The sequence below is a fragment of the Neoarius graeffei genome, chromosome 16 (genome assembly GCF_027579695.1).
Source record: "Neoarius graeffei isolate fNeoGra1 chromosome 16, fNeoGra1.pri, whole genome shotgun sequence".
NCBI lineage: Eukaryota > Metazoa > Chordata > Actinopteri > Siluriformes > Ariidae > Neoarius > Neoarius graeffei.
Window position 1 is genome coordinate 13,967,980 of NC_083584.1, and position 72,089 is coordinate 14,040,068.

At 42.0% G+C, this 72,089-nt stretch overlaps 2 protein-coding genes and 1 non-coding gene across 7 annotated transcripts; all 3 read right to left on the reverse strand.

Moving 5' to 3' along the window:
• Nucleotides 1–5,334: 5,334 nt before the first annotated feature.
• LOC132900442 (uncharacterized) lies at nucleotides 5,335–27,266 on the reverse strand. Of its 4 annotated transcripts, none has more exons than XR_009656781.1 (6): nucleotides 24,793–27,266; nucleotides 24,613–24,687; nucleotides 22,389–22,408; nucleotides 12,756–13,006; nucleotides 11,603–11,694; nucleotides 5,335–8,365 (listed from the first exon to the last, which is right to left on the reverse strand). XR_009656781.1 is itself a non-coding variant. In XM_060942534.1 (5 exons), exons 1-4 carry the CDS (start codon nucleotides 25,181–25,183, stop codon nucleotides 12,901–12,903), a joined length of 630 nt encoding a protein of 209 aa, XP_060798517.1. In that variant the 5' UTR covers nucleotides 25,184–27,266; the 3' UTR covers nucleotides 5,335–8,365; nucleotides 12,756–12,900. The 4 variants fall into 4 exon arrangements, 2 of the variants coding, with proteins under 2 accessions (XP_060798517.1, XP_060798518.1); XR_009656782.1 differs by having other exon boundaries at nucleotides 11,603–12,235; XM_060942534.1 differs by lacking the exon at nucleotides 11,603–11,694 and having other exon boundaries at nucleotides 12,756–13,044.
• A 3,073-nt stretch (nucleotides 27,267–30,339) lies between these two features.
• Nucleotides 30,340–38,618, reverse strand: LOC132899944 (histone-lysine N-methyltransferase set-1-like). Of its 2 annotated transcripts, XM_060941988.1 has the most exons (10): nucleotides 38,551–38,618; nucleotides 38,136–38,204; nucleotides 37,056–37,170; nucleotides 36,715–36,876; nucleotides 36,398–36,590; nucleotides 36,126–36,227; nucleotides 35,145–35,243; nucleotides 34,730–34,916; nucleotides 32,283–32,390; nucleotides 30,340–31,300 (listed from the first exon to the last, which is right to left on the reverse strand). In XM_060941988.1, exons 3-8 carry the CDS (start codon nucleotides 37,163–37,165, stop codon nucleotides 34,827–34,829), a joined length of 756 nt encoding a protein of 251 aa, XP_060797971.1. In that variant the 5' UTR covers nucleotides 37,166–37,170; nucleotides 38,136–38,204; nucleotides 38,551–38,618; the 3' UTR covers nucleotides 30,340–31,300; nucleotides 32,283–32,390; nucleotides 34,730–34,826. The 2 variants fall into 2 exon arrangements, with proteins under 2 accessions (XP_060797971.1, XP_060797972.1); XM_060941989.1 differs by lacking the exons at nucleotides 30,340–31,300; nucleotides 32,283–32,390 and adding an exon at nucleotides 33,456–33,776.
• A 14,655-nt stretch (nucleotides 38,619–53,273) lies between these two features.
• Nucleotides 53,274–53,346, reverse strand: trnat-ugu (transfer RNA threonine (anticodon UGU)). Its single transcript has one exon. It is a non-coding gene; the product is annotated as a tRNA-Thr (tRNA).
• Between the last annotated feature and the right edge of the window lie 18,743 nt (nucleotides 53,347–72,089).

The following is a 72,089-nucleotide window of genomic DNA, read 5'->3' on the forward strand; positions in this document are numbered from 1 at the left end:
TTTTGGCCACACTTATAAAACTGCTCATAGGTCGGGTGTGCTTCATCTCTCAGGACATCAGGTCTGTGTGGGAGATAAAGTTGGAGCAGTCTTCTATAGTACCAAAATTTCGAAGTTGATTCATGGCCTGTTTAGGGAACATCTTACCTTTATACCAAATAAACTGCCGTCACCAGCATCACCTAAGCTATGCTGAGCAGTGCGCGAAGTGAGCAGTGCAGTCAGTGTTTCGCTCTGTTCATTTGCTAATTGATCAAAACCTTCAAGGTTAAAAACTGTACAGCTTCACAATGTCAAAAGACTGAAGACGCATTGTCTTTGCAAGAGCGATCGCATTTGTCAGTTTGATTTGCTAGTTCCTCACACCAGTTCATATTCAAAAGTTTAACCTCCCCTAATGTCAAAGACGTCAGGCATATTTCATTGCCAGCGCTGTTGCATTTGTTGGAGTTTGATTTGCTAATTGCTTACACCAGTTAAGATTCAAAAGTTTAACTTTTACCAATGTCAAAGCCTGAAGGAGAATTATTTCTTTGAGAGAGCATTTCTTGTCAGTGGTTAAGTGATGGATTGCACCTGTTGCAACACAAAACACCAAAAACCAGTTTTAAGATTAACGGCAGTTTATTAAAGGAGTAAGAGCAAAACATTTACAAATCGACGCCAGATTCGACAAGAGCATGGAAAAAAAAATCCGACTGAAAATCTAAGAGCATCTAACTCATTTTCAGAACACACCAAGACGAGCACAGCAAACGGCAATAGCCAAACAATAGAACAGCGATCGGCAAGCCCCAGTGTCTGTTGCCTGCTTCACCCATCAGTCCTCGCAATGGTCAAACAGTTCTTCCAGAGCCAAGTCCCCCTGGCCGCCTTCCGCCCCATACGCAACGGGCAGCACAGCGGGCTCTGCCGAGCGCGCAGAAACAAAAGCCAGGACTAAGCCCTCCCCCTTGGTGGTGACCTCCACCTCGCCCTGACCAATGACGTGCTCCTCCAGGACCGAGCCGTCGTGAGCTGAGGCAGAGAGGAAGTTGTCCCGGATGTAGTTAAAGATGGCCGCGTTTGTGAGGGTACCGGAGAGCTCCTTGCCATCACCCTGCACGATATGAGCGCCAGTGTAAGTGAAGGTGTAGGACTTGGTCAGCTGCAGAATTCCGCATCTCTGGCAACGGTGTGTGGTGCTCCTCTGGGCCACGTTGTCTTGGTTGGCGTGGCACCTGCAGCACCAGGGCTTCACCGTGATCTGCACGCTGGTCACCTGTCCTCGGACTGTCTGCTCAACGCCGGCAGACACTGGTGCCATCGACGGTTGGCCGACCTCCAGTATCCCCGTTATGGCAGTGGAGGGAGTAGTGGTGAGCACTGTGGCGTCTGCTTGCTTCCTGGTGGCCAGGCCCTTGAAGCGGTATGACCTGCCCTCTTGTACGGAGACGATCTGGGCCCCCCACACGCTCAGCGAAGTCTGGCCCATCTGGTCGCACACTGCAAACTCGGTCACCTCCATCGGGTCACTGTTCAAGGGCACCACCCGGCTACCTGTGGCCTGCATGATCTTCATGTCAACAACGCCGACCTGCGAAAACACAAACGGGGCACGAGCAAGCTGCGTGAACCATTACTTTTTTTTTTTTAAATTTATTTTAAATACGCTTTGCGCGGTCTGACGCCTCATACTTACACTCTGACGAGGACCCAGGGACAAAATCTCGGCCACGGTCTTTTTCTTGGAAGAGCGAAGCTCCCGGTGCCCAAAGGGTAGCTTCTCCGCTGCCCCCACTCGGCTCCTGCCTGTAAGCATGACATCGTACCCGCCAGCATTGGACTGACCTGCAGCCAAAGACAAAAGAAAAACATCAGTGCACCGGCCTTAGCCATCAAGCGTGGCTTTATTCAACGAAGGCGCTGGATGGAGAGACAACTTACTGATGGCCTTGTGGCAGTCCACCAACTTCACCGCCTGATGATTCTCGCTGGCCTGCACGCATGCCACCCGCTTTTCCGGCGAGAAGCACACGACTCTTCGGTACTCTGCCTGGCTGGTCTGGACGCTGGCTTCGAAATAGCGATTGTTCTTTTGGGACACCTTCACCGGGGACACGCTGTGCAGGTAACCCACGACTGACTCGCTTTTGCCCTCACCGGTGCTGCGGGCACGCTTGCAAGGACTGGCCATGTTTGCTGTTTTCTCAGGCGCAGGTTGACCAAACTTCTCTGCCACGATTCAGTACAGATTGACCCCTTTATATAGCCCGTCGTACTGGGCGTTGTCCTCCATCAGCTGTTGCTCTAAGTAACCATTTGCAACATCAGACCACATAGGTCTGCTCCTTCCTATATTTCTCGCTGGGGGGGGCAGACTCCCTCATTCAATCACGCACCATATAGGCGTAACATTTAGATGAGCCTCTTATTTTTTTGCACAGGCATTATCCTATTAGGCATATGGCTCTGATGAATGCATATAATTCAATCCCTACATAAGTTATGAAAAGCTATCAAACAGATACCGCAGTGCATGCTGACGTACCTTGCAGGCAGGGACACCTCATGTATTCCCTGGGCTATCTAAAACACTAGACATAGCCCACATGAACGCACGCACATGCTTGTATACGCCTATTTATGATCTAAAATGTCTAAATCATAGCCTGCAAAAACAGCAGTTTCAACAAGCTCAATAATGCTAACGTGGTGCTGCTTTTTTTTTTCCCTCATCACTTGGTCAGAAATAAATGTGTATTTATCGTTGGCCTGCTATGACAGCTTGCCCGCTCCATCAGGAGTCTGTACCTGCGAGCAAAAGGGGCTGTGATAAATCAGTAATGACATGTAGAAGGCTGCTCTTATGAAGTGGCCTATACGTTGTAGATATTCAGGCAACAAAACATGTTTATTTTGATCTTTTCTCAGCTTCCTCCAAGTGCGTGGTGTAGTAATAGCCTGACGCTCAAAACAGTCCTCCACAACGTCCGCTCTACCACTCAGTTCGTCATTGGCTCTCACGTTCAGCTGGGTAGCCAATCCGGCAACAAGAACGTCGCCGCATAGTTCTTACTTTGTCCGCAGTGACAGACGCTTACAGATGACAGTAGCAGGCCCTTTATGTGCTTTAATCCGAAACAGCGAGGATAAATGTTACTTTAATATTGTCTAAATATTTTACAATAATTACGTCTCACAATGCACTCTTGGTAGAGCGCCAGGGCGCCAACTGACCCAGAATCCGTTGCACGTCAACTATATCTCATAAGTAAAATATACAAAAACGAAATGGTTAATTTAAATCTACTCCTCTTTAGCATGGCGTAAAAGTCGCATCAATATACTTAAGGCACCATGACCTTCACGCGATTACGCCAGTCGTCTTTATACATTACCATCAAACTTGTGGAGGTGGTGGCAATTTAACAGTATAATCTTGTGTATCCACCCAGACCTTGAAAAACCTTTTTTTCATGCTGGGAAACGCTTCCAATACTGTTCAAACAATTCAGAGAACCACCTAGAAAAGATCCAAAGACACAAAGTGATGGAGTCCCTTATTTAAATAACTGTTTTTATTTATGCTATGCACTTGCAGAACATTAAGGACCTGTGCCAAAGCACTGGTACAGCTGATAGCAGTTGAAAACATTCCAAATGTTCAACCTTTTTCTGATATCAAAAACCCAAGGACCACAAAATGAGTAGACAACCAGGAGGGCTGATACACAATTTCTTCCCTTAAAGGAACAGTCCACCTTATTTCAGGAAATTGCTTATCTGTAGTTAAGCCCTGGTAAAATATGAGAATACATAGGATTTTTTTTCTGTGTTTGCAATGACAATATAGCCATATTTAACGTATTAATGGTAGTCTATGGTACCAAATGATTCTGGTATGGTTTCTTTGGTGATTTACCAGGCTCTGTTATTTACAGTACATTATCGCCATCTACTGGTTACTTTTAGTAACAGCAGGTTTGGTGTTATGGCTTCTGCAAAGCTCCTTTTGCAGGGCTCTGCCAGTGCTCGTCCTGTGGCATGCCACCTGACACAATGGCTGATATCATAGTATGGTTGACTTGGAGTTGCATTGCCTGACCATGCTTACCAACATGGGTATTCTTGCTTATTGTACATTTCCATAACATGTAGATGCTACAATTCAATTGGCGTCCTTGCACAGAAATACCCCACTGATAAATGATCTCTACCTCCAGGTCAAACTGAGGATGCCTCTACACACCTTAAATGATGGCTAATGCTGTTCAGAGCAAACCCTGAAAGTTTCATGCTTTTACCTTGTTGAGTATAGATTTTACCCTATAGGACCTGAATGATTACAATAAACTGTTCAATCCTGGAGTTGATTTATTAACCTGACTGATTAGTGCATTGTCAAACTGAGAGCGCCTCCACATCTTAAATTGTAGGTAATACTGTTAGGAACCACCCCTGAAAGTTTCATGCTTTTATCATGTTTAAAGATTTTATCTCTATAGTACCTTAATATTTCCATTGAAGTCCAGCAGTTGGTCTATTAATCTGACTGATTCTCACAAACGCCTTATAGTAACTATATTTAGCAGCTTGTTCAAGATCTGTTTTCAGGTATAACCTGTCTTTACTGAAAGCTTTGAAAATACTACACATTAAAATTGTCATCAATTTTAAGCCATTGACCTTAAAAGTTTGTTTTAATCCTTTGTTCTCAACTGTAAACATATGTTCCTTGGAGATGATAATGCATGGCTGTGAAGTCAAATATATCGTGTGCAATAGCTTTTCCCTCATTGTTTTCATGTTGAATATTGAATTGTAATAGCAAACAATGTCACTGATGACCTTTGACCTGTCAAAACCACCAGAGGTCATATCCAAATTACCTCCACATCTTAAAATAACCATCATGGTATTTGATTTACTTCAGATAATGTTATAGGAGAGAAATGAACAGCCTCAAAGTCAACAAAAACAAAATACCAATAGGGAAAACACCACTTATGGTAGAGATGTCATGCTTTCATCACAAAGTTCACAATGTGTTAATCCGCAGTGCGACAGTTTGTTTTGCTAATTGCTCATACTTCATATTGAAAAGTTAACTTTTCAGAATGTCACAAACTGAAGGCAAATAATTTCTTTGCAAGAAACAACATATCATGGGATTAGGCCTATAGGCTACCCTTCACACTTTTGATTGTTTGGTTATAACGTTCGATCCACAGAATTCGTTCTTAGATGCTCATTTCCCCCTTATTCAACCAAAACTTATTACTGGTAGTTACCCAGACATCTTTTCACATTATATGAAAATACATGCAAGCCATAACAGTTATGCAAAGGGAATGGTAGTCCACCTGGTTAACTTTATTTAAAAAAAAAAAAGGTACAACAAAAAGGTTAATTTAAAAACTTCTGCTTTCTTTAGCATGGCGTTAAAGTCACAGCAATATACTTAGTGTATGGTATCATAAGCTTTATACACAGTGTATTCAAAACAGTGTACTCTTGTGTATCCACCCAGACCTTGAAAAACTTAAGTCACGGGTTGCACCTGTTACAACACAACACCAAAAACCAGTCTGCAGATAAACTGCTGTTTGATTAGCAACAATAACATAAACATGACAAATAATAGCCATTCTACAAGAGCATTGTTTTTTTGAATCAAATTAGCAAAAAGTAAACAACATTGAAACTGAACACTGAAATGTAAAGCCTTTTTCAGAACACAGTCAACCAGGAAACAGCATAACCAAACAATAAAAGAACATGAACAAACCACGAAGTCTGTTGCCCGCTTCACCCATCAATGTTTATGACCAACTTTAGTTTTAATTATGATCTACAACTATACCATTCTGCCTTCCCTTCTTACACATATATATATATATATATATATATATATATATATATATATATATATATATATATAGAGAGAGAGAGAGAGAGAGACAGGGATGTGAAAGCACGTTGGTAAAGTGGCTGACTGAATCAGCAGGGCCCCACGTCTGAGGGGGCCCACCACAGGGAGTCAGATACCCGTTTTTACATATCAAGATCGTATAAATGGGGTGCATTGGAGAAGGTTGTATATAAGGCCCACAATTTGGTACTGCGTGCATGCCGCTAACCATCTGGTTGGAGGTACATTTCTGCTTGTAAACACTTCCTGTGCGTGCCTATGACCGTCTGCCTGGTCAGTTCTTTCTGTTGCCATGGCAACTTAGGCTGGGTCATTGCTTGGCCCCGCATTGCTGCTTGCAGCTATATTTCATTAGGCTATTCTATTTTGGGAGTCACACAAGACCTCTGCAAGTCTATAGCAGCCCATAGAACCGTCTGGTAAAAAGTTGTGAAATTTTGCACACTGATTCTAGACAGTCTCAACATTCCTCTCAGCAAATTTCAGGCCTCTAGCGCCACCAACAGGTCAAAGTCGCAGGTACATTTCTGGTTGTAACTTTTGAACCGTTGGTCTGATTTTCAAAAACTTGGTATCCCTGGAGTCCTTGGGCCAAGACACATCCAACGCACCCTATGACGTCATTTTCCGCCCGGATAGTTTTCCTGCCATTTTGAATTTTGTGAAAATCAATTAAAATGCTTCTCCCTCAATTTTTGACCAATTTCTCCCAAACTTGGTACATGACAACGTTGGACTAAGCTGCACAAGAAACTTACCCGGTTTTTAGAATTTCCTAAGCGTTTGGCCGTGGCAGCCAATCAAAATTGGCTGCGCAGACGTGAAACAGGATGTGTGCTCATATCTCGGCCGCCCTTTGGCGTATCTTAACGAAACTTGGTGGCGTTATGCCCCACCCCTCCAAAAAGGCCCACAAAAATTTGGAACAAATTGGCCGCTAGGGGGCGCTATAACTAGGAAAAAAGTCTTTTGGCTCATATCTCATGATGCGTTTTGGGTAGAAACAAAATTCCACTATCTCTGGAATCCTTGGGTCAAGATGAATCCATCGTACCCTATGACGTCATATTCTGCCTTGAGGATTTTCCGCCATTGATTTTAACAAAATTCAAGAAATTCTATGGCAACCCATAGAACCGTCTGACGAGAGGTTTTGAAATTTGGCACACTGATTCTAGGCTTCCTCAAGGTTCTTGTCAGCAAATTTCAACTCGCCACCTCAAACTCCAACGCCACCAACAGGTCAAAGTCGCAGGTACATTTCTGCTTGTTACTTTTGAACCGTATGTCTGATCGTCAAAATCTTTGTATCGCTGGAATCCTTCGGTCAAAACGAATCCAACGCGCCCTATGGAGTCATATTCCACCTGGTAGATTTTCCGCCATTCTGATTTTTGTGAAAACAAATTAAAATGCTTCTCCTCCCTCAATTTTTGACCAATTTCTCCCAAACTTGGTAGATGGCAACTTTGGACTAAGCTGCACAAGAAACTTTCCTGGTGTTTAGAATTTTCATAAGCGTTTGGCCGTGGCAGCCAATCAAAATTGGCTGCGCAGACATGAAACGGAAGTGTGCTCATATCTCGGCCACCCTTTGGGGTATCTTAACGAAACTTGGTTGCATTATGCCCCACCCCTCCAAAAAGGCCTACAAAAAAATTGGAATAAATTGGCCGCTAGGGGGCGCTATAAATAGGAAAATGTCTTTTGGCTCATATCTCATGATGCCTTTTGGGTAGAAACAAAATTCCACTATCTCTGTAATCCTTGGGTCAAGACGAATCCATCGCACCCTATGATATATTCTGCCTTGAGGATTTTCCACCATTTTGAGTTTTGTTAAAATCAATGAAATTCTATGGCAACCCATCGAACTGTCTGACAAGAGGTTGTGAAATTTGGCGCACTGATTCTAGGCTTCAGGGTTCTTGTCAGCAAATTTCAGCTCACCACCTCAAACTCTCTAACGCCACCAACAGGTCAAAGTTGGAAGTACATTTCTGCTTGTTACTTTTGAACCGTACGTCTGATCGTCAAAATCTTAGTATCGCTGGAATCCTTCGGTCAAAACGAGTCCAACGCGCCCTATGGCGTCATATTCCACCTGGTAGATTTTCCACCATTTTGAATTTTGTAAAAATAAATTAAATTCCTACTCCTCCCTCAATTTTGGACCATTTTTTTTCCCAAACTCACTGCATAACATCTTTGGAGTAAGCCACACAAGTTATCCAAGGGATTTTTGATTTTCATAATACTATGCTCATATTCTGCTTGGCCCCCACATTGCTGCTTGCAGCTATATTATATATAAAATGTGATGGTGTGTGAGTGAACAAATCTGCTCCGGGAGTCTTGAGGATGAGTTGAGTGCGAGGAGTCTTGAGGGCGATGATCAGTCTCAGCTGTGAATAAGTACTTTATAAACCTCTGATCACAATCAAAGAAAACCTGCAATAAAAAAAGAAATGTCCTCCTGTTACTTGGAGTCGGTGTGAGCAACAAGCCAACAGCATACATGTTAAACATGTTTACTTTTCATGGTGTGTGTGTGTGAGAGAGAGAGAGAGCACAGAGCAGTGCCTGCTGACTTATCAGTAAACAAATACTTAGACCAGGGGTTCCCAAACTTTTCTATGCCAATGCCCCCCAAACAGCATTAGCTTCTGGCCGGGGACCCTTTGCAGATCCACAGACAATGCTACAAAATATGTAAAGAAACATCAACTTTTAGAATGTTTTCTCTTTTATTCAATAATTGTCACATTTGTTTAGTGTAAGAATATTATTAACTGACATGTTTTCAACACAAATTTTCGCACTGAACAATAAACTTTTCAACAAACTGTTGATGAGAACAGCACAAAAGAAATCAAACCACTCTCGTGTGTGCGCGCGTGCGTCTGGGAGTGACAGACGGTTTACACAAGTGGGAGGGATGGGCTTGGTGGCTCCTACATAGTTTGTCAACCCTGGGCTTAATCTCGGTCAGTGCCATACATGTCATTGTCCACATGTAGACGTGCTCTGTTTGGTTTTGAGTACCTTTAAAGTTGAAAAGCCAGACTCGCACAAGTAGGTTGTTGCAAAAGGGAGAAGGCATTTCAATGCCCTGTCAGCCAAGCTGGGATGGTCCTTTCTTACATGTAGCCAGTAGTTAGACAGGGGAAGAGCCTCAAAGTCCATTTTTAAATCCCCTGAGTTTGTCATCTCAATCAGCTCCTCCTGTGACTTTAAGTCCAGACTAGAACTGACACTGGGGGCAAAGGGGTTCCTAACCCAGTTTAAATGTGTTTTTGAGGTCAGGGAAATAGTCTTTGAAATATCCTTGGAGGTGCTCCAGGTGGGACTGGATCAATGGAGAGACGGAGCCCAAATAATCACATGACAGCAGCTCCTGGTGAAGTAGTGGGAACATTTTCTGTAACTCCCTCCTGGAGCTTGTTTGACCACAGCATGATCTTTTTGGAAAAAGCACACACTGTCTTGCTCCTGGAGTATGTATGTGTCACGTCCTTGCATGCTTTGATTCAGTACATTTAGATGCTGGAAAATGTCTGACATGTATGCAAGTTTGCAGATCCAGGTTGCATCGGTGAACCGACCTGCCAGCTTGATGCTTTTCAGATGAGAGGAACTCTGCAACCTCCCTCCGCAGCTCATAGACACGGTTCAAAACTGCGCCCCGTGACAGCCAGCGCACGTTCGAGTGAAGCAGCAGCCCCTCAAAATGAGCGCCCATCTCACTACAAAGCAGGGTAAACGGTCTGTTTCATGGGACGGGCTTTAATAAAATTCACTACTTGTATAACCTCCTGTAGCACCTGATTCAACTCGTTATCCATCCTTTTTGTGACCAGTGCCTTGCAGAGCTGTTGGTTTGTTCCTTTGGTCTCTTTTTTTTTTTTTCCTTCAAAAACCTGTCCATTTTGCGCTAGCAGTACGCTAGCTTGAGGAGCAAAGCGGCGTGATAAATGGTGCAAACTGCAACGTCTCAGGCAATCGGAGAGATGAGCATGGCAAACAATGTTTCGATACGATGTATTAATATATTTTATAATAATTAGAAAACTAATTACAATATATTTCATTATTTAAAATTTTATCGTCCCTCCAACTTTCTGAGGCCCCCCTGGCAGCCCCCACTTTGAAAACCACTGACTTACACTAGAAATATCCCCCACAAATAAAATACTAACTTCAGCAAATGTGCAGGATTTTATCATCAAAATGTACATTAATTACTAAGTCAAATAGTCATGTATGAAAATGCTCCCTTCTCTATTTAATCAATATAGGTTGTTAAATTATATTACGTTTAGGCAGTATATATTTTAAATCCATCCCAAAACATTTAATCACAGTTTATCAATCATATTTAACATTTTATCACAGTTTAATATAACACTAGTCTGAATATATAGATAAATATATAGCTTTCAACTCCAATGCAAATACCAGTTTAAATTGAAGAAAGATCTACCCCGAAATCATGTTTATCTTCAATAATCTGAATTTTGTTTAACCCTAATGTCTTCGGGTCAAAAATGACCCAAAACTGTTTAACAGCAGAGAGAACCCCTTTAATGTTATTTTTTTCAACTTGAAATTTTATGACACTTCCTAAAATGACCCTAATATTAGAAAAAGGGAAATATTTTGTTTATTCATATTTCTATAGAGGCTGTACAGAACTTGGGTACAAAGATTGCCTTTGGGTCATTTTTGACCTGGCACCTAAAACACAGTCACAGATTCAGTTACAGAGAACAAAAAACAGACACAACACACAGACAGACAACACACACTCACTGCTGATTGATCTTAGACAGTACTAAAACTTTCTCATGCAGGTGCACCACCACCTTTCCGCGACCCCATACACAACTTTTTCAAAGATCAAAGTTCAGACGATTTTAGACACAACCATCAAGGCATTGTTGACCAATACTTCTACATTCAGAGTCCGTTCAGCTAGCTATATAAGTACTATATCTTGATGATAAATCTTGTTTACCACCTTTGCAGTACTTTTAAGAAATAAAATGAATAACATGTATTGCAGCTGTGTTGTAATAAAAACGAGTGCTGTCCACTGAATGAATGCAGTGTTTCTGCACTGTAAAACGGGAAAACTCTGAAATTCACAGTTTCTGATGAATGACAAGTTTCTTCCTCCTGCAAAATACATTTGCCACTTAAAATGAAATTAAATTGGTTTATTTCAGATCTTTAGTGAGGACTGGTCATTTTTGATGCGGAGGACAAGGGGTGTATACAGAAAACAAAGCCATCAGGACGGTTAAGCTTGTTGGTGTTAATGGTGGCCACTCGCGCCGCGAGGCCAGCTCCGTCTAAAGGCAGCTAGCTCCGTTAGCTTTTAGCTCGACTTAATGTTCATGAATAGAAACAAACCAACCGTAAAATCACCAGAGATTAATATCTACCTTCAATAATGTCACTTTTGTTAAAGATGTATTCATATTACCACAGTTAGCGCTGTTAACTTTTGGCTTGGCTCAATGTTTTGAGATAGAAAACGCACGGTCATGCTACATAATGATATGAAATTTAAAAATGAAAAAAGCTTACTGACAAGTCAATAGGCACTACTCTCTTTTTCTTATTCTTTCTCACTCACTATGAAAACTAAACATGTTCACCGTGTCTGGTCTGCTGTTGACTTACCTGTGATGTGATCAAAGGGGGACGTACACACGCGCACACCATTTATATTGGCGGTGGAGACGCACGTGCACAACTGTCCAATCAGAGTCCTCCTGTAGACATGTTTTCAAAGGTGTATTGTCAAATCAGATGGCTGATTAATTTGCGGGCTTCATGTGATAGAGACCCACGTGTATGCGCGTTCACAATATCTCATCTCATCTCATTATCTCTAGCCGCTTTATCCTGTTCTACAGGGTCGCAGGCAAGCTGGAGCCTATCCCAACTGACTACGGGTGAAAGGCGGGGTACACCCTGGACAAGTCGCCAGGTCATCACAGGGCTGACACATAGACACAGACAACCATTCACACTCAAATTCACACCTACGGTCAATTTAGAGTCACCAGTTAACCTAACCTGCATGTCTTTGGACTGTGGGGGAAACCGGAGCACCCGGAGGAAACCCACGCGGACACGGGGAGAACATGCAAACTCCACACAGAAAGGCCCTCGCCGGACCCGGGGTTCGAACCCAGGACCTTCTTGCTGTGAGGCGACAGCGCTAACCACTACACCACCGTGCCGCCGCGTTCACAATATCTCCCATCATAAACGCAGGTACAGGTTAGAGCTCTGTGCTCATCTATAATGCTGTGAACATAGAACAGCAGTTTCATTACTTTCATTATCATTTTATATGCATCACAAATAAAAGATGAAATGATGAAATTTGATATAATTTGCCACTAACATCGCAAATTATTTCCTTTTTGCCTCGTCTTGTCCTTATTTCTTAATGAAATTATTTGTGACTAGCGTTGCCAAAATTTCACTTTTCACCTTATCCTGCCTTTCTTCGATGAACTGTTTGTGACTTGCTATGATGCTACAATGCTATGATGTAATGATGCAATGATGCATCATCGCATCATTTTTAGCATTGTAGTATCATAGCATGATGCTATGAAGTTTTTCACCTCGTTCTTTCTTCCATAATGAACTGTTGGTGACTTGCTATGATGATACAATGCTAATATGAAGCTATGATGAAATTTTGGTGACTGGCGTCGCCAAAATTTCATCATGCCATCACCTTAACATTATTTTAGCATTGTAGCATCATAGCATGATGGAATGATGAAATTTTGGCGACTGGCGTTATGTCCCTTACGTTCTTCTGCTGGGTTGCTGTCTTCACTGGAGAGTGAGCTGCTGTAGTCTTCTGGAGGTCTTCATCTTAGATCTTGTTCCCAGATTTAAAAAAAAAAAAAAAACAGACAAGTTACAGGTTTCAAAGCATTGTGTTAAAACATTGCTCAAAAGTTATTAAATTTCTTCCCTTTTTTGTGATTGGTTGCTGACACTGGTGTGAGATCAGCTGTGGTCCTCTTGATTTCTTCCTCACTCTGCTGTGAGATACTCCTGTTGAACATGAATGGACAGTAAAGAGAGAACAGAGACTGGAGAAGAGAATGGGAGGGGGATTTAGTTCCATTACTCAATGCGAGTGAATAATTCAAAGGAAGAGAGATACTTGACTTGTAATGGACCTGGTTGACATGCAGCTTGCTTTTACATAAACCCACATTACAATACATGATTTACATTGGCTTAGCTTAATGTAATGTAGCTAATTACATTAGCTAAGCTAATTACATAATATTTTACATTGACCGTTCTCATCAGCTCAATAAATGAGGACACAAGATAATGCTGAGCCCTTTATTACATAAATACAATTACACTACATTTACATAATATTCAACTATTTCCAGCCAGCACATACCATTACAATGATTATTCTTGACAATAACTTAAACATTGAAATATTACACAATTGAAAAGCTGGGCACTTGTTGAACAAACTGAATGAGTGACTTGGGGGGGGGGGGGGGGGGGGAATATATATATATATATATATATATATATATATATATATAAAATATGAAAAACAATTAAACACCCACGCAGACAAGTTATTACAAAATGAAACACAATGTGAAGTTTTTTACAAAAATTGTCAATTAACACTACATTACAGAGAGTACAATAATAAACATTGAGAATAAACTATTCATTGAACAGGCTCAAGGAGTGCCTAGAAACTACATATTATACGTTACATACACACAAACGTGTATACCTTACAGGATACAGAAACTCAAACTTTTCTATGGACCATGTATTGGCTGGAGAGGCTTAGTCAGTCAAAATACAATAAACTGGACTGAGGTAACTGTAGTATGTTTGGAGAACACCTGATTGAAGACATTTATCAGGATGTGAAATATAAATGTGGTCAGTGTAGTCTTGTGTATCTTGTGGTCACGAATATATTAGTATTTTTGTGTATTTGTTTCACTTAATATTAATTTTGTTTTTGTTCATACTTATTTGCATACTTAATCTGAAAATTGTTCAATTAATCATGTCATGTGACCATGTCATTTGGTCATGTGATGCTATGGGGAGAAGCGCGAGTTTCATTTCTTCACATGTTCAGTGTGCTCAAGTGGTATGATGGATGAGAGACTGTGCAATATGGAGACTGACTGATAGCCGTTCCTAACCTTCGGGTTGAAGGCGTACACGGTATGTTTATTGACATATTTGTCATATTTCCTGGAGGCATTAATATTATGGGCATTAAGTGAAACATTTCATGATGGTTTTACTGATGTGTATTCAGGGATGTGATTTTTCCGCAAATTCGTGGAATTCCGCTTTTTTCACCTCAATTTAAAAATTTTTTCCCAATTTTTCGCTCAAAAATCCGCATTCATATCCTGTTCGTTCCGACTTTCAGTAATTCCGTCATTGAGATGAAACGAGGTACGTGATTGGCCCATCGCTCTGTAACAACCAATGAACGCGCTTGTTAGATAGCTGTACGTAAGCTCGCTTCAAACAAAGAGTTGAAAGATGGCAGCCTCCATGATCGAGCATAAAGATGCACCTGATCATCAGTTTGGTGTGTGTGTTTTTTTTTAAAGTAAATAAACATGGGGAAGAAAAAAACAATCCAGCTCATTTTTCCCCATAATAAGCCTGTGAGTGGTGGTGGTGGTGGTCACTGCACGTGTGACGGAGTGACGAAGGTTGCCGTGGCAATGGGGCCTCGCGCCATCTGTTGCTTCCTGGATGCGCATGCGCACGCTATGAAAGCTGTGGCGAAAAGGTTAGCATCGGAGGCTAAACCTTCTGAGGAGAAAAGAAGGGGCGGTTTTTATTTCAGTTTGTTTTAGTTACGTCCGAAGAAACAGCAGTTTAAATCACGGCTCTAGTTTACAAATCAAAATGGTTACTCGGTGAAAACAAAAAAGCTAGAGAGAGGGGGAGTGGTGGGAGTTTAACCCGGGAAAGTGAGGCGGCAGTGATGCTTGACCCCTCCCCCCTCCCGCGTCCTCTCACTTTACCTCAGAGTCTCTGTCAACTTCATCACAGATTATTTCACCTTTTTCACTCGAAGTTAGTTTTAATTTTCGCTCAAAACTTTTCCCACAGCGTGGATGTAAGGTAATTATACACAATTTTGATTTGTTTATTCAATATTAAAATGTTAGTGCAAATAATACATACTTGCCAACTTTTCAAAATTCTCATGAGGGAGAAAAGTGCATGAAAGACATTTTCAATTGGCCGAGGGTCTGATGCGCGGTTGAAATGATAAAAACAGTGGATCCCAATTAATTGCAAACACGTTTTTTGTGAATGTTGTTTAGTGAAAGTGATTTTTATTCTTGCATATGAAAATCCTCAAGTGAGTGAACACTGTACAGTTCTGTATACGAGTCAATTTCACAGAAAACGTATTTTTTATTTTTATTTTTTGTCCGGACGTGTTTTGTTTACATTTTGAGAGTTCTAAAGCCTTTTTATGGTCTCATGATAAAACATTCAGTTCTACCTTGCATTTCAAAATTTGACTACTTTGGTTCATAAATGTGCATTTTGTAGCAAATTTTAGGGTCAAAAATGGCTGTTCCACTGAAAAGAGACTTTTTTTTTTTTCAGACATGATTCTTAATGTTAAAGGTGGAATTGAAATGTTTTCATGTTCAACGACAAGACTGTGGAAACCACAATGGACATATGATGTCACAAATTGAAAATGCCATTAAGAAAAGATATTTTTTGTTAATTTTTGTACCTGTCCCAGAGGTGTCAGTTCTGTTACCGTGGTTAATCACATAACAAAAATAAATGCTCCCAAAAGCTATTATTGAAGTTATTGGTTGCCAAGGATCTACATATTCTCACCTTTTTATATGGATGGCAGAATGAACTGAATCTGAGAATATTTACTTAAAAATTTCAGTTTTGGTAAGTAGTCTATGCATGACTTTTTTTTTTTTTTGTGTTAATCCTGTTACCCTGTCTAAACGGGGTGTGCAGTAACTTAATCAAATATTAGAAGTTGCCATACATAAGAAGCAAACCGGTAGACTACCAGGAGCAATAGAGTTTAATAAATAATGGTGGATGAATTCTTATGTTGCATCATGTTTGTTTGAAAAGGCACATTTAGGTATGTTCAACTTCTACGGTAATTGAAAGTATAAATTTTGTTTTTCCTTATACAATTTTCTATTTATTCTAATGCAGATTTAATTTAGAATGACATTTTTAGGTTTCATGTTTTGGCTTTTTGTCAGTTAATCATTGAATTTACTGTAGGGGCTCAGAGTTGCATGTTGACCATTAAATTGGCTTGAATTTGTTAATCATGACGTTCCCCCCCCCCCCCCCCCCCCCCCCCTTGTGTGTTTGCTTGCCATTTTAGTACAATTTTTAAGTCAGAAAACCCCAGAACCCAGGAGCTTCAGGGGGCTTCGCCCTCCCTTGTCCCCCCCCACCAGGGCACTGCCCTGGACCAGCTGGGGGCCTGTGGCCCCCAGACCCCCGGCTAAAATTTTCAGATAATTTCACCAGGCCCAAATCACATCCCTGTGTATTTCTTTCAGTTTTCATGGTGGTTTCAGCGTTTGCTCATTGTAATAAAACACTTGAATCATCAGTTGGAGCGTGGCACTTTTATTTAACCTTAAGAAAAAAAGTTGGGAGTCGGCTGTAATCGGTGTGTTGTTCTCAGTGGTGGACTGAGTGTAACCTCTGGACTGAAACAAATCTTTGATACTTTTTTTTTTTTTTCCTTTGGAAAGGAGATCCTCATTAAAATCGCCACAAACAATGATGGGCTGGTGATTTAAAATGGCCAATGAGTCCAAGAGGTTTTTCAAATTTTGGAGAAAGATTCCCAATTGAAAATTTGGTGGTTTGTAAACAGTTGCTAATAGTACTTTGACTGGAGCCTCAATTTTAACAACCACAAACTCCAAATCAGTGACCTGTTGCATGTACCTGCGAGGCTCTGCTTGCACATTGTCTCAACAGTACACTGCAACTCCACCTCCATCTTTTTTAGCCATGTCCACACAGCTGTTGTAAGACAGCTGTCTGCTACGTGGGAACATGGTGTACCCTTCCAATTGAAAAATTTTGGCTACAGAAGACCCCGACAAGTGTCTCTGTAAGGCAAAGCACATCTGCTCGTTGGAGCTCGTGATGTGCGCTCAGGTCCACCATGTGACATGGCAGACCCTGTGTGTTGTGGTGGACGATTGTCAAAACCTTTGGGGTTTGTTGTATAGATTGGGGGGGGAAAAAAAACTTAACAATGGTCTACAGCTCTGGAAAGACGCTTGAGTCGTACTTTTCAGAGCGGTCTTGATTTCGGGGTCGGCATACATCTTTTTCTCGTTGAAGTCGCAGACGGTCAGACTTCCCAACGAAGTTGTGCGGCTGAGAGCTACATAAGCCATGCCTGGTTCAAAGACGCATTTCAGGCACACAACCACTGCCATTGTCATGCCTTGTACTTTGTGGGCTGTACACGCAAAAGCCAACTTCATGGGGAACTGGTGATGAACAACCCCTTTTTTGCTGCTCAGGTTCTCCTCAGGTCTTTCAATATAGGCCAGATTATCTGAGGGACCCAAGATCTTTTTGCGGAATCTCTGTCCTGCTGTGGGATTGTCCAGCTGGAGTCCAATCAACTTTTACAAATTTTGGCTCGCTCTCAGTCATTACAATGTGCGAGATGGTTCCAAATGTTCCATTAACAATTCCGTCCTGCACGTCAAGATTCCTGGTCAACATAACACGTACTCCTTGAGCAGCCATTATGTTGTCAGGTGTCATGCAGCCAGTTGTAGGCATTTTCCTGTAATCCTGCGCTGCAATGTCTGGCATCCTCGTGGAGGGAGGCTAGAGTGTCAGAGTTGTGACGGTTAACTTCTTTGTTGGTAGCATATGTGTAGCCTATCTACTGGACAATCCTTGATATCAGCCGCTGCCTGTGTGAGCAACCCTCTATCTTCATCGCTCAAAGGATTGAGCTTTTGCTTCACTCTAAGGCGGTTCAAGAGCTCAGCAAAAGCTCAATCATCCTTCTGTCGCATGATCTCTTTAAGGATGACCATTTTGAAGTGATCCTTCCAGAGATCAAACTCAGTCTCCTCATACACACACAGTGGCTTGGCTCTACCAAGAGACGGCAATTGATAAGTCACCTACAGCAAGGACGGCAATTCCTCCGAACGGCTTCCTGTTTCCTCTGATCTGTTGAAAACGGCAGTTGACGTAAGCAAACAGCTCTTTGGATACCGTGGAGATCTCAATGATGAGAATCTCTATGTTGGACAGCGTCGCTCTGACCTCATCAAGGGCGTTTCCAAGACCTTGATATGGTGGCTACAAGGATCTTGGGAGTTTGAGGATGTACTGCAATGTAGCGCCAGAGATGTTGAAGGCTGTCCTGCCAGTGAAGGCTGTCAGCAGCACCGCAGGCTGGGACAGATCACCTTGGTCCCGGAATCTGAGGAGCTCACGCAGAATCCTTGTTGCTTCCTGGTGAACGCACTTGATTACATACGATTTACCACAGTCAGCTCCCCCTGTCAAAAAGTAATAAAATGGCTTGACATCGCGACCCCACTCAAGTTCAAAGCACCACTGATGTATGCTGTAGAAGATAAGCCTGCGTTTTGTTCAGACTTTGATACATTTTTCTCAGTCTTGACTCAACTGCGGTGCTTTTATTCTAGGCATGGAGCTCCTCCCATCTTTCTTGAGTTCAAATTCAGGAACTACTTGGTCTTTTGTGCTTGTCAGGTTCTCGCTCTGCAAGACACTCTAACCGTTCTACTTCAGGCGCAAGAGAGTTCAACTCGTTAACTATAGGGCCGTGCACCCGATACTGTTCTAACGCTTCGTCAAGCTTTCTACATTGACCTTCGTAGCTTTTTTTTTTTTTTTTTTTTTTTGGCGGGTTACGATGTCTTGGACACTCATACCCGCCGTTTGGCCACACTTATAAAACTGCTCATAGGTCGGGTGTGCTTCATCTCTCAGGACATCAGATCTGTGTGGGAGATAAAGTTTGAACAGTCTTCTATAGAACTTCTCAGGTGTTTTCTTCTCTGAGAAGCAAGAAAATCTAATAATTGCTGGTTTTCCAACAGTCCTTTTCTGAATAAAGCCCATGTCATTTAAGAGGGCGATGCCACTTTGACTTTGCTGTCCGTACAGCACCCTGTACTCCTACGCAAACTCGGCCATGCACATATGCGTAAACTCTGGATCGAGAGGTCTGTTGACGTATTTGTCAGGCAGGCCTGACATCCACACCTCCTCTGAACCCAGTACCATTTGCTTGTGTCTGCCAATAGGGTGACTAATCTTCAGACCTTCCTCATTGGTCTGAAGGAACGCAACGGACCGGGAGCATCTCTTCAGACGCAAACTGTGCGAGCAACAGCCTCTTGAGCGCTGACCTCTCTGTTTAGCATAGGCCTGCATAATCTGCTTCATTTCATCGCGCTCATTTACATTGGACTGTTTTAACATTTTTGATGACCACCTTAAGGAATTCTGTCATCTTGTGCTCTGGCTTCAACACATGACATGTACATTATGCAGCTGTAGTCATCCAGAACGTACTGAATGTCCATGTTGGCGTTCCAGGCGCGAAGCAGGTCTGGGTTGTATGGATTAACCCAGCAGTCATTTGGATGCCGCTTCAGGATCACGACATGGCCGTTCACGACGCGGTGGAAGAGCCTACGGTATTCCTCATGTCAAACTGCATTGGTCGAGCAACTCTGTCAAGCTACTAAATGAAGCGCCTGCATCCATGAGCAAGTCTCTAACTTGCTGAAACTTGGCTTTGGCTTCCTTTCGCATCTTAGCGAGTGCCCGTTTCTGCTCCAGTACTCTAGCAGCCTCATCTTGGTCTTCGTCTAAACTTTCGGAGCTGCGAACAATGGGGGGGGCCCTAGTGATGAATGTTTCATCCATGGGCAGTTTAGGGAAGCCAAATCTACAGGCAACATTGCCTTTTTTGCAGGACTTGGAATGTTTCCTGCTGTGCACCTGAACCTCCGAGACAATTCTGTGGAGCTCCAGGTCTGTCAACCCTATAAAAGTAATCCTCTACTTCACCAATGGGCTGTGCTGGTGAGAGGATAAGGTTGCTCATCAGAGCATCGACTCTTTTTCCAAACATGCGCATTACTGTTACGGGGTTGCTCCGCAGAATGTCGCATTTTGTTTTCCAATCGTGCTCTGAAAAGTCCCCTAGTTCTCCCTGCTGAGCTTTTATGACCTCTATGACCTCAGGCCATCTCATCTCAGCAGTGGAGAACATTACAAAAAATGTGGGTTTGCCTATTTGTCGGACCATGGCGTGGACATCTTTGAGCGGTTTTTTCCAATAAGCCGGGGTGCCTCCAAGAAGTTGCATAAATCGAGTTGCATCTTGACTCATAATGAGCCGTTGCACCTTGTCTCGGTCCAGGAGCATGAGGTTGTTAATATGACGGCCATCTTGAGCTCTGGACTTCCCTTTGCGCATTTGAATAGACATGCTGTTTGTCGCCAGGTGTGTTTGTGACAAACTGCGCAAAGAAAAGAAGTTTGGTCGCTAGCAAAACGTGTATCAGCAGCAAACAGCCTGCAATTAAAATGCATACTAGGCGAGAGAGAAGGTTCTGGGTTCATCCAGTGTGTTTTCTCCTGTTGGGAATTGCACAGGAAAAACCATGGCTTCTAGTTTTGGTATGGTGAAGAACCCTACTGGTTTGTTGCCCTGGGTGGGGGTAATACTAAATATTTCATCATCATACAAAAGAATTTCCTGTGCAATGTCAGGTGGCTGCATACACGTGTCCAGAGTCAGGCCAGGTCTAAGCTCCTCCTTCTCTTCGTCAGCTTCCTTGGGCTGCTGACGTCTATCAGGGTCCAGGTCATTCTGACTACTAAAAACCTCCTCGAGGTCTGTCAGCCTCAATGTCTCCCTGATGCTGCTCTGGCTGTGCAGCATCAGCAACATTGTGCTGTGAGTCGTCTTTATCGACTGACTCATCAAAAGTGGCACTATCATTAATGGATACATCCTGATGCTCAGAATGCATCTTTTTAAGTGTAGCCAGGCCAGCTAAAACACTTCATATTAACAGTGTAGAAATGCTGGTAGCCCTTATAGTTAATGCGCCTGTTTAACCTGAAGTAGCTGCGCTTCCGATCTGTGTCTTGGGAGACTGTTGACTGTCGCTTCCATCTCTGATGGAACACACACAACAGCTCCGCGGACTGCTTTTTGCTGTCCTTTCGGCAGAGCGATAACCTTGGCAAAAGGCAGTATTTTTGCAATAAGCTGCCTCTCAAGTACGTTGAGCGTAGCCAACTCTGGGTGGGGAGCGGTGCCAACTCCAGTTGGTTTGTGGTGGCTATTGGTGGCATGTGTCCTCTCCAAGTGGCTGTCGCACGTGTGACAGATCCACTCCTGCAGTCGCGCTTGTGTAACAGAGCAATGTTCAGAGCAGTTGTTGTCACAAAAATGGACATACTTGCCTGTTAAGCAGGCTGCTGCCACTGGGTTTTTTGGTGTATTTTCCTCTTTTGCATAATTTAATCTGATTAGGAAATATTGCTCTGTTACACACCGTACAAACATATGTTGGTCCACGACGAATTGTCTTGCGAAATGCTGTGATGGCAGCTTCCATCACAGGGTTAATCATTGCCTGCAAATGGCGGGGGTTGTGGGGCACTATCTTATATTTTCTTTTGATCCTCAATGCTCTCTGCATCTTGTTAAAGATGCAAAAAGTAGCATTTGTGGACAGTTTGGTTACTCTGCGCTGGCTACAGCGTTGGATACAGCGTAACCTAAACTCAGGATCACTGTGGTACCTAGCATTGAAATGCTCCTTTTTCTTTTGCCTAAAGCTCTGGTTGGATATGTACTTAGTCATCATATACATTTTCTGTCTGTTCTGAAAAGCAGGATCCAATTTGCAGACGTTCCAAGGACGTATACGGTCATGCTCACATTTCACCCCACTACGCTCCAATGCTTTGACATTTTGCATGAATTGTATTGGTAGCCCATTTTTATTCCAAAACAGTAATCTTTGTAATACTACTATTCCTGTAAGTGAGAAGTTTGCATGCCTGCAAACAATACTGTACAGCTAAGCACTGAGAAAATATTCAATAATCCTCTTGAATTTAAAAACAAGCTGTGCATTAAAACTGCCAGATGGTTATCACTCCGCCCAGGCTTAAACCCAGCTGACTACAGCCTTGATAATGTTATCAAAACAGCATAAACAAACACTGAAATTCTTGGCTATACATTACACTTCACTGTATGTCACTTGTTTCAGAACTATGAATTTTGAATTTCATTTTTTTACCTTCATGTGCAAGGGTGTAAAACTAATCAAAATAATACACTTACCTTCAACTCCAAATCGCAAGCTGTAAAAGACAAATATTGTTAGTTTGATGTTAGTGATGGCTACCTCTCTCTCACACTCACACACACGCGCACACAAAAAAGGACAATCAAACCTGCAATGTACACTAGCCTTCATTATCAAACATGTATATGTATAATAATGTAGTCTGTTGTATGTTCTAATTCAGTATGCAGTGCTTGCTTGCAGCTCTGACGCACTGACTACTTTAGGACACGCTGGAAGTGGTGCGGGGTCCAGGCGTTCTCCATGGCAATGCATGCATCTCATAGTGTATCTAAGTGGGAAGCCATGGAAGATGTTGCAGCCAAACAAAAGTTGACTATAATGTTAAGTAAAGCCTATAATGTGACCATTAAACGTCGTTACATGTACAAGGTATATGGATATAATTATAGTACGTTATCTTGGTGCAGCAGGGATAAAAGTACTGGTTGCCAAATCGATACAGATAGAACATGGACATGAGTTATGGAAAAGGAAATCAAACAAAGAGGAAGCGGTCATATGCATTGTTGCACATTTATGAATAAACTTATCTTTATAGTAAGGCTAAACTTAGTTGGGTTTCAATTTGCTAGCCACTTGGACAATGGGCTACCTAATTGATTACAATTTGCACACTTCTGCTTCATTAAAGGTGATAGAAAATGGTTGAACTGAGCATTTATCCTTGTTCTGTGATGTGACATAGCCAACAGCATTTTGGTTGCATCTGTAATGCATCAGAAGCTTCCCAACAACCACTATCTAACAGTGCTGTAGGGGCGGGAGCCTCTGAATGTGTTCTTTGTGTCCGTTTTGAGCCTTTTTGGCATCCTTACTAGTATCACGTCTGACAGCATGTAACACTGATTGGTTGCTCTTGCTGACAATTGTTTGGCTCCACTTTTTTTCTTTTACATAGAAATGTAATAAGACAATGCATTTTTACCAATAAATTGGCCAACGTGTCATTCTGAAGTTGTTGATGGGTTTAGTATTAATGGATCACAGTCTGCATGTATTTGGGAACATTTCACAGCTAATAGCGTACATTGTTACTGTTTGGATTACTCAGAACAAAGTATTTTTCAAGGTAAGGCAGCTACCCTTTGCTATTGCTAGCTAATGCCAATGACTATGCTGTATGACATTTTATTTATAAGCGCCTTTCACGGTACTCAAGGACACTGAACAGAAAACATAAACACAACAATAAAAGAAATGTTACATAAAATCAAAAGGAAAAATAAAATACATAATCATTGGCATACTTAAATCAAAACTTAAAACATGGGAAAAATTAATTACAAAATCATTGGACTATACTAATATAAGGGAGAGAGAAGGAAAGAGTTAAGCATTTGCATAAGCTAAGTGGAAAAGGTGGGCTTTTAGATCCTTTTTAAAAGTGGATAATGATGAACATTGACGTAGCGAAAGTGGAAGGGCGTTCCATAACTTGGGGCCAGCAACACTGAAAGCCCTATCACCCATGGAACAGAGCCTAGAGCCTGACAGAGGCTAATAATAAGCTAGCAGCTAACTAGTGAACTAAATAATAGTTCAATAATTACAGCACCTTCATGAGGGGAGGGCAATAAAATCAGTGCGGGAGGGGGGAGTGAGAGGGATTTTACGTCAGTCTCATTCTTTGTTCACATTGGCTCATTTTCGTAGAAGTTCTATGGCACAGAATGTTCACATTGTTTAGCACTTTCTGTATGCTGTTGACTGCGGGAGGACTACTGTACGGCTCCAGCTGGCCATCCCCTCAGCTGCTCTGTCCTGTACAGCTCACATGTGGTTGCGTGAATAGCTGTAGTCAGCGGCCAGCTGTGCATGTTACACCTGGGATTAGGGACTAAAGGCCTGAACCATTCATTGGTCATAGATAGGGTAGGGATGGTTGTAATAGCTAAAGTCAGGAAAGCTTACATTTTCTCCTTAAGGTGCTCTTCCTACATGTACAAGTGTCTTGTGTTCTTTGTAAAAAAAAAAAAAAAATGTGCTAGAATTGCAGTATGATTACTGTGTGTCTGCTGCCTTTCCAACCTTCAATAGATATTGTGATTGCGTGCAAGTAAAAGGGGTATTTATTATGATAACATTTCAGCTTTTTTAAGGACCTACTGACACCCTGATTAGGGACAAAGTTTTGGATACATTTTTAACACGCACAACCTAAGATATTCATGTACTAAGTAACATCAAAACGCATACCTTCCATGTCCCGTTCACACACCACCTCTGCAAGGTCATCTTCGGAATCCGGATGCTTGTCCAACTGGATTGTTTCTAAACAGGTGGTATAAAATACAATACAATGTAGTCAATAAGTGTTATGATGTGCCCATTTAAAAGTCAAAATCACAACAGTTGACTTAAGCAGAAACTACGTACCATTCGGATCAATGTCGATCTCCTCAAGACTCTTGCCTTGGAACTCCGCAAGGCGTCCCTGCTCCATGGCCATCAAGATTTTACTGATCTTTACTAGTTGAAGGGTGCCCTCTGGTAACCGATAAAACTGCCGATGCACTCTGATGTCATGGCCCATGAAATCCGCCAGCTGGTCTAGCTCCGTCTCCTGAAGGTTTAGTACCTTAGATAAGGTAGCCATGTGCTTCCTCAGTCTTGTTGAGGTGAGTGAAAGAGGATTCTTGACATGACAGCATTGGACAAACTGGCGGATGCAATCTGACCCTCTGTAGTGCGACATCGCTCCTGGTCTGGCAAACACATGTGTTTTCTTTGAGGACACCACACTCCTTTCTCTTTTGATATAGTACATCAAGTGCTTCCTGCATCGCTGGGCTTAGGAGTACAGCAACTTTCCAACCTCTTTCCTCTCATTTCTATCCTGGTGAAATGATGACGGAGCTTTTTCTCGAGTTCAGAGAGAGCAAGGTTGACGTCTTCGTGAGGTGCTGATGTGTCTCTTGATGTAAACGCAGAGAGGGACATTTTGGACACGTCCCCTTCTCTACGCCGGTTGAATAGGATAACCTGGGCGAGAGTCACCTTAGCCAAGCCGGCCCAGTTCTGCGATGACTCCTCAGATAACAAATCATGTTAGTACTGCTTTTTCTTCTCATCCAGGTAATTGTGCAACTTCTGCACGTCTGCTGTGAAAGGCAGCAGCTGAGGGGCATTCCATTTGGACTCACTGAGGCTCTTCAAAGATGTGGCTGACACAAGCTCGTGCCATTTTGCATCATAGATGTTTCGGAATGAGCGGGCTGCTTCTGCAGCATCTTTGTCTCCTTTAATGATTGCATCACTCTCCAGGAGCATAGACATCTTCTTGAGGCTGTGTCCAAGTTTCAGGGGAAGTGATTTAGCGCTGCTTTTACTGCCTTGTGCTGTGTGTTTTTACTGCATTGACTGTCTGCATGAAGTTCGCTGGTATGAGATTCTCTGATGGTCTTCATGTTTGTGACCTCACCACCATGTACTTGAAGTCTACCAAGCTCCCTCAGTTTTTGCCGGATATATTCGTGCTTGTCAATGTCAGAGCCATGCTTGTTGTAGAGGTGCTTTCCCATCTCCATGATGCACCAGTCACTTTTGACTGCATGTGCAACAGCATCCTGGTTCATGTTGTTCACAAGTTTCCATAGCTCTTCAGAAAGTCCACCAGGTGTGGGCTCTGCAAAGGCACAGAGGGCTTGGACTCTAGTTTTTCCCGGTTTGGGATTAACATTGGGATTAACATTGTCAGGTTTGAAATTACAGATCTGCACATGTCTCCACATTGCATGTTTTCTGAACAAACCTTGACAGTATACACAGTGCATGCAGTCTTTTGCTTGGGAATTTTCTCTTGGCTGCTTGCGTGCAACCAATTTTCCTGTGCCTGTTCTCAAAACTTGGGCATTATGTGCAAAGTTACCTTTGTTTCGAAGGTATTCTAAGTGCACTCGTCTTTGTTTTGAGCCCTTTGAAAAACTAAGTGCTTTTGCTACCTCCACCTCCTTGTTAGGGCCCGAGCCCTATGGGCGAAGGCCCTATTGTTCTTGTAAGAGTTCACTATTATTAGGGCCCGAGCCCTATGGGCGAAGGCCCTATTGTTCTTGTAAGAGTTCACTATTATTCTTCTTCCGTCTTCTTCTTCTTCTTCTTCCGTCTTCTTCTTCTTTATTTTTCTCCGCTGTTGGGCCATTTTCGGGGCGCTTGCCATGGGCGAAAACGCACGAAATTTGGCACCACTTCCGAGAATTGGCACCGCTACTCAGAACCAAAAGCCCAAACTTGGCCGGGGCTCAGGGCCTCTATAGCGCCCCCTAAGTCGTTGTGATTTTGGCCTCCCGCATTAAGGTGCCTGGTTGCCATATAGTTTGTAGTACTGGCATGCCATTTGGTACCCATATGTATCTCAGTAAGCCGGACAAAAATGTAATGCCAATGCATTAGCCACGCCCAACAGGAAGTGAGGTAATTTCACTTTTGTGCGAAATGCATGGCCACGAAGACGGCGCAACTCCTCCTAGACCATTCATAGGAATGTCACCAAAATTGATACACATCTACAGACATGGCTGACAAAAGTTACTAAATACGTTTCACGTAGGATAAACCGTTCAGAAGTTATACGTCAATCAATTTTCACTTCAAAATTTTACATGCTCAAAAATTCATAAATCTTCTAATTGCTCAAAACTGCTCATACTTCACACGCTAATCACTCATTGGGCTTCTGACATGTTACCCAATTTCTGTGATATTTCGCCACTGGGGGCGCTATTTTTGGCCAAAAAATCCAATCTTTCCTCAAATTTGGTCCAACTTCACGGCCACCCTCTTACTACCTCCCATGTCATGTATACCACATTTTGGGAATTTTCGTCCATGGGGGGCGCTGTTTTTGGCCGACGCAATTTCTCCAAAATGGGTTTTTGGTTAATAATTCCATAATGCTTTTCCTTCACACCACTACCTTGTGATAGTACGTTGCTGTTGTAGACACTTATTTTTCCAACTCATAATCGCTCATGTACAGCATAGCGCCACCTACTGACATGGGAAAAACCAAAAAATTTATTCTTCAAAAATCTCTCTCATATCTTCTATTTACTCAATTTTCATCACACTTCAAACGCAAACTCTTCATAGCTCACCTGACACATACGCCAAATTTTGTGCACTTTCGCCCCTGGGGGTGCTGGTTATGGCAGAAATGATATTGCAGCTTCTGATTTGTCAACCTTGGCAAGCAAACTCTTTACAAGACCCTTATTGGGGCGCTTGCCATGGTCGACAACGCTCGAAATTTGGCTCCTTTTTCTTAGACTGCCACCGCTACTGAGAACCAGAAGCCCAGATCCAGGTGGGCCTCAGGGCCTCTATAGCGCCCCCTAACGTGTTGTGATTTTTGCCTCTCGCATTAAGGTGCCTGGTTGCCATGTAGTTTGTAGTAGTGGCATGCCCTTTGGTACGCATATGTATCTCACCAAGCCGGACAAAAATGTAATGCCAATGCATTAGCCACGCCCTACAGGAAGTGAGGTAATTTCACTTTTGTGCGAAATGCATGGCCACGAAGACGGCGCAACTCCTCCTAGACCGTTCATAGGAACGTCACCAAAATTGATACACATCATCTACAGACATGGCTGACAAAAGTTGCTAAATACGTTTCACGTAGGGTCAACCGTTCAGAAGTTATACGTCAATCATTTTTCAATGCAGAATTTTACATGCTTCAAAATTCATAACAAATCTTCTAATTGCTCAACACTGCTCATACTTCACACGCAAATCACTCATTGGGCTTCTGACATGTTACCCAATTTCTGTGATGTTTCGCCACTGGGGGCGCTATTTTTGGGCAAAAAATCCAATCTTTACTCAAATTTGGTCAAACTTCACGGCCACCCTCTTACTACCTCCCATGTCATGTATACCACATTTTGGAAATTTTCGTCCATGGGGGGCGCTGTTTTTGGCCCACGCAATTGCTCCAAAACGGGTTTTTGGTAAATAATTCCATAATGCTTTTCCTTCACACCACTACCTTGTGATTGTATGTTGCTGTTGTAGACACTTTTATTTTTCCAACTCATAATCGCTCATGTACAGCATAGCGCCACCTACTGACATGGGAAAAACCAAAAAATTTATTCTTCAAAAATCTATATTTCATTTTCTATTTAGTCAATTGTCATCAAACTTCATACGCAAACTCTTCATAAGTCACCTGACATATACGCCAAATTTTGTGCACTTTCGCCCCTGGGGGTGCTGATTATGGCAAAAATGATATTGCAGCTTCTGATTTGTCAAACTTGGCAAGCAAACTCTTTTCAAGACCCTTATTGAGGCGCTTGCCATGGTCGACAACGCACGATGTACGAGACCCTATTGTTGCCATGTGTCCAATTCTGTGCTTTGTCGCCATTGTGGGAGTAATGTCTCTTGCTGCAGAAGCTGTGGAAGGTATTTTGCAGGGACGCATGCCCCCGCCCCCCTTGGCCGCTGGCGCAAGGGTCCGTCGAGGCCGCTTGCGGCTTTAATTATTCTTCTTCCGTCGTCTTCTTCTTCTTTATTTTTCTCCGCTGTTGGGCCATTTTCGGGGCGCTTGCCATGGGCGAAAATGCACGAAATTTGGCACCAGTTCCGAGAATTGCCACCGCTACTCAGAACCAGAAGCCCAAACTTGGCCGGGGCTCCGGGCCTCTATAGTGCCCCCTAAGTCGTTGTGATTTTGGCCTCCCGCATTAAGGTGCCTGGGTGCCATGTAGTTTGTACTAGTGGCATGCCATTTGGTACCCATATGTATCTCACTAAGCCGGACAAAAATGTAATGCCAATGCATTAGCCACGCCCAACAGGAAGTGAGGTAATTTCACTTTTGTGCGAAATGCATGGCCACGAAGACGGCGCAACTCCTCCTAGACCGTTCATAGGAATGTCACCAAAATTGATACTCATCATCTACAGACATGGCTGACAAAAGTTACTAAATACGTTTCACGTAGGATAAACCGTTCAGAAGTTATACGTCAATCAATTTTCACTTCAAAATTTTACATGCTCAAAAATTCATAAATCTTCTAATTGCTCAAAACTGCTCATACTTCACACGCAAATCACTCATTGGGCTTCTGACATGTTACCCAATTTCTGTGATATTTCGCCACTGGGGGCGCTATTTTGGGGCAAAAATTCCAATCTTTCCTCAAATTTGGTCAAACTTCATGGCCACCCTCTTACTACCTCCCATGTCATGTATACCACATTTTGGAAATTTTCGTCCATGGGGGGCGCTGTTTTTGGCCAACGCAATTGCTCCAAAACGGGTTTTTGGTAAACGATTCCATAATGCTTTTCCTTCACACCACTACCTTGTGATAGTATGTTGCTGTTGTAGACACTTATTTTTCCAACTCATAATCGCTCATGTACAGCATAGCGCCACCTACTGACATGGGAAAAACCAAAAAATTTATTCTTCAAAAATCTATATCTCATCTTCTATTTACTCAATTGTCATCAAACTTCATACGCAAACTCTTCATAGCTCACCTGACATCTACACCAAATTTTGTGCACTTTCACCCCTGGGGGTGCTGGTTATGGCAAAAATGATATTGCAGCTTCTGATCTGTCAAACTTGCCAAGCAAACTCTTTACAAGACCCTTATTGGGGCGCTTGCCATGGTCGACAACGCACGAAATTTGGCTCCTTTTTCTTAGACTGCCACCGCTACTGAGAACCAGAAGCCCAGATCCAGGCGGGCCTCAGGGCCTCTATAGCGCCCCCTAACTCGTTGTGATTTTGGCCTCCCGCATTAAGGTGCCTGGTTGCCATGGAGTTTGTAGTAGTGGCATGCCATTTGGTACGCATATGTATCTCAGTAAGCCGGACAAAAATGTAATGCCAATGCATTAGCCACGCCCAACAGGAAGTGAGGTAATTTCACTTTTGTGCGAAATGCATGGCCACGAACACGGCGCAACTCCTCCTAGACCGTTCATAGGAATGTCACCAAAATTGATACACATGATCTACAGACATGGCTGACAAAAGTTTCTAAATACGTTTCACGTAGCATAAACCGTTCAGAAGTTATACGTCAATCAATTTTCACTGCAAAATTTTACATGCTTAAAAATTCATAAATCTTCTAATTGCTCAAAACTGCTCATACTTCACACGCAAATCACTCATTGGGCTTCTGACATGTTACCCAATTTCTGTGATATTTCGCCACTGGGGGCGCTATTTTTGGGCAAAAAATCCAATCTTTCCTCAAATTTGGTCAAACTTCACGACCACCCTCTTACTACCTCCCATGTCATGTATACCACATTTTGGGGATTTTCGTCCATGGGGGGCGCTGTTTTTGGCCGACGCAATTGCTCCAACATGGGTTTTTGGTAAATAATTCCATAATGCTTTTCCTTCACACCACTACCTTGTGGTTATGTCTCTTGCCGAAGAAGCTGTGGAAGGTATTTCGCAGGGACGCATGCCCCCGCCCCCCTTGGCCGCTGGCGCGAGGGCCCGTCGAGGCTGCTTGCGGCTTTAATTGTGTTTACGCTCCAAATGCTTTGAGATTTTTAGGAAAGAAGACCCGCAATACAGACAGAACTTTTCTTGTTATACAGCCGAGATCCATCTTCTTTCTTTCTGACAGCAGGAATGGATACTGAGGCACTTTCTCCACATTCCTTGCTCGGAGAACATGTGGAGTCAGGAGCACAGACATCTGTTACACTGCTCTTGCTACTGCTTTGACATGGAGTATTGAGAGTCCCCTCCAACAAGGATGGTGGTGATATTTCACAGATCATGCTTCCATCTGTACCATCGGTACTTTCCCCACTTGAAGCTGGAACATATTCTTCTCCACTATCAGGACTAGTGTCAAAAAGCTCCTCAGATCCATCAGGAATGTTCTTTCATCTTCAAGAAATAATTAAAACAGTTAAGATACACAACACAAATACACTCCTCATTCTAACAATTCTCCCACTCCCACCATTTTGTTTATCATGACCTGTACTGTCCCTTTAACAGAAGGCAGCCTGCTGTTGGTGGAACCAGCCAGGCAGCGTTGTTCAATAGTTCTGCAGTGCGATACGATATGCAGCACGTTAAGGGTGGATGTTACCCCGAGCTGAGCGATGTCATTTTGCCGAACGAGCGGCTCTAACGCACTAACAGTCGGTACCCACGGACACCAACGTGCTGTGACCTTAACGCACAGCAGAGAACTAATGACCTGACTAGCCTCACCCAAGACTTGGGTTACACATGTTACCAAGATTTCTAAAAGGTTCCGTAGCAAGAACGATGTCTGTAGACAGGCGTTTTCATACCGTTTCCAGAAGACGACGTCATGTTACAAGGACACACGTTTTACAGCACCATTCGCAGCACTGGGCATTCATGTGCCCATACAAACACGAAGCACAATGAGGCCGTGTTTCACTTGATGAACGCAACCTGGCTGGTTCTGCCTACCAGAGGTATCAGAAGGATCTATAAGGCGGCTCTGGACTGTTCTTGACACCTTCTTTTTTTTTTTTTTTTTTTTTTTTTTTTTTTTAGCAACAAAACAGTAGAAACAGTGCCACGCCAAGCAGGGAAAGCAATGTCACACCAATCAAGGAGATGTTAATGCAGTGTCTGTTTGTCCCGATTGCCGCCCCCCCTTTCCTTTCTTTCATACACCCCTACTACCCACTAAGTGTTAAAAAATAGGGGGAAAAAATATGTACTCTATGGCATCATGTGTTTGAAACGCTCCAGGGAGGGTACACATACAACCTGTTATACAGTTAACTTTACAAATCACTTGACCACTCAAGTAAACACAATTTCACCCTGAAAGTATATAAAGTACATGGCAGCAATGACCGACACATTTGTTGGTGGGACTTACAAAGATGCTTTTGGTTCTCCTAAGCCTTGGTACAATCGTTTGTTCATCATCTCCATGTTTCACACTGGAGTCAGAAAGATCAAGCCCAAAAGGAATCTTCTCTTTGCTCTTCAATAAACAGAATTGAAAACAGTTTGAACAATGTATTATATATTGTAAGTAACAGTTACTGATCTGTATTGCTTAGATTAATCATTAAGATGAAATTTTATTCCGATTGAATCTAGATCAAAGATCTTCGACACAGGTCCTGAAGAGCTACTGTATGTGCAGGCCTTCAAAATATCATGTAATACACATGTATATTTAAGTAATTAAGGACCTGGCAAGCAGGTGATAAGATGAATGAGATGAGCTCGGTTAGGACTGAAGAGACAGCTTCAAGATAAGTAGCTCTCTAGGACCAGAATTAATGATGGTCTACATGTTATCAGAGTATTACAGTGCAAACAGAAAATGCAGCTATTTAGCCTATATACTGTATACTCCAATGCTCTAATTTGCAAGTGTGCTTGCTTATCATATACTAAACTGATCAATAATACAACCAATTGCCAACATTATCAGTTTCTCAGTATAATCAGGGTTCTCACCAGGATTTTTTTTTAGCGTAATGGGTTATGGCGAGGGAGCGTAGCGACCGAGCGGGGGGATGGTGCGGAGATTTTGAAAAATCATGCCCAAAATTGGCCATATTTGACGTTCCTGGAGGGGATAAATTGCATTTTTTATGTTGTATATCCTTGATGGAAAATTGTTACATCTTTGGATCTTGGCAATGTGTTACCTACTGTTGTATTTCACTGAACTACAAAGGGTGTTGTCAAAAGATATGTAAACTCAGACACAACCAAAGAGATAATGAATGTTTTATTGTATTAAGAAATTAAGAAATGCCTGAGCACATAAAAATAAAAAAAAAACAAATTGCATTTTCATTCAGGCATAACATACACCCAGCCCCCTTAATAAATAATTAATATATAATCTAAAACTATTAAATGACATTTAATCTCCTCCTAGCCATTCCCTCCATCCTCTGCCCGTTTACCTGCTACCTCCTTTCCTCTGCCTCCTATGTCCTTTCCTTCATCTCCTCCAACCTCTCTTGTGCCTGTCTCCTTAAAGAAATATAACGATGGATGGCATGCAGGCAGATTACCAGTGTGTTAATGTTAGCCACAGTGGGATCCAGTAAATTAGCGCTAATCATCCGATACGTGCGCCCTGTCATATTGCTAAACCTGCTTACAAAGTAGACGTTTTCATTCATCAAAGGGCTTTGGGTTAAGTTTTCAAGCGTGATGGAAAACCTGTAGAAGTGGTGCACTTACATTTCTAACTGTGAAGAAAGAGCGAATGTCTCTTTTTTTGCGAGGGGGTCCGTCATCCATTGTCATTCACCGAAGTCCAGTTCAAGAGAAAGTTATCGCCAGGATCTCTCTCTCTCTCTCTCTCTCTCTCTCTCGGAACTGATTTCCAGGCATGGGTTTCCTAACAAACGTAGGCTGATTTTGACACCTTGAAAACTGCTCAAGTGCGCAGGAAAAAAAAAAACTTTTGGCGATGGTGATGAACAACTGAAAACAACCGTTACGCTATATTAAAAATTTAGCGTAGCGGGGGGAAATTACCGTTGCGGTCTGAAATTTTAGCGTAGCGGGCCGCAACCATATAAAGCGCTGGCGAGAACCCTGATAATGAAAATGGTGAGCAGTCACCAAATAGTAACCACAGCTAAAACATACAAATTTTAAAACATGATTCAAATTTGTCAGAGGGTCATGTCGGTTAGGATGGCAGTGTCTTGCTAGTTGTAGGTCGATTATTTTTATTTTTTTTTAAAAATCCAATCATTTGATTGGACCGTGAGGAAAACTTAGAAAATAACTTGTATAAACGAGACCCTATGGGCATGGGTCCAGAGCCTCTGCTGGAATCAAATGTTGGTGTAGGATGGGGTGGCTGGCCTGGCTAGGTGGAAGCTGCCAAAATCAAAAGTGGAACGGATACAATAGAGGCCTGCCACTTTTTAATAAAAGAATGGAAAGAACAGGCAGAATACACATATGGAAATACAATGTCATGATTCCCCTTGACTCATATTGTTTTTACCATGAGATTCCATGTTTATAAGTACATGGGAGTGAATAGCTTGATTTGGCTTTGAGTGCTCCAAGTAGGAAATGAGTTATATAAATAAAAATGGATTTGATTGAAAGTGGATTGGCATTTGTGCTGTGTCACCCAAGCCATTTCATTTTCATGCATTTGAAAATCTTTTGCGGTTAAAATAAATAAATAAATAACATAATGAAACAGTGAATGTGCACTTCAAAATTCTATTCTATCAAAATAGTGACAGGTTGAAAAGCGGTTGTGTCTGGTGTTTAGTGGCAGGTCGCTATTGCTGAAATTACTTAAGTTGATAGAAAGGACAAAGATACCTTTATGGTGGATGGGGGAACATCTTCATTCATAGCGCTGGAACTGATGGCTGATTCGCTGGAGTCTGAGTAGTTTACCAAGCTGAACTTGGCTTCTTCAAAAATCTTTGTCTTGCAACACCACACTGGAGCTGCATACAGAGGAGCTAGTCTCTAAATCCTTGACAAATGAGTCTCCACTGCCACCCTAAAACATCAAAAGGAATTCAGATTATAAAGACTGGACGTTTCCAATCAAACCAAAAACAAATTGGGAGGGGTCAAATGGAAGGTTCAGACTGAATCTGTTATAGATGCAAGCATCCTGAATTAAATTACCAGAGCCTTTAGGTGTCGCTGCAAAATTGTTAATGCAATCATCAGAGTCATCTTAAGCATGTCTTGTCACAATCCATGGCTGGTAACAGATTCTTACCTGCAAGCTGAGGGGTGAAACCTCTTCCTGTTGCATCACTCGGTTGGAGCTGCATGGCAAAATGTGGTTCTCCACGGCTATGTCAGAGTCTCCATCACCCTAAAATATGAATTAGAACCAGTAATTCACAACTGGTACGTGTAGCACTCACCATACGACACAACAGCTATACAGTACCATGTATCTTCTACTGGGTTGAAAATCGGCCAGTGAGCAACTCATTTTAGCTCTCAATCAGTCAAGCACACCAAGTCATACCCAACCTCCTGTTTTAGCAGAAATACAACCCTGAAGAACATTAACATCAGCCTTATTTCAAGTATACATTTAGAGCATCATACTTTATCAACTTATGTTCACTATGTGTGTATGGCCCACATGTGATATTGAGCTGTGATGTACTTCTCAGCATGTGTTGTGTTAAAAGAACTGCTTAAAAAGCACCACCACTTCAGTGTGCAGTCAATGTACAGTGTAAAGTCAGTGATCCAAGAATTGCTTGTAAGCATGTGGGTTGTGTTAACAAGGTTACATTCTAGCAGAGTTTGGCTGCCCAAGTACACGTCCTTCTCTGCATTCTATCTTTTACATGGTGCACATAAGGTTACACCAGAGATGGTGTGTGTCACCTGTATTATCAGTAACGTTGAGTGGGGGCTGGGTACAGGTACCCCACAAGACTACACCTGAAACAGTGTGTCTCACCTGTAATATCATTAACTTTGAATGGGAGCTGCGTGCAGGTACCCCACAAGACTACACCTGAGAGAGTGTGTGTCACCAGAATTATCAATAACTTTGAGTGGGGGATGGGTACAGGTACCCCACAAGGCTGCACCTGAGACTGTGTGTGTGTAAGCAAGAACCACATCTGAGCAAACCAGCCCACTAATCCTCACAACTGACATTACCCCATCATGTGGTCTTAAACCTCATTCAGAAGTATCTAAACACAATCCATGTCTGGTAACAGATTCTTACCTGCAAGCTGAGGGGTGAAACCTCTTCCTGTTGTACCACTGGGTTGGAGCTGCATGGCAAAATGTGGTTCTCCACGGCTATGTCAGAAGAGTCTCCACCACCCTAAAATATGAATTAGAACCAGTAATTCAGAAACCTGCAATGCATGAGTAGTTCAATGGCATGTTTGGAAGTATTTGCTACACAGCTTGTAGGCAGCAGTCGGTCAAAAGATGTTGACAAATATAATACATAAAACATATACAGAGGCACATCCATAGTCACTGACAAACCTTTTCTCTCCATGGCCAATTGCTGTCTCCGTAGTCGTAAGTAATCTCCTCTCCCCTGTGTATGTCTCTAGCAGCGAACAAACAGAGGTGTGGCTTTCCCCCAACTAATACCCTTTTCATTCTGCAATTTGGATGAACATGATCATTGTTGACCAGCCTTCCCAATGAGCCATCTTCCATTGCAGCATCAATGCTTCAAAAGAGACAAAAAGTGTCACAATGACTTAGTCAAGCAGGACATTAGGCCAAGATACTGATTATTGGAAGCTACTGTCCCAGGATCAGAAATTAACACCCAACATACAGTACATGCTTACCACCATTTCTTGCCATGCCACATAAAGTCGAACATGAAGACTAAGCATTGTGTATTGTATATCCTCCTCCTCCTCCTCTCTGATTCCTTTAAGTAGATAAATTGTCCTCTGTATTCAACAACAAAGTCTACCTTCTGAAAAGGTGACAAGGCAAATACACCCCTGCCTGTTCACAGAAGTAGGAGTTAGTAAAAAAAAAAAAAAAAGGTATTGCCCATGTTGGCAACATAGTGCAGGCTGCAAAAAGAACCCTCAATTCCCCTATAACACATGTAATATAAATATCCCAAGCAGATATCTACAGTACTAAATACAAATTAATACTGACTACAGAGACACACTTGCCTTTGGTGGGGTTTATGTATTGAACATCCAACATGGCAGTCTGGACTGTCCTACTGACTGCATGTAGTTCTGCAACAGTCTGAGGGCTTACCCTCCTCCTCGCCATTTTATCTGCAGAATGGATAATATAACACATGGAGTCTAATGGAGGTTGTGTGACCGAAAACGTCTAACACATTTTTACTTGTAACTTCATTTTATTAGATGTTCACATGAAATTTGAACAGATGGTGTCTATTAGTTCTTTACAATGAAATTATGAAAAGTGGCATTTTTTTGATGGAGTGGCCACCAGGTCTATGGTACATGGGTGAAAATAACTGATGAGCAGAGCCTCCCTTCGTTAAGACGGAGATGGACAAATATATTCCCACCAGGCGGAGAGGAGTACATGTTTTGGCATATGCATAGGCAGAGCACTGCGCAGCGTGGAACACGATTTTCAGTCTGAATGCTAGGCGCGTGCAGCTGCTTTGTCATCATACCTACATTAGTGATTTATATTTACCTCGTTGTACACAACATAACACTCAAAGATTATATTACTAATGACATCTGCCAACATTCGACTGGTCAAAGTCATGCTCATGTTATTGAAGCAACTTTCCAGTATTGTTACATGCTGCTACTGACGAAATACACTAATTTAATCTCTCAAATACTACAATAAACAAAACAATTGATATCCGAGTGTATTCTGAATAACGTCACAATATTTATGGCAAAATGATTTTGAAATAAAATGGTATACTAGCGTTGGCATTAACTTCATCACGTCATGCTTCCCTGCATTGTATGGCCATGAAAGGCAACTTTTAACACCAGAAATTCGCAAACGTACACGTTGTTACCAATGTCCATTGGTTCACATTACAAGAATAAATTTCACACCGAAATTACTGAAAGGCTTACGTGGAAAACCTCGTTTGCAGTTATCCCTCTCGGTCTTTGCTTCCAGTTTAGCTTCTTGTACTGTGAACCAATTAACATTGCTAACAACACGTGTATGTTTGCGAAGCAATGCACTGAAGTCTGGACGCGAGGCTTGGTTAATAACAAAACTAACAAAAACCTACCTTTGTCCTTATTTCATTTCAGCTGGTGGAATTTGGCATTGTCTTCCATCAAACGTTTTCCCAATAGAGCTGATTGAGAACACATGCATGGCAATTGGTTAGCTAGCCTTGCTCCGTTAATAGCTAAGAAAATACATGTAGGCTAAATTGATTAGTAAATGTAGGCTATCTAGTCTAATATTAGCTCCCTTGCTAGCTAGCTTATTGCTTAGAAAATATCAGACACAGCATTTGGTTAGCTAAGCTAACACATTGCATTTCTATTAAGTCAGCTAGTCTAACATTCGTTAAAAATAAGATATAGCCTATATATGAACTGCAGAGAAGGCTAAGCTTATATGCTTGCTTGTTCTACCTTCAAAACATTTATATAAGTCTTATAATTAAGCTAGAATTGTGCATATTTTTGTATTACCTTTGCCTTGACTTCGTAGAAGTTTGCCTTTTGTTCTTCAATGTGTATCATCTCACGTGACGCACAAGTCCGTGTTTGATTGGTGGGTGGAGTGTGTGAAGTGTGCTTATTCGGAGCAAAAAAGTGAAGCTGTAGTACCCTTTTTGGTCTGTAGAGGGCCAATCTTAAGCACACTTGAGCACATATTGTTAGGTTTTTGTGATGTGTGGGGGATTTTTTTTTTTTTTCCCTTCAAATTTTTGTACTAGACACATCAGCAACGCCTCCTCTATCCATTTCAACGATTTTCCTTGTGGGGTCCAGGATTTTGGACAGGATTGTGCAGTCAGGAATTGCTCAGCTACCCCCCCCCCCCCCCCCCCCCCCCCACACACACACACACACACACACACAATGGACAATGAAACTGCACTGTATATTAGCCTTCATGATTAAACATGTATATTTATAATGATATAGTCTGTTGTATGTTCTAATTCAGTATGCAGTGCTTGCTTGCTTCCAACTCTGACGCACTATTTTAGGAGACACTGGAAGTGGTGCAGGGTCCAGGCGTTCTCTGTAGCAATGCATGCATCTCATAGTGTATCTAAGTTGGAAGCCATAGAAGTTGTGGCAGCCAAGTTGTTGCAAAAGTTGACTATAATGTTAAATTCAAAGCCTATAATGTGACCATTAACTATCCTTAAATCTACCAGGATGTAATTACAGTAAGTTGTCTTGTTGCGGCAGGGGATAAGGTACTGGGTTGCCAAATCGATACAGATAAAGCATGGACATGAGAAGGTCAAACCCATTCTGATGCCGAGTTACAAAAATGGAAATGAATGAAAGAGGAAGCTGTCATCTGCATTATTGCAGATTATGAACAGGCTTATATCTTTGTATTAAGGCTAAACTTTCTTAGGTTTGAATTTGTTAGCCACTTGGACAATGGGCTATACACTTCTGCGCTGCTTCAATAAATATTTTACAATGAGATCAGCATAAAGTTCACTTTTCTTCATCTTATTGTCAGTGCATCACAAATTGGGTGTCATTTCAGTTTGACTGAAAGTTCAGTGTGACTATCTAGTAAACCATTCTGCAATGGTCTGCTACAGCTAACAAAATAAATAAAAAAAAAACTAGTTTGATTTTGTAGATTAGACATAAACAGCTCATGCAATCAACGCTTGTTGTGCTGCGATGGCCTGGATCATCACGAAGATGGCACAAGTTCTTTGAAAAGAATCTCTAATACACATCACCGCCTTAAATGACTGTCTAATGCCCGATATTAAACCAACTGGAGCACCGTGCCACTTCAAACATTTAACACTGACTTGAATTACACGCCCTCGCTGCTGTCTGTTCTTCACAAATATGCTGCCACATTCGCTCGCGTTAAAATTACACATCGTTTTGATTTCCAAAAATCCTCGGAAGTGGCCATGTTAACTGGCGTTTGTTTCTGTGAGCAGGATTGCTACATAATAAGGTCCACAGACCTCTTTCGCAAACCCTCCAAGAAGCGAACAGGTTAGAAAACCGGCTAGTCTTTGCACGCGTCGGACCAACGTGTTCTTGATATCTGGGAAGCTAATGTTAGCTCAGAGAGAACGTGGTTCTCAGTCAGCAAAATGCACACCTAGTCAAAAATGACTCGACATGCCACCATTTCAGACAATCATTCAAATGTTGTCTGCCGACATGTTAGAATCCCAAACAGTCATTTGATAGTAAAATGTACGCCACGGGCATGAAGGCTAACTGCTACCCTGCAGCTTGCTAAGCCTTAACCTAGCGGTGTTGCATCAAGCTGCAATAGTATCAGTATAGATTAAAACTAAAAAAACAAAACCATCCATGCATTAACATCATTCATAATAACACAACTGTTTTAATGTCTACGTCTACTCGCTTGCTTGTACATGTATGGTACTGTCAATACCTCGGAAACGACTCCAGGGATTTGATGGAAATAAAATCGTGACCTTACCTTCACGATGAGAAAATCAAAATGGCCGTTCGACGTCATCAGACGCTTCTTCCAAAGCAGCTCGACTGCACACTTTTTTGCCTCTGCTACTGGCTTCGTGATTTGGCTCTTAGATTCTGATCGGTAGCCAGTCAGTCAACAAGAATAGCCTAGTTTTGCAGAACAAATTGCAGGTGCACTACAATTGTCGTTCATTTGATTCACCTCTGCCTGTTCATTGCATGTGTTTAGATAGCCTACTAAGATATTTTACCCTGTGTTTTGAGTGACTTCATTGATTCAATCGATAAACATTTGATTGCTCACACCCTTTCAGATTCAAAGTTTAACTTTCCCAATGTCAAACACCAAAAGGTACTATTTAGCAAGCGGCATTTGTCAGTGTAATTCACAGTGCAGCTGCTTTAATGCAAAAGACCAAATTCAGTCAGAATAAAAACGTCACTTTATTACACAGTAAGAGCATCAAACATGCATATAAAAACAGTAAGAACTTCAAACGCGCATATGAAATGAACAGTAAGAGCATCAAACAGGCATATGAAATGAACAGTCAAACATGCATTTGAAGAGAGCATAGAACGCCGCATGAACATGATCGCAAACAACTTTCTTAAGCGCGCAGTAACAGAAGTTGCCCTTGCACCGTTGCATCGCTCTTGCTGTTCTTCGTTCAGCCTGTGTCCACAGCGTACATTTAGATACTTGGCCCAGTGTACATTTGTTGTAAGTAAATTGATTTGAGTGATAAAACACAACAGAAGAGAACAATTACTTTTGCTATGTTTTTCATGTGCCCTCGTCCATCAATCGATTATACTGTAATGCGGGTATGCAAACTAAACAATATTCAAACGAAGGGAGAAATATGGAATACACCTTTTCACGCAGAAAGCTGAAGAATTTAGGCTACATTCATTGAGGAAACCTGTACATTTTATTGCACATGGACTTTGCAATATTTTGGCTCACTGAAGACCACCTTTAGCTTAATTGTCCACTCATACCTGCTTAGGTGTCATTTTATTTTACCTAACGAAATTCAAAATATTGGACATTATTTGATTCAACCCATGCCAAGATTTAATTGTTCACACCAGTTCAAATTTAAATTTTCTCAGTGTCAAAGACCGAAGGTGAATTAGCGTACTTTATGAGCAATTGCATTTGTCAGTGGTTAAACCATGCAGTACACCTGCTAGAATAAAAGACCAAGTTCAGAACAAAAACGTCACTTTATTAAACAGTAAGAGCATCAAACATGCATATGAAAAGAACAGTGAGAGCACCAAATGCCCATATGAAATGAACAGTAAGAGCATCAAATATGCATTTGAAAAGAGCATAGAATGCCACCCGAACATAAAAGGAACAAGCGTTCGAACATTAGCACACAACTGACAAGCCCCAACGACCGTTAGGCCGTCACCCCTCAATGTCCTCAGGATCCCCAAACAGGCCATCCAGACCAAAGTCCTCCTGGCCACCTTGCTTGGCGTGCGCAACGGGCGGATCAGCGGGTTCCGCAGACCGCGCAACCACGAACGCTGGACCAGGCCCTCCCCATTCATGGTGACCTCCAGTTCACCCTGACCCAACACAGTTCTCCTCCAGGACAGAGCCGTCGTGTGCTGAAGTAGAGAGGAAATTGTCCCGAACGTACTGGAAGACGGCAGAGTTTGTGAGGGTGCCGGACAGCTCCTCGCCATCGCCGCCCATGACTATGAGCACGCCAGTGTACTGGAAGGTGTAGGCGTTGGTCCGTTGGAGAATCTAGCAGCGCTCGCAACGGTGAGTGGTGCTTCTCGGGGCCAGGCTGTCCTGCATGGTGTGGCACCTGCGGCACCGGGGCTTCGCCGCAATCTGTACGCCCGTCATCTCCCCTCGTATGGTGTGCTCCACTCTGGCAGACAGTGGTGCCATGGACAACGGCTGGCCGACCTCCGGTATCGCCCGGATCCCCGTGGCAGGAGTGGTTGTGATGACTGTCAGATCGCCTTGCTTCCTGGTAGACGGCCTCGAACCGGTATGACTTGCCCTCTTGGACGGAGACGATCTGGGCCTCCCACACACTCAGACGTCTGGCCGGTGGGGTCGCACACAGTGAACACCTTCACCTCCGTGGGCACACCGTTGACGGGCAGCACCCGGCTGGCCATCGCCTGCACAATTTTCAAGTCCATCAAGCCCACCTGCAAGCACAGAACACAAACAAGGCTGGGTCAGATTCCCAGGTGCGCATGAAGCACATTTTTAAAATGTATGCTTCATTTCCAAACGCGCCACACTTGCTCGTTGCCGAGGACCCAGGGCCAAGATTTCAGCCACGGTCCTCTTCTCGGACGAGCAAAGTTCCCGGTGCCTGAATGACAGGTTGTCCGCCGCCTCCACCCGGCTACTGGGAAACACCATCACGTCGTAACTGCCGGCGTCAGCTTGACCTGCGAATACAGAGGGAAAGAGAACATCAGGATTTCCACCTTAACCACTCATCGCTGCTTTACCCAAGGAGGACGCTGGAAGGAGAAATGACTTACTGATGTCCTTGCGACAGTCCACGAGCTTCACCGCCTGCTGGTTGTCGCTGGCCTGAACAAACGCAGCCCTTTTTTCCGGTGAGAAGCAGATGACGCTCCGGAATCCCTCCCTGCCGGTCTGCAGAGTGGCATCGAAGTACCGGTTGTTGTTGCAGGACACCTTGACGGGGGAGATGGCGTGAAGGTAGCTGGCGACGGGCTCGCTCTCGCTGCAGGGACACTTGCACGGGCTGGACGTTACCGAAGTCATCTTCATGTTCTCGTGTGCTCTCAACCTGCCAATCTAAGCCTGCCTATTTGCTTCTGTGCTCACTCATCTGTGAAATCCGATCCTGCCGATTTGCTTCTTCTGTGCTCGCTTGTGCGTCTACCTAGCCAAGCAAACAGTGCTCGCTGACCTGCCGGTTAGATTGCTTCTTCTGTGCTCACTATAATGGACCTTGGAAGTATTGCTGTTTTAGCATGTAGGCCAATCGTCCATGCTACGAGTGACTTGGGATAATTGCTGCCTTTTGCAGTGCAATATTAATTTGCTCTTCCAATGTTAGATGTCTTCAGCTGAATGCCTGTCATGAAAGACATTTCAATGACTTGTAATTGTTGCTGTCTTCATCAACGTATACGAGGAAACCATCAGACTTAATAAATATCCACACCACACTTCTTTCCAACGGTGTCCACACACCTCATTCAACCAGGCAGGCTGCACAGGCATTAGCCTACTGGGCTGAGGTCTCTGACAAATATCATTCAATAACTTTACGGTGCAGTAGTTATAAATAGCAATCAAACACATTTAATCAAAGGCCCCAGTGCATGCTATATGAGGCAAGTCCCCACCCCCACAGGCAAGTCCCCACCCCTTTCTCCCCATGGTCTTCACTTTAGGCTACCTAAAAATGTGTACGCTATATTTCACAGCTCGTCCACTAAGTACCCAGCATTAACTTCAATTCAAGAATGGAAATCAGCCTGTAACAATAGTGTCACTGAAAATGCTGTTCCAATGAAGAACAGTTATGTTGCAAATATTTAGGCAATAAGAATGCTCTTTGCGTTTGGTTTAAAGCTCAGTTTAGATTTGTGGAGATAAGCTATGTAGGAGGAAGTAGCACAGGTACATCATTGTTAGCTTAAGTGCTACTGTTACAAAAATGTCCATACAAAAGTCGTCATATTTAAGCAGCCTCTGTCATACAACACCTGTTTGTCTAGAGCTAATTAATGGATTGATTTGACCCAGTGGAAATATTACAGGATATTGGCCACACAGTGCCACGTCTGCTCAGCTAGCCAAGAACACATCAGTCTACAGCAGATGAGACATTGACATTGTGGGTTTAGGTTTTCTGACTGGGCCTGTTTTTCTTTCACTGTTTTTAATTTTACAAATATTGTTTTGCCTGCAATGCCCTCGCAATTGCAACCTTGTTTTGTTCAATGTTTATTTAGTTCCATACTATCTTGCCTGGCTGTGACAAGTGCAAGTTGAAGTAGTTGTATTGACTGTGGCTCAATATGCTCTTGCTTCTACTCGGTTGGTGATTGGCTCTCTTGTTTTGCTCGGTAGCCAATCAGACAACAAGAAGAAAAGCCAAGTTTGATCATTACGCTGCCCTTGGTTTCTTCAGCGCGCAGTAACAGAATTGCACCGATGCATCGCTCTTGCTGTCCTTCGTTCAGCCGCCTCTGTGCCCACAGCATACATTTAGATACTTAGTCCCGTGTACATTTTTTGTCAGTAAAATTATTTGAGTGATAAACCACAACAGAGGAGAACAATGACTTGTTTTTCATATGCCCTTGTCCATCAATCGATCAATTATACTGTAGCCTAATGTGGGTATGCACACTAAATATTCAAACGGAGAAATATGGAATACCTCTTTATGCAGAAAGCTGAAGAATTTAGGCTACATTCATTGAGGAAACCTGTACATTTTATTGCACATGGACTTTGCAATATTTTGGCTCACTGAAGACCACCTCTAATTGTCCACTCATAGCCTACCTGCTTAGGTGTCATTTTATTTTACCGAACGAAATTGTCAATATTTGACAATTTGATTCAACCCATGCCAAAATTTAATTGTTCACACCAGTTCAAATTTAAAGTTAAATTTTCCCAATGTCAAAGACTGAAGGTGAATTAGCCTACTTTTTTTTTATGAGCTATTGCATTTCAGTGGTTAAACCATGCAGTACACCTGCTAGAATAAAAGACCAAATTCAGAACAAAAACGTCACTTTATTGAACAGTAAGAGCATCATACACACGTATGAAAAGAACAGTGAGGGCACAAATGCCCATATGACAAGAACACTGTTGAGAGAATAATCACCAGTTTGTTTGATTTGATGTAACCTACCATGAATGTCAAGTGTATGTGAGCATCAGGGTTTCCCACACTTGAAAGGGAAGGACTCGGGCACAGGATTCCACTCGTCTTGTATTTTATTGGTTTTCAGTGGAGCTGATGTTATAGTAGAATTGTGGTAGTAGTGGGTTTTTCCAGAAGAATAAGGTAGAAGTAGAATCAGAAGTAGAAGCTTGAAGGTGAAAAACCTTTAAACATACAAACATAAAAATAAATGTATGAATAAATGCCTATTTTTCTACAACAAAGCATGTATGAATAAATGCCTGTTTTTCTACAACAAAGCCCAAGTTAATTAGGCAACAATATATAAATATTTATGCAGGGTTTCCCATACATAGACCATTGTGTGGCGCAGCGCCACACAATGGATTCCTAGCGCCACACAAACTCGCGATTTTGAAAAAAAAAAATTCCGTTGCGTATTCTGTTCATTCATAGTGCTCTCTCTCCTCATTCACACGCGCGCACACCCACACACAGAGACAGAGAGGCGTGTCCACAGGGAGAGACGGAGAGGCGTGCCCACAGCAGGGTTCTCGCCAGCGCTTTATATGGTTGCGGCCCGCTACGCTAAAATTTCAGACCGCAACGGTAATTTCCCCCCGCTACGCTAAATTTTTAATATAGCGTAACGGTTGTTTTCAGTTGTTCATCACCATCGCCAAAAGTTTTTTTTTTTTTTTTTCCTGCGCACTTGAGCAGTTTTCAAGGTGTCAAAATCAGCCTACGTTTGTTAGGAAACCCATGCCTGGAAATCAGTTCCGAGAGAGAGAGAGAGAGAGAGAGAGAGAGATCCTGGCGATAACTTTCTCTTGAACTGGACTTCGGTGAATGACAATGGATGACGGACCCCCTCGCAAAAAAAGAGACATTCGCTCTTTCTTCACAGTTAGAAATGTAAGTGCACCACTTCTACAGGTTTTCCATCACGCTTGAAAACTTAACCCAAAGCCCTTTGATGAATGAAAACGTCTACTTTGTAAGCAGGTTTAGCAATATGACAGGGCGCACGTATCGGATGATTAGCGCTAATTTACTGGATCCCACTGTGGCTAACATTAACACACTGGTAATCTGCCTGCATGCCATCCATCGTTATATTTCTATAAGGAGACAGGCACAAGAGAGGTTGGAGGAGATGAAGGAAAGGACATAGGAGGCAGAGGAAAGGAGGTAGCAGATAAACGGGCAGAGGATGGAGGGAATGGCTAGGAGGAGATTAAATGTCATTTAATAGTTTTAGATTATATATTAATTATTTATTAAGGGGGCTGGGTGTATGTTATGCCTGAATGAAAATGCAATTTGTTTTTTTTTTATTTTTATGTGCTCAGGCATTTCTTAATTTCTTAATACAATAAAACATTCATTATCTCTTTGGTTGTGTCTGAGTTTACATATCTTTTGACAACACCCTTTGTAGTTCAGTGAAATACAACAGTAGGTAACACATTGCCAAGATCCAAAGATGTAACAATTTTCCATCAAGGATATACAACATAAAAAATGCAATTTATCCCCTCCAGGAACGTCAAATATGGCCAATTTTGGGCATGATTTTTCAAAATCTCCGCACCATCCCCCCGCTCGGTCGCTACGCTCCCTCGCCATAACCCATTACGCTAAAAAAAAATCCTGGTGAGAACCCTGCACAGGCAGGGCTCGAAATTAACTTTTTTTTTTTTCTTTGTGTCCCCCAATGGTCCCGAATTCTGTGTTGTGTCCCGAATGGAAGCAATAGTGTCCCCATTTTTTTCCTCTCTGAAATAACCAGTGGTTATCATATGAAGTTACTATATTTGTAACTATACGATTTTGAACCCTTTTTATATAATTTTTACAATAAGTCACAAAACACAAGTGACACATGTCCAATACATCATCTACTTCAAAATTAGTTATTGCATTTTCAGTTTATTAAACTTTGGCGATCTCACTGTATGAATAGATACCTGTTTATTTAAAAGGGGCCAACTATCTCATTCAGAAAATGTTTCAACTCACTACATCTGCAGTACACTTTAGCTGAAAATAAGACCCTTATGTTCATTTCATCTACTTATACCTTGAATATCTGTTGGCATATATAAGGCCAACTTATCATTTTCACCATTACCGTTATCCATTTTTATGTAATATACCTGTTGCCCCATTCAGAGATGTTTTGAAAGCCATCAGCCATACCATCAATGGATGAAATGCACACCCATGTTGCAAGCAGTACAATAGAAGGTTTGACCCAAAAAACGAAATATTTTAATCCAGTCTACAGTGTAAAATAAAGGAAAAACGCCATCCAATCATATCGAGGTACCACCTCAAAATGATTGGATACTGACACGTCAATCAGACTGAAGCCCGCGAGCAGCCCGTCCCTTCTGTGTGTGTGTGTGTGTGTGTGTGTGTGTGTGTGTGTGTGAGAGAGCGAGCAGAGTGTCACAGAGTGCAGGATTCTCTCAGTGCGCTCCCTCCAAACAACGGGGATTTACACGAAAACGGAAGGAGATATTCACAAAATTCTTTCACAGTGAGCGCCACAAGGCTCTCCTGAACACACACATGTAATTTTTTTTCTGTAGTGTAAAAAATGAGGTCACTAGGGCGAGTTAAAAACGAGTGACTTTTCTGCCAGGTTTATAATGGGAGTCTATGAGGCTGCGCGGCTGTGCTCTCGTTACTTTCAGGCTTCTCATTCAAAAACTGTAAATCCTATCGCTCAGGTAGACACATTGTGTGAATCAGGACAAGTGTGGCTACTACTTTTGAGAAAATTGTGTGTGGAGTGAAAATTGGGGCTGAAAACAGTTTAAATGAGAGTTTGAGCTATTTTTCCAAGCTCTCTACACACTCTAACTTAACGAGCTCCACTGGTGTGTAACGCAATAGACGCCCATTATAAAGCCGGAATTTCTCAGGTTTTATAAGGGGGAGGAGGGGTGGAGACGCGGGGGGTGGGAGTGTTTCTTTTCAAAATATGGCTTGACAGTCATGCGATTAGTGTGTGTCGTGTTAGTAGATTATTAAAACTTAAAAAAAAAATACAAATCACTCAGTTAGTACAAGGTGACTTACTACGAAGGAGAAGATTAAATCGCTGATAGCCGCTGATGAATTGCTAAGTTGCTGATAATCACTGGAAACTCGCTGTTACTTGCTGTGAAGGTTTGTGTCGCTGTGAAGCTCTGTGTGGATGCGTGGCTCTTGTATAGCTGCAGATTTTGAAACATAACTAATTAAACTTTTCATTTAAACTAATTAAACTGTCTTCTTTTAAACCAATTGAACTAATGAAATTGTCTGAATCATGTGACCTGGGTTTTCCCCTAAACTTTAGGGGAAAACCCAGGTCATGTGACCAGGTGACATCAGCTCCCAGAGAGAGAGAGCATCCTGATCGCTCTGTGTTGCTCAGTAGCCCATTCAGTGTTGTGTGGGTGGCTTTACATCTCTCCCGGACCGAGAGCTCATAGGCTCGTCAGAGTGAAGCCATCTGGCCGCCATCTTACCCCTCACATCGCGTGGATTTGGTTTGTGTGTTAAACCGTCATATCCGATCAAACTGGCCCTAAGACAAGTATCTCCTGACCCCCATCCCCATTACCTCCTCTTATTTTCTCAACTTTACCTCCATTCCTTACATATCTTTATAGCGCTCCCCTTCACTGTTTTTCTTTTCCATTTCAGTCTCTGGTCATTTTATGAACAGCTCTTTTACTACTATAATTATTTTTACAGACATTATTTCAGTTTATCTTTTTCTTTTGTATAGTTCTTCCTTTCTATCTGTTTATTTAAATACCAACACAAAGGCTATCCTTCCTTTCTGTTTAGGACAGCTGTTGAAACAGGAATATTTTCTCATGCTATTTGCCATTTTCACTTCATTCTTAGTCAGGTTTTAACAGTATTTATTGGTCACAAGCTGCATGAATATTGTGACAGTGAATTATGTGACTTTGCAGCTTTGCTGAGATTTCATCCATATAGCGTTCCGATGCTCTCCCAACTGAGCTGCTTTACCTGAAAATCAGTAACGTATGAGGCAAAAATCAGACGTTTGGTCCAGGAGCAAGGTGAATCCCATTTTGTCTGATGACCACGTTCGTAGAACAAGCCCGACCATGCCACCATTAGAGCTCTGTTCTAATGCTCCCCGAGCCACCATGTTGCACCCAATGCACACATTAACTGCATGGACCAAAATTCACAGCCATGACCCATTTTCATCTTTACCAAAAGTTATTTCTTTGTCCATCATTCAAAGTGGGCAAAAGCTTTTAAAGGTTCCACCAAGAATTGGACTCGGATGACTGGATTCAAAGGCCAGAGTGCTAACCGTTACACCATGGAACCAAGTTATGCTCCACTTTTAATTTTTAGAAGATGAATACAGACCCAGGGCATTGCTAGACATAAAGCTCTATTGGGTCACAGCCCCCCTATATCAAAGGTTTATGGTAGTTATTGATTTTCACCCTGGCAAGACTGCATAGTTTTTGTAGCTTATATAAATGCTAGTATGCACTGACTTTTGAGTGCTATGGGATTCTGTAGATTAGAATTAACTAACTACTTTTTGACAATGCAGTGAACTTGCTGAAGGTTGACAGCCGTAAATCAAATGCATACAGCATCAACTACAGTAGCATCACTGTTGCCAGCTGACCGAGCATAGATCAATGATAATATTAACATGCAGCTAGATCATCTTGCCTCCCTCCACCTTATCCACATCTCTCCTTACTGCTTCTCTCCCTGCCTCTGTTTTGGATGAAGAATTTCCTGTTGTCCATCTGCAGAGGTACAACCCCGATTCCAAAAAAGTTGGGACAAAGTACAAATTGTAAATAAAAACGGAATGCAATGATGTGGAAGTTTCAAAATTCCATATTTTATTCAGAATAGAACATAGATGATGTACCAAATGTTTAAACTGAGAAAATGTATCATTTAAAGAAAAAAAAATTAGGTGATTTTTAAAATTTCATGACAACACATCTCAAAGTTGGGACAAGGCCATGTTTACCACTGTGAGACATCTCCTTTTCTCTTTATAACAGTCTATAAACGTCTGGGGACTGAGGAGACAAGCTGCTCAAGTTTAGGGATAGGAATGTTAACCCATTCCTGTCTAATGTAGGATTCTAGTTGCTCAACTGTCTTAGGTCTTTTTTTGTCGTATCTTCTGTTTTATGATGCGCCAAATGTTTTCTGTGGGTGAAAGATCTGGACTGCAGGCTGGCCAGTTCAGTACCCGGACCCTTCTTCTACGCAGCCATGATGCTGTAATTGATGCAGTATGTGGTTTGGCATTGTCATGTTGGAAAATGCAAGGTCTTCCCTGAAAGAGACGTCGTCTGGATGGGAGCATATTTTGCTCTAGAACGTGGATATACCTTTCAGCATTGGTGTCTTTCCAGATGTGTAAGCTGCCCATGCCACATGCACTAATGCAACCCCATACCATCAGAGATGCAGGCTTCTGAACTGAGCTCTGATAACAACTTGGGTCGTCCTTCTCCTCTTTAGTCCGAATGACACGGCGTCCCTGATTTCCATAAAGAACTTCAAATTTTGATTCGTCTGACCACAGAACAGTTTTCCACTTTGCCACAGTCCATTTTTTAAATGAGCCTTGGCCCAGAGAAGACGTCTGTGCTTCTGGATCATGTTTAGATACGGCTTCTTCTTTGAACTATAGAGTTTTAGCTGGCAACGGCGGATGGCACGGTGAATTGTGTTCACAGATAATGTTCTCTGGAAATATTCCTGAGCCCATTTTGTGATTTCCAATACAGAAGCATGTCTGTATGTGATGCAGTGCCGTCTAAGGGCCCGAAGATCATGGGCACCCAGTATGGTTTTCCGGCCTTGACCCTTAAGCACAGAGATTCTTCCAGATTCTCTGAATCTTTTGATGATATTATGCACTGTAGATGATATGTTCAAACTCTTTGCAATTTTACACTGTTGAACTCCTTTCTGATATTGCGCCACTATTTGTCGGCGCAAAATTAGGGGGATTGGTGATCCTCTTCCCATCTTTACTTCTGAGAGCCGCTGCCACTCCAAGATGCTCTTTTTATACCCAGTCATGTTAATGCTGGGCTGCCAACTCTCACGCAATGAGCGTGAGACATGCATTTGATTGTCTTCACACGCCATACCTCCGATTTCTCACGCTAGAAAAAAATCTATTTTATCTATCTGATCTAGGCTACCCATTGCGTCGCGCCAACCACTTGCGATCGATCAATTATGCCTTACGCACGGCTAAACAGGCAGAGAGGTGTTCCCTTCTGTACACACTCCCCTATGGTAGGTGGCGCATCTAATGATGCTGCACTCGCCGGAAGTTGGATAATTGCCTACTGTCAATTTAGAGGAAGAGGAGAGAGAACGTATTCGAGTTGAAGACGGGTGTCTCAGACAGGTTTGTACATATGCACGCCAATGTGTGGTGTTACTGGCGTAATTATGAACTTGTATAAAGTTTCTTAATTGTTTTAGCCTATAAGTGTTGTGAAAATATTTAATGCCATACTGAGAGCTGTGTACTAGGCATGCTAAATCATCATAGGTCTACTGCTGTGCCACAGCCTCTATCTTCCCCAACAAGCAGCACGGGCGAGCACCTCCTTAGCACACGTTTATTAAGGTGCATTTTTAGTTTGTTTACTGTATGTTATCATACTTTATGACTTTATTTGAAGCTATACTGGAAATGTTGTAAAATAAAGCAAGTAAGAGATATTACAAATGCAAGAAGAGCCATTAGCCACCATACCTATTGTTTTTATTTACAGGGTATTTATTTTTAATTATTTGTTGTATGTAATTGCTCAGTTAAAGTAAATAAAGCATGGTCACCTGTAATATCAAAGAACTTGAACTTGTGAATAATTAAAAAAAAAAGACAGAGAACAATATACTGAGGAGACAGGGTTTCAAAGAGGGCAAGACACGTAGAGAATATTTGTCAGATAATAGGCCCTGACGAATGCTCTATTACTAATAAGAAACATAGATAAGAAATATATTAATATAGCTTAGTGAAGTATGACCAAAATTTTTAAACCCAACTTTGTGTGCACATTCCCACCTATGGCCAAGGTTCAGCTTTTTGTGTTTCAATACTGTTCACACTTAATCATTTTAATGTTTCTTGCACATTTTGCTTACTGTTTAAGCATTTTATTTGTTCTTTTGCTGTTGATATTTTTCTCCATGCCAATCTTCTGCTGAACCCAGTGGTGGGGAAAGCCCTTAAATGCATAATGAATAGTCAGTGAGGGACAATCTTATTTTTTGCAACAGTTATTAAAAACTTAACATTTAGTTTCAATTCAGAAGGTATTTAGGCTTAGCTGATGAAATATTTTCAAACATGAACTTGCCTTTAAATCTGAAACACAGGTCTATAGGGCTACAGGAACATTGGCAGTCATCTGTAGTTTTCTAGTGTGGGGGCTTTTAAGCCAAAACTTGGTGCTTTTGTTGGCCACAAACTGAAGGCCTGGCAAGTCAGGGTGTGTAAGAATGTAGGTATGGCACAGCAGGCCACTCCAAAAATCCACCAGAATGCAGGAACATCTACTAAATCCAAAATCTCAACAACCCCCCCCCATTGTCCATCTCCAGCTGAATGACCCACAAACAAAACACCAGAATGCAGGGAGACAAGTGAATATCAAACTGAATACAGAATTCCCACTTACTGCATGGTGTGCAGAAAAATTTTGCCGTCGACCCCCCCCCCCCCAAAAAAAAAAAAAAAAAAAACTCACTCCAAGGAATTTTGAAAATTTGGCAACCCTGCCTTACAGGCCCCAGTGAGGATTGAACTCACAACCCCTGGTTTACAAGACCAGTGCTCTCACCACTGAGCTATGGAGCCTTAACTCTTTCTCAGCTGCTGAAGCTTGGGGCCACAACAGAACCTTGAAGCCCCTGCACCGATCCTCAAAACAGCCCACAGAAATTGGTGTCCCATCACTCACAACTTTAGTTCTTAGCTGCAGTTAGCTTCTGTTTACTATTTGTCTCACAAAAAAAGACACACATTTTAAATAATGTGGTGTGTCAATCGTAGAGTGGGCTGTGGACTGTACATTCTGGCTACTTTCTCATCTGAGCTAACAAAAACACAGGACAGGCCAAGCCCTCAAGAGATGAACCATAAGCACCATGAGTGACGACCTGATCTTCAGGCTCTTCATGTGGGGTCATCCTCAGCAGCAGCCAATGGTTTTCAGGTGATGAGAACTCCAACCAAAAAAAATCCAAACAGTATTTTTGGTTGCATGTCTGTGAAGATTCTCGGTCATCCAGGTCATAGTAAACTGTGGATGGTAAAAGAGAGCAACTGGACTTGTTTGAAGATTCTTGAAGATGTTTCACCTCTCATCCGAAAGGCTTCTAAGACAGAAGTATTCGGATGAGAGGTGAAACGTCTTCAAGAATCTTCAAGCAAGTCCTGTTGCTCTCTCTTACCACCCACAGTATTTTTGGTTCTTTTTTTTATCCTCTGCCCAAACAAAGTTTGGCGGGGGATATAGAAACGGGTTCCATCTGGTCATGCTTTCATTTCCAGGCCATATCTTTAAAACTACTGAAGATATTTTCATGAAACTTTGTATACGTATCAAGCAACATGTGAACTGCTGTGTTTTGCCATTTTGGATTTTTGGAAAAAATTAATTTTCAAATTTTTACATAAAAAAATAGATTTTGAATTAGTTCCTAAGAACAATGTTCATTTCCAGAGCATATATCCAAAACTATTCATGATACAGATTTGAAACTTGGTATGTATGTTAACAAGATAATGTATGTGCCTTTTGATTCTAAGAAATGTGAGAAATTTAAATTTTTAGCTCACCTGGACCAAAGGTCCGGTGGGTTTATGCCATGGGCTGCTGAGGTCAGTGTAAAGAGGTAGGGTTGGTTTCCTGCAGCAGAACTTGAAAAATGTGACAATATCTTGAAACTTGGTATAAAGTTGGCATATAGGGTGGGGGATATACATGACTGTCTTCTTGTCGTTTTTAACTTGTAATTTTCTTAACCTCATGCTTTTTCCGTGTACATCTCAGAGTTCTTGTCCCAAGTTTCCTAGTGCTAAAAGTTGGAATTGTGTAACCAGGAACTTACAAATATTTGCAGCATGATAATCCTTTAGAGTTTTAATTGAAGTCCTTTGTTTATGATGTCAAAGGCTCACTGATAGAGACTTGAGTGCAACATGTTTTGAAGAAACTTTATAGTCAGGGAGCATATGTAACCTACTTTGCAAAATTTGCCAAGTCTGGTTTCTCAGTATTAACCCTTTATTTACATCCCAAACAAATTATTTTTACTTGTTGTAATGTCAGCAATCACCATTTTCACCAAAAAAAGGAAATGCTAAATATCGCATGTAAAAAAAAAAAAAAACCCAACCATATATCCGTATCACTCAAGTCCATTATAACATCTGTATTTTTTTTAACCCTTATATTGTGTTCGGGGCAAAATTGACCCGTTTTCAAGTTCAAGTTTGTAAAAAGTACCATTTGGATTTTTGTACTGGAATGAGGCTTCATCTAATCCTCAGACACATCTGATTAAATGCAGCAAAATTGATTTTCACCATTTTAGTAAATTCTAAAGGTTTCAAAATAAAGTTACATTTGTGGTGTTAGGGGTCAAAAATGACCTGGCAGAGAAGACTGGCTGTTCTATGCATCACTTAAAAGCTATGGGTTGCTCTGGGGATCAATTATGGCCCAATATGCCCAGTTATGGCCCACATCACACAAACACACACACACACACACACACGCGCGCGCATGCAGATGTGCGCACACATGCGCGCACACACACAGGCCTCCTTCACACACACATGCACAGACAGACACAGGAACACACATGCATGCAGGTACACACACAGACCGGCCCCCTACATCACCACCCCCCACGTGAACTCCCACTTTCTCGCAGCATATTGATACTCTCTGTAGGATGGGATATTATCAGTTGAATTCTGTAGGAGCATCAGTCAACGTGAGCAAGAGGTATACTGTTCATGAGGCGCTGGATCACATCTTTGGTCATGACAGCGATCCTGAAGACAGAGGGGAAAGTGAAGCTGAAGGGGAGGTGTCTGAGGATGAGGTTCAGCTTGACCCTGAACAAGACCAAACATCTGAGGAGGAGGACCCAGATGTCACAGATGCTGAAAGAGAGGTGTTCAAGTCAAGAAGAGGTGACATTTCATGGTCATCAAGCCCTTTTCAAACCCAATGCAGGGCACCAAGGGAGAACATCCTCAGAATGACTCCAGGTCCTACCAGATATGCTGTGTCACGCGCCCAAGACATCAAGTCAACGTTTGAACTGTTCTTTCCATGACCTCTTCAGTTTATCCTACTCGAGATGACCAACATGGAAGGGAGAAGAGTGTTTGGTGATAGCTGGATGGAGTTGGACAAAACACAGCTAGATGCCTACATGGGACTGTTGCTTCTTGCGGGGGTGTACAGATCCTGTAATGAAGCTACTGCCAGCTTATGGGATAGTGAGTCAGGCCGTCCTATTTTTAATGCCACAATGTCGCTTCAAGCCTTTCATGTATTATCAAGAGTGCTCCGCTTTGACAACAGGGAGACGAGTTGCTTGTCGTGTGAATGACAAGCTTGGTCCCATCAGGGATGTTTGGGACAAATGGGTGGAGAATTTACCCCTTATGTACAATCCTGGTCCAGAGGTGACAGTGGATGAACGGCTAGTCCCTTTCAGAGGCCGCTGTCCCTTCAGGCAGTATATGCCAAGCAAACCTGGAAAATATGGCCTCAAAATCTGGGCAGCGTGTGATGCAAAAACCGCCTATGCATGGAATATGCAAATATATACCGGAAAATCTGCCAGCGGAGTGCCAGAAAAGAATCAGGGCAAGCGGGTCGTCCTGGACATGACCAAGGGTCTTCAGGGGCACAGCATAACTTGCGATAATTTTGTCACTTCCTATGACCTCGCGCAAGAGCTGCTAAAGAGGATTTATGAGTAAAAGAAATATAATAAGTGAATTTAAACAGTTTTTGTAATTAAAAAAACGAGTGGTATATTTTAAGATACAAGGTCTGTGGAGCCAACTAAAAAATTCCAACAATGGTTCCATGGATATGAATACATACTAAGTTAGCAATGAGGTGAAAAACAATATTGGAAGAAAACTAGTGATTTTAGGCATTTTCAGGCTGATTTAAATCACAGGTCAAATTTGACCCGCTAACACTACAGATGTGAACAGCTTTCTAACACATTACAAGGGTTAAATTATCCATTTACTAACTTTATATGAATAGAAATCATATTTCAGGGGTGATGGCGTTCCGGCGCCGCGCCGGATTTCCGGCGTACCGTGGCTGGGGGAAAAAAAAATCTAGTTCGCCCATTGTCCTGTGTCATTCTGAGATGCGCAGATAGACAGTAAAGGGAATTCGCATGATATGGAACTCGTGGGGAAGAAAGTGCCGTCACGGCACAAATTAGACCCGAGGGTCTAATTCGTGCCGTGACGGCACTTTTTTCCCACTAGTTCCATATCATGCGAATTCCCTTTACTGTCTATCTGCGCATCTCAGAATGACACAGGACAATGGGCGAACTAGATTGATTTTTTTTTTTTCCCCCAGCCACGGTACGCTAGAAATCCGGCGCGGTGCCGGAACGCTATCACCCCTGTATATTTACATATCAAGTTAAGTTTAAAATGAGACATTTAAGTACATAGAGAACATAAAGCCAGAAATATTTTACACTATTGCTACAGAACTTGAGAATATTTATGCTTATCTACATTCCAGAACTCTGCTCACAATCTCTCATTTCAGAAATTTCTGTGATACATTTATTACAAAGCTGCTCAGTTTTTATTTTTTATTTTTATGTCCAAACTACATCAAGAAATAACACTTTGCCTAAGGATTCAAACACAAAACACAAAGATAAAAGCAGTTATTGGTAACACATGGCCAGAACAGCCACTGGACTATTTTCAAAAGTAAACAATGTCACTTTCACAATTAGACGATGTCAGTTTCCTCTGTATCTGCTGGACAGATGACATTTCAGTAACTCTATAACAGGTTCACTAGCAGGGCCGTAACCAGGATTTTTCAAATACCGAGGTCAAACATGGCTGACAGCACCAAAGGCCCCCCACGGCACAACTTGAATAACAAACCAAGGATAGATTTGGTGGTGGACACATTTATTTTAACAATTCTACAACTGTGGCACCATAACTGTGGTGTTTTATCTGACAAAAGTAGAAAGGTAGTGAACTCTTGAACTGAGTATCCATACCTAAAGTACCAGTTACCTAAAGTATTGGCATTATTTACATTGCAGCATACACATGACAGAAAGGGTGTGAACTGCTGAATTGTAAGCTTTAGTATTACACCTTATAATAAGTGTGTGAGAGAGAGAGTGAGTGTGTTTGTGTGTTATTTGTGGGTGTCTGTATGTGTAGAGACATTCTGAGCAGTAATGTAAAGGCATCAGTCTATCTGGCTGTCTTGAATTGAGATCCATTTGCATGCATTCTCTGAAGCAGTGTGTTCTCACCATTGCCTGTAATGCAAGTTTGGCTCATAACACATTTACTTCAACAATTCTAAAACTGTGCCATCATAACTGTGGAGTTTTGTCTGACATACAAGTCAAAACTGAACTGAGTGTATTGCTCAGGGTCCGTGTATCATCCGATCATTCAAGTATTCCACCAATCCCTCATTTTTTGGTCATACAGAAAAACAGGAAAATGAAAGTGTTTTTTTTTTCGTTTTCCAGATTGAATGGAATACAAACGAAAAAACAAACACTATTTCGTTTTCCTGTTTTTCTGTATGACCAAAAAATGAGGGATTGGTGTTTTTCCTTTTTCCAACTCAGAACAGAACAAATAATAAACAGGGAAACCAAAACGAAATAATAACTCTAATTTACGATGATACGAGCAACTTAACTTTCATTTTAGATAAAACTAAATTCATTTGTATTCATGTCATTCTCAAGAATTAGTTCTTATTCATACATTATAATTTTTTGCGCTTATTCAGGCTCCTTTTACTGGAAGCAAAACTCTAGGAAAATCATGGCTGTTCCCAAGTCTGACTTTCAAGCTGTCCAGCAAAAGAAGCGGAGAATCTCATAAGTTGGAGTGCCAGTGACCTTGTTACTCCTCCTCATATTTTCCTCCTGACATGAGTCATCGTAAAATGCTAAGCATGTCCTCTAATAAAAAGCAAAGTTGGTCTGACACAATATGTTGAAAGCGACAAAATGAATGCCATGTTATTGTTATTATTATTACTATTATATTGAGATAAGAGATCATCAGCTTAACATTAACAGCTTAATATATTAAATGAATAGGATGTATGAATAAATTACTTGATATATACATGCACATGCAATTTTTCTGTTTCATAGACGCAGAGATGATGATGGACTGTCGCTGAGGATCATGGGAAGGCTAATGTAGCGTGGGGAATAGAGAAAATCAATAATCGTAAATTAGTTATTTCGTTTTGGTTTCCCTGTTTATTATTTGTTCTGTTTTGAGTTGAAAAAAGGAAAACAAACACCAATCCCGCATTTTTTGGTCATACAGAAAAACAGGAAAACGAAATATTGAGGGTTTTTTGTTTTTTCATTTTCCAGATTGAATGGAATACTTGAATGATCGGATGATACACGGACCGCTCAGCTACCTGAAGTATTGGCATTATTTACATTTCATTATCTTAAATTACATTAGAATGTAGGGCTATTAGTTGTGTGAAGACTCGTTTAGAGAGGGTGTGTGAGAGTGTATTGTCTGTGTGAGAGAGAGTGTTATGAGAGAACAAACAAACAAGCCTGTTTAGTCAGCCCTGCACAGGGCTGCCTGTGACAACGTAGTTTTGAATGTTTCTCGAAATGCTAACTAAAATGTAATGGACAATGACAATGAAATGTTTCCCTTTGGAAAGTTGGCATGACACCGCTGAACGGTCTGCCACTGCACTGACAATATTTTCTCACCTTCCCTCCTTCTGTTGGCTCTGTTGCAACGTTTTCATTTTGCGCTCAGGTAAAGCTCTATAATGCGATGTGACTATTAGCCTACGTTAGGTTAGGTAGGCATATGTGATGGAGCGTAGACTACACCCTGCCCGTTTTATCCAAAACTCAACTTCCTCATCCGACACGAGTATAGGCTACGTCGCGTGACGCTGCATTAGACACGGCAACGATAGAGATGGAGGCTGAGAGATTTCAGATGACATTAGACAAATGTGAATTTTATTGGGGGGAAATGCAGATGACATCTGGATGTGGACGCTGCATTTTACATTGATCACTGCTCGAATTCAGCGTAGACCAATTTTAAATTTCTGAAAAAATACCGAGGACATGACCTCGGTGTCCTCAATGGTAGTTATGGCCATGCTTGCAGGAACCATTATTCCAAAATCTCGTACTGCACCTTTAATGTAGAACTTTTTTTCTAGATCTATTTTTTTCCATTGTCCCGGGATTGTCCCAGATATGATAATTTTGTGTCCCGATGACATTTTTTATGGTCCCCGGGACGTCGGGACACCGTTAGTTTCGAGTGCTGTCCACAGGGAGAGACGGAGAGGCGTGTACGCAGCCTTCCCAATTCGCCTCCGACCCCTTATTTTAAAAGGTAGCCTACGTCGTGCTCGTGATGAGCTTTATCATAGCCTTCTTGGCTAACATGAAACGGACATCCCTGAGCCAGGCTATAGCGAGGAACCGGCCTGCATTATCCCGCTTCAGCATTCATGCAAGTTATTAATAATGGCTTGACATTCACAATAAATAAGGATTTCCCACTAGACTAAATAAAATGTTATACTCGTGGGGATGCCTAGTTGATGCTATCTGAAGCATAAAATCTGAACCAGAGATGCACCGATTGACCGGCTGCCGATCGGAATCGGCCGATTTTCACGTGATCGGCCATGACCGGCGACCGGCCGGTCAGAATTAAAATATGCCGATTTTCTGCCAATCAAAACTTGTGTATCACATAGAGATGAAAGTGGAAATACTCGCAATTTGCAACTAGAAGAAGACTGCAGCTCCACTGGCAGCTTGAACATGCTTTCTAGTGCGATTGTGTTGCGCTTGCGCAGAACAGTGTCAGTCCTGCGCGCCTAACGAGCTCCGGCGCGCGTGCCGTTAACAAAACAACAAAAAAAAATTCACCATATTTGGATATCCAAATATAGTGATTTTTTTTTTGTGCCAGATATTGGATGTGAGAAGAAAATGTTTGTGGTTGTGTGAATTTCCCATTATGGAATTAATACGTTAGCCTATTACCAAACATCTAGTTAGATCTGTACAAAGAGGGGGAAAAAAATGTCTTTGTTTGCTTTACAATCTTGGTTGCACTTGATTCCATTGGAAATTTACTCTACAAATACACATTTGACAAAGATGATAGAATGGCTATGGTATAAGTATGACTGGAAATTATTTTTGTATTTTGATACTGAATGAAGAAATGGGTTGTTCCATAAGGCATAAGTTTTCAGATCTAAACAGATTTATGAAAGTGTGTTCCATAGCAGTAGGCAAATAATATATGAGGGGGAAGTTGTTTTTGTGCCAGATATTGGATGGGAAAAGAAAAAATGTTTGTTTTGAATTTCCTATTTCAGGAATTAATACGTTAGCCCATGTTTACATTAGACCGTATCAGCGGATCATCAGATTAACGTTTTTAAAACGATTAGTGTGCACACAGCAACACCAATACACGATTCGCCTGCACACAGCAACGCCAATACATGGATACGCTCGGCTCCGCAGGCATCCTGCGCTCCAAATCATGCCGCCCTGAATAGCGAGTGCCCTCTGGAGGGTGTGCACTCCGGCCCTGTGCAGCTCACACCGCGCGCGAGTGAAGTGCACGAGCCACGATTCGGGACTGAGCCGCTGTGTGTGATCCCAGCGCAAATCACTTACCACTTGCAAGTGGAAGGATGGCAAGCCTAAAGACAATCATAAGTACACAATGGGCAGTATTTGCATCAGTATTTTCATACTTTTATACTCTTTTTAATGAAAGGTGATACAAGGTGGAAGTCCGCGCCGTTTTTCAGCAGTCGCGTTACATGACCAACGCCAGCGAATCAGGAAGGTGGATGTCACAGTGACGTTGTCCAATGACGACGCCAGCTGGAGCTCAGCACAGCGTATCCGCATATCTCAATGTTTACACAGCACCGGAGCTGACACGATCTGGATTGAATATGTGGACGCTGGCGGATTCCCGTTTCCTGGCGTTTCCAGGCGGTTTAATGTAAACGGACAGTGCATCCGCGAAGAAAACGAGACAGATACGGTCTAATGTAAACTTGGCCTTAATACCAAACATGAAGAAAAATTTTACAAAGAACAATGTCTTTTTGTTTGTTTTCAACCTTTGAGGTGTTGAAAACTTATTACTGAAAATCTGTCAGAATGTTCTATTAAAGAAAAGATAAAGATAAAATAGTCTGTGTGTGCTGTGAAGTGATTTGAAAAAATGAAATCGGAATCGGCCAAAATCGATATCGGCAGGTCACACTCCATGGAAAATCGGAATCGGCCCAAAAAATTGCAATCAGTGCATCTCTAATCTGAATATTTTAAGAAACCTCTTTATTAGCTTTATTGGCGAAGTAGATAAACCATCACTGCATCACTGATACGCACACACACTGGCAGCTGAATTAAATGTTCTGATAGGGCATGCAGGCTTTGCACCAATTGGGGTAATGCTTTTTCATTATTGTTAGTTGCTTTGGTGTTACCTTAAGTGGTTTCTTACATCTAATTATGATATTTTATTATTTTGTTACATTATACTATTTTTCATTTTAGTATTGGTTGAGGTAAGTGTTAAGTTCAATATTTAAAATAAAAACCTCCAGCTTGTTTTTTGCAATATATTCCTTGAATGTCAACTAAAGAATGATTGAAAGATTGCCACCAAAAAGGCAAAAAACTAAACTTCAATTTTGGTGAGTAATTTTCATAAATTTAAGAGACAGGTTTTCCACCATCATCAGCCCAGCAAACTAATGGCCTGCCCTGTAATGTAAAGTTGGGTCGAGGAATGAAACCAGGCAGGGTTCTGGTAAAAATTGTTTTAGCTGTCCTCTCTTAAAGAACTTAAAAGAATTTAGATTGAACTGAATAATCTCTCATGCTTCTTATAGCTTTAAAATAGTCCCAGCAGGTGACTCTGAAGGAAAAATACTGTGTTTGAACACTGCCCACTGTAAACACTTTGCATACACCCCAATGACCGACTCCACTGACCGCCACGACACCACCGCGCACGATTCCCTCATCGGCACAGTGGAGCACCACAAATTGCTACCTGGTCTGTGGGAAACACTGTTTATGTATAAGGTTAGTTAAGTATATTTTAAACATTTTTAATCATTCAGGCAATATGTTGCTGAACAAACATAAATGAACAGAAAACCAGTTCTAAACTAAGAATTATTTACTTCTAACCATTAGCCCTTTAACAGGCAGTTTGTGCACTTTAACTGAAGATATTTTACTACACGCCACTGAGAAAGTTTAAACCATTAAACCAAACACAGGTAGGAAACAAACATTTCTCATGCCCATGGATTACTGCGAGCGCAGCGTTTGCATATAAAAAAGTTCAGTAGGTTTACCGGTAGCCTTTTTGGTCCTTTTTTCCCTGATGTGCTGTAAAGTTTGTGTTAGTAGCGAATTCTCTTTGCAGCTGCTGTGCTGCTGCTTCGTTACAAACTGAATGTCAGTTCTGCCTATCGTTCTAGAACGACCGCTGCCCTGCTAACTAGCGTTGTGATTGGCTGCCTGTTCAGCGCAGCATGCATGCGATTCAGCATAGCTGGGAGTGGCAGAGGCAGCTGTCAATCATGTGAGCCTGCGTTCAGGCACTCCTTGCAGCAGGTCGCCGCGACAATGAATGTAGGCCAAAAGGCGATCAACCATAGAGGCTTCATCTACAATCAGCACTTGCAAGCTCCCCATTTTACTTTGTAAAGAATTGACTTTCTCATCGCTCAGAGGCTGATAGGGCAGTCGGACATTTGGACCTATTGAGAATGTGTGGTGAATTGTTGCAGCGCTGATGTATGCAGCTACGCCTGTGGGTGCAGTTAGAAGCACAGTGAGATCCTCTGGATTTTCAGCAATCTGTGACAACAGCCTTGTAGATTCATAATGAATTGCTTTAATTAGATGGCTTTTACCTGTTCCTGCTCCACCGGTAATGAATAATCGCAGCGGTTCAGGATTCTGTCCAAAAAGTTTCTGCAAACACCACTGGCGAACGGCATAGAATATAGCAGACTGCTCCTCGTTCAATGACTGTAATAAATCCAATGCATCTTGTCTGGGCATAGTCACATGATTAGTCTCCAACGAGCATGCAGTCTGTGGGTTGGCTGTCACATCAGGGATAAGTTCTGCAACGTCATCATCTTCCTCATCTACAACTTTGTCTTTCCTCAGCTCCAAACAAAGACGCTCTTCCTCTGCTTGTGGAGCAATTCTGGACCAGGCACATTGTAAGTCTGGGTTGGTTTCAAGCAACTGCTTAGCTCTGTCAATCTCATCACTCTCTTTTTCAAATAGAGCTCTGTTGTAATCCACAATCGACTTCTGTTTGAACCATACCTGTCAACTTTGAGGTTTGAAAAAAAGGGATATTTCCCAGATTTTTAACTCAAAATAAGGGAAAATTTCGGAAAGTCAAAATAAGGGAGTTTCCCGGGAAAAACAGGAGGGTTGACGGGTATGCTCTGGTGTTTTGCTGATTTTTGATGCTGTGTAATGTCGGTCCTCCCGCCATGGCGCACACTAAAGTCACAACGGCATAACACACAAAATGCGTGGTAATCGAACTGACTTTTCTTCACAAAATTAAAGTTGTCCTGCCATTTGGACAAGTAGCGGCAATACACCTTTTTTGGTTTTGCCTCGCTCCTTTCTTTATTCATGTCTCTAGTCTTGCCGTCTACTGAAATTTGCTCCCTGAGGAAAGAATTACTACTATCTTTTAGTTTTGTGAGGAGTTCCAAGCAGTGACCTTGGTCAGACTAGCGCTATGGTTGTGACAGTCTTCTTCACAGACATGCAATTAAAATCAGTGTAATTACTAGACTGCCACCTGCTGTACTGGAGAGGGTGGGGACGTGAATTCATGGCCCGACTTCTTGCTGTAAACTCCTGTCAGAGGCGCGTCATGAATTCTGGACCTACCGACTTTTTTATATTGTGAAAATACAGGACTTTTATATAATGTGAAAATATGGGATATTTTCGGGAAAGTAAAAAAACGGGAAGACAGCGGGAAATAAGTCAAAATAAGGGAGTTTCCCGGGAAAAACGGGAGGGTTGACAGGTATGGTTTGAACTTTGCCACCACATCCAACTGCTCCGTTCTTGTAGAAATGTTCATGTGTTTCATACGGGGGTGGTTTGAGATGGCAGACTTCGTAGTGAGGCAAGAATAGCTGCAATAAAGAATGGAAGTATTTTTCTGGGTCTCTTGTGGGAGAAAATCTGGGATACCGCACTACAGCAGGCTGCGTTCGAATCCTCCGTTTCACAAAGCCACAGTTATTGGTGAGCTCTATGTCGTGTGTATCTTGTTCTGTTGGAACCTGAGACTTTGAAAGAACTTTGTATTCGGAACAAAAACTGGCCAAGCACAAGTCTTTAAACTCTTCCGATTGAGGTCTGCACACGGTTTTTTTCTTGCGGCAAGTTTTGGAATGTCTCGTGCTGTGCTTTTGAACACTGTCTCAAAGCTCTTTATCGGTTTCCGGTGGAAGTTGACATGTGATGTATCGGTCAGTGAAATCAGCCACTTGAGCATCACTGTCTCTGTCGACCTTTGGAGCATTTTCAACCCAGAAAAGGCAGTGGACGTGAGGAGAACCACGTTGAAATTCGACACGATAGAAGTAGTCCTTTATCTTCCCTGTAGGTGCTGCTGGTGACAAAATTACATCTCGAAGAAATGAATGCCAACGGTGATCAAATATCCGTGCTGCTGTAACAGGGTTTCTGCGTATGAGCCCACATTTACCTGACCAGTCAAGATCAACAGGTGTTTGCTTTCCTTCCAGTCTTTGAATTGAGCTCAACATCTCAGGCCACCTCAAATCGGCAGAACTAAACGATGCAAAGAATGTGGGTATGGAGAGTTGTCTTATCATGGCAAATAAGTCTTTCTGCACAGACATCCAGTATGGAGGTGTGCCACGAATACCACGCAGAAACTTGTATCCTTCATCATTCCGCAACATTTGGTTGAGTGAGTCAGAGTATTAACATGCCTGGTGATACATCTTGCAAGGAACCTCCTTTGCGTAATGCCACTGATGCACTAGACACAACTTGATGTACCTCTGACATGTATTGTGCATAGAAAATGAAATCTGTGTTGCGTGCAAAACGTCCATCAGCATTCAGAATGCATGTATTCAGGTATCGTGACAGTTATTTTTGACTTTCATCATGGAATGTAGGCCCACCCAAAGGATATAGGACAGGAAAACATTTTGCCTCGTTGGTTTTATCAGACAGCAATCTAATTGGACTATTGCCTTCACCAGGTGCCATGTTCAGTATGTGCTGAAAATTTTGATCAATAATTTCTGAACCGACATCAGCAGGTTGTAATGAGGTGTCTGACACAAACCCAGGCTGGTCTTTTATGTAGGTCAAATCTTCCTCTGGTTGTTGTTCTTGAGCATTTTCATCACTGTTATCAACCGTTTCCTGTTCGTCATTATCAACTTCATGTGCATCATTGCCATCCAGAGGGTTTAACCATTCATCATTCAAAGTGACATCATACCACTTATTGTTTGCTATCAAATACCTTGGTGCATTTCTGACACGGTCGGTGTGGACATGGAGGTATTCATAGTGCGCTTTGTAAGAAAGTTTCCGTTTGCGCTTTACTCGTATCATCTTGTCATCCCCTTCGTTTCTTGGAAGTATATTTGTTAGTCGTAGAATTAATAGGAACACTGACGCATGGACCGTGGCAAGCCCTTTGACGACCTCTTGGCAAACACAATCGTTTCATGAAGGGAATATGACGTGCAATAAGATGATGTTCCAAGGAATTCAGACATTTGAGTTCTGCGGGAATTTAATTCAAATGCGTATTGTTTGTAACACTCTTCAGGAAGTTTACCACCAAGTATTTTTCGGTTGCAGGTGTGGCAAATCCAGAGTTTGCTTGAGGGACTCTCAGCCACACAACATTCCTTCTGACATTCAGAATCGCACACGTGTAAATATTGGAAAGTTATGCATCTCTTAGCCAGGGAAGCAACGTCAGCTCTTTTACTGTCCTAGTATTCTGGTTTACATTCAAGAACCTGCTTTCTGAAGAGCAATCTATGACAGATTGAGCATACATATTCAGGACCACGGCTGACATTCTGGCGAAAATGAGCAATGGCACAATCAATGATTTGTCGGTTTTTCTGTGCCACGTTTCTTCTCTCCACACTTCTTTGAATTTTTAGTAGACGTATGTCTTCTTCTAGGTACTTCTTGTTGCACTGCTTAACCTTGTTTTGAAAGTATTTGTCTGTGATATTTCGTTTTAGAGTATTTACGGCCAACATTCTGAAAGTGTACATTTGTGTGATATTTCATTTGAGTATTTACGGACAACACTCTGGAAGTGTCATACTTAGACTTTTCTCTAGCCTTTGCTTGAAAAGATTTATCATTTTTATATTTCTTTTGAAATCTTGTAAGGTAATATTCATGAAACACTGGGTTTGTACGATATTTCTTCTGGAAACGGTCATGAGAATCCTGATGCTTTTTCTGCTTAACAGTCTCAATTTTGTTGTACTTCTCTTGAAGACTTGCAAGTTTTCTTCGTTTGAAACTGCTGTCGTCATACCGTTCATCTTTTTCTGCCTTTCTTGGCTTTCTTGCGTTCTGATTGTTTCAGCTTTCTGTTCTGCTGTGAACAGGGGGGCTCATCGCTCTCTACACACACTCCAGCACAAATCCTGTTTCCTGTCTTTTTGACGCATATCACCACATCATAATGGTTGCCTGTGTGATTCAAGTAGATGCAACCGTGTCTGCTTGACAAGGGTTCTGAAGGCTTGTGTGCATTCCATCTGCCATTGTTTTAGGGCATGATGTCTAATTGCAAGAAGTCAGCAGCAGCGAAAATGTCAATCTCCGTGGCCCATGAGTTGCAGTAAAATATTCTTGATTTGTTGACATAGTCCTGAACAGATGTGTATTCGTCTCTCAAATACATTTCAAACTTTGAACTGTTCTTTTGAAGGTGTTTAACAACAGCCCTTCTGATTTTTAAATGATGTCCTTCATTTTGACAAATGCTGAAAAAGACTACGATAGGAACAGTTGCCATCTGGCTGTATAGTCTTTGTTTTACATGGACAACCCATGTTGCTTACCTCTACTGTTGCGTGAGTGGACAGCATTTCATTGGGTAGTTGAAGATGTTTGCACAAAGCTTCCTGTTCCTGGCTCGTTAAAGGTTTAAAACATTGCTGCTGAGCTGTCATGTTAGTGATGACCACATTGCCTGTTGTCTCACTTGGTGTTTCTGTTTGTGTACTGCAGACTTTTGCTTTGCTCTCAGTGCCGGCGCTGACCTGTACTGTAGACACTTTGCTATTGGGTGTACTTTTAGTCAGTTTTGGATTAGCCCTTGAAAACTCACTATGTGACAGTCTGCACGTCACATTAGATCTGCCTGCATTTGTAACCTCTGTGCTGCCACCATCTGGTTGACATTCAGTTTTACTATCAAACAAATCCTTACCTTTTAGAACGTTGCTTTGAACTGGACTGGTCATGACAGCTGTTGCACATTCATTTGCTGATTCCATTCTCACATCAACTCCAGTTACTTCGAATGCTGTGCTCGTTTGAAACGATCGTGCCAACTCAAGTATGTACCTGTGAAGACTTTCTACAGAGCTAAAATAAGCAACACAACTTGCCTCCTGTTGTTCTTGGTTAACAATTCTATTACCATGGGAATCAATTACTGCAAACCATGATCCTTCTTGAACAATTGCACAAGTACTTGCAGAAAGGGTCATCAAACATGCATCATTACTTAAAAGGGTGCGTTGTAAACAGGGATGTGAGCGAGCAGATTCACAGTAGTTGACACAATGTTTGGGGAGAGTTTGACAGGTTGAGAGTTTGGCTTTGTTTGCAAGTTTCGCTTAGATTTTCGCTCAGACTTTGATGTGGTAGCTTAGACGTGGTAGCTTAGACGTGGTAGCAGGTTGTTTGCAATCACTTAGAGGGACAGGACAGATAGAGGTGTTAGAGGTTTGAGGAAAGATGGAGGTGTCAGATGACAAAGATGCAGGCTGTTTTTTACGAGGCGACGCACCCTCTTCAGAGGTCTCAATAGCTTCTACAGACAGCTGGGCCTCTGAAAACAGCTGTCTGCTTGCGTGGCGTCTCTCCGCTGCCCGGGACTGCTTGCTTTTACGCGGCATCTGCAGTAAAAGACAGAACAGTTACATGTTATTAGACATTAGTGAATTCACGTGTAGCACATTATCACAGTATTAAAAAGTAAAACAAATACATGAGTAACAATGTGTTTTCATCTCTATTACAATCACTCACATCTGTTACAGTAATAAGTATGGCATAGTAACCCTTATCCAAAGCAACAAACTCGGTCCATGATAAGATTTAAGGACAACATGCAGTACAACTATGTCAAGTCTATGCAAGACCACACTGGTGCATAAAACAGTACATCTATGCAACCAGACCTAATCGGTCACTGGAAACTAGAGCTAAAGCTTAGTGCATGATTTCACCTAATTGCACAGAGTTATGAATCAGGTATAGAAAAACAAAGCCACCAAGACCTCAGAAAAGTACCACCAGGCTTGACGGTTCAGTTGTGAAGTGTGATATTTTAAACACAGCTTATAGCTTACATCAGAGGTCATACCCCATTTAGTCATGGTTACACCCCACCACACTACGGTCCAATATTTTCTAATGGCATCTGCATGAATTGTATTGGTAGCCCATTTTTATTCCAAAACGGTAACCTTTCCTGGAAAGTGAGAAGCTTGCATGCCTGCAGAAAAAACTGTACAGCTAAACGCTGAGAAAATACTTAAAAACTTTCCTGAATTTAAAAAGAACAAGTTGCACATAGGAAGTGGCAGAGGGCAATCACGCCACTCAGTCTTGAACCCAGTTGACTGCGGCGTCGATCACAGTAATGTCAATGAAACTGCATGTGTGAGGGTGTAAAAAGGCAATTCCATGTAAATGTCAACCTCACCATGCAAAAATAAAGCAACATGTAATACATCAAAACCACTCCCAGAGATATCACCTAGGCCTGTATTTTACAGATGTGAATAAGTTGAACCAATTTGTAACCAACCTAATATGTCACTGTCAGTCTTTCTTTCTTATAATGTAAACCCCAAGCTAAAATCAACTTTGATCATGTACAATTCTATATTATTGCCACAAGCCACAGAAATGTATGCTAAAATCCACAAAACAGCAAAACAATAGCCATCCTAAATATTATTTAAGAACTTTGATAGTTTTAGCTGATATTTAGAGAGTTTTTCCAAAGGGTTATGGTGGTTAAATTGCTGATTTTCTAAACATATGCCATGTCTATTTCAGACGCGTCACATCCATAACGGAATTTCGTCACATCCATAACGCTGACTTTTCCTTCTGAAACTCTGCATGAAATACAAAATATTTTAAACAAAGATTTTTTAATATTCACCTTGGACCCCTCTATCAAATGGATATCTCCATTTCGACATTAGGTTTACAATTTCACAGAGTTTGATAAAAATGTACAGTCACCCAAGAAAAGTGATACTTTTTCTGTCACATCCATAACGCATCTTTTATTGGCATTTTCTGGCATGCCCTAGATGTACTATGGGAATTGTTCTTGTTCTATCACTTCTCCAATATGGTACAGCCTTAAAATATGCAACACCTGTTTAAATACTGGGAGACAATAAAACATGCACTGGGTCATTTGTTGCCATTTTGAGTTCAAGTGTCACGTCCATAACGCTGGAATTGCTCAAAACCAGATTAATAAATACACATGCTTACCTTCAAAGTCCAAATTGCAATCTGTCAAAGAGAAACAGATGATGTTAGTTTCACAAGCAGTGATGTACGTGTGTCTCTCTCACTCACCCACGCACAGTATGCAACTTCCTCGGCCAAATTTGAGGACATTATACCTGCACTGTACAGTAGTCTACTTGATCAAACATGTATATGTACATTTAATATAGTGTTTCATGTGGTCTTATTCAGTCTTTCTTGCACCTCTGACATGCACAACCTGTTTAAAGAGACGTGGGAAGTGCTGCGGGGATCTAGGTGTTGCCCAAGGCAATGCATGCATCTCGTGGTGCATCAGTCAGTGCATTTACATGCACATAGAGAAAATAGAATTTCTGCCGTAGCTCGACTGAAATCGAAGTTCTAAATGCCATGGAAACAGCTTAGCTCAGCTGAAATTGAATCGAGCTACGCGACCTAGATTATGCGATTGTAGCCGAGCTACTTAGTGCATGTAAACCCTATCGAGCTACGTAGTCGAGCTACTTACTTCAGCACTGCCCCTTCCGGAAGTGATGAGTAACGAGACCACAAGCGGGAAACAACAGCCTCAGTCGGCATGACACTTCACCTTAGCCACCACTTTATTAGGAACACTTGTGTCTGGGCATGTACACACCCATTTCCAATTAGTTGGTAAGTCATTAGCATGTTCGCAGGCTAACAGTTAATATGTTCACCTTTACAGATCAACTTTGTGGCCATTTTATTAGGAACACTTCTGTTCGTGCATACAAACACTCTTCTTGTGAACACAGAACTGATAACTTGGTTTATACTCTTGAATAGCTCTTCATGACGACAACCGGAAGTGTACCAACACGATGGGGCGTGTAGGGCCACCTGTGGCTCGGGTGCACAATGTACTTCACACAATCGCTCGATTTCCTTGTGTGCATGTAGGATTGGATTTCTCTGGCACCCCTGCTGGGACCCTTAGCTCGATTACCGACAGTAGCTCGATTTGGATGTGCATGTAAACGCACTGAGTGATGCAAGTTCTTCCCTCCAAGTAAAAGTTGACTACAATGTTAATCCAAACCTACAATGTCATTGCATTATTGCAGATGAAACTGACTTCAGTTTCAGTTTGTTCGCCATTTAGCAAATGGGCTACATAGTCAATTTACACATTTGCGCTTCATTTAAATATTTTCCCATGAGATCAGCATAAAGTTAACTTTTCTTCGTCTAACTTTCAATGCATCACAAATTGGGTGTCACTTTTTTTCTTAGCATTTTAATATTGTCCTACATTATTCAGTAAACCATTCTGTAACAGTCTACAGCTAACTTGGCTATTGGACACAACCAGCTCATTACATCACCACATAATGATTTTGTTAATGGTTATTCTGCTGTAGTATAAGGCCTTGATGATCATGAAGATGTCACAAGTTGTTT

Coding starts and splice junctions, on each gene's coding strand:
- LOC132900442 (XM_060942534.1), bottom strand. CDS start 25,183: ATGTACTATATCAAAAGAGAAAGGAGTGTGGTGTCCTCAAAGAAAACA. Junction 22,409..24,612: donor GTGTGAACGGGACATGGAAG/GTATGCGTTTTG, acceptor TGTCTTTTACAG/CTTGCGATTTGGAGTTGAAG. Junction 13,045..22,388: donor CTTGCGATTTGGAGTTGAAG/GTAAGTGTATTA, acceptor TCTCTTCTCCAG/TCTCTGTTCTCTCTTTACTG.
- LOC132899944 (XM_060941988.1), bottom strand. CDS start 37,165: ATGGCGAGGAGGAGGGTAAGCCCTCAGACTGTTGCAGAACTACATGCA. Junction 36,591..36,714: donor TGGCATGGCAAGAAATGGTG/GTAAGCATGTAC, acceptor TCTCTTTTGAAG/CATTGATGCTGCAATGGAAG. Junction 35,244..36,125: donor TTTCACCCCTCAGCTTGCAG/GTAAGAATCTGT, acceptor TTCATATTTTAG/GGTGATGGAGACTCTGACAT.